At 36.0% G+C, this 72,089-nt stretch overlaps 1 pseudogene; it reads left to right on the top strand.

The window, feature by feature from the left end:
• Nucleotides 1-46,659: 46,659 nt before the first annotated feature.
• On the top strand, nt 46,660-49,104 carry LOC117721299 (large ribosomal subunit protein uL16-like; annotated as a pseudogene).
• Nucleotides 49,105-72,089: the final 22,985 nt, after the last annotated feature.

The raw sequence follows: 72,089 nt of genomic DNA, 5'->3' as shown, positions 1-72,089 counted from the left end.
CAAAGTAATATATGCTATTGCCATTGCATTTGGTTGCTTCCCAGATACCTTACTTGTTGTAGAAGATGATGAGTACTATCTAAAATCACCTGTGATTTCTTTGTTTGTTTGTTTAGTTTAGTTTAGTTTAGTTTTTTTTTCAGTTTTTTTGAGATAGGGTTTCTTTGTGTAGCCCTGGCTGTCCTGGAATTCACTTTGTAGACCAGGTTTGCCTCATACTCAGAAATCGACCTGCCTCTGCCTTCCAAGTGCTGGGATTAAAGGCGTGCACCATCACTGCCCAGCCACCTGTGATTTCTTTCATCCTCCTCTTACCATAGTTTTATATGGAGATGGTACCCTGTCATAGCAGCATCACATTTTTAACCAGCACATCCAGGAAGTCCAGGACACAGTGAAAAGACCAAACCTATGAATAATAGGTACAGGAAAGAGTGAAGATCCCATTAAATTCTATTTTATTTCACGATAGAGTCGAATCAACCCCTTTGAAAAATACATTTTACTTATTTTCAAATTACACATTCAATTTTCTTTTATTTAAGAACATAAAACTGTGTGTTTGGTGAGACCACTACAGCCTATCATTTTAATATATTTATAAATATTTTATTAAGAGCTTCTCACCAGCTTCAATTTATTAATTACATATTTTGGCATGTTATATGTATTTGCATACATTTGTTATCTCTACATGTCACTGTGGTGTGGGACTAATACATACCAGAGAGACAAGTACTTTAAGCAATACACAAGAACTAAGGGACATTCAGGGAGAAAGGAAGATGTGTTAGACGATCATTAGAATACACAAGTAGAGAAGACCAGGGTGTAATACACTCCTGCAGCAATGATATAGAAAACAACCTTGAGTCACCGGTGTTTGTAACATTTTCTATGATGACACATGATGAACTCTACTTGAATTTCAAAAGGTAGTTCTATATGTTTGTACTCAGCTCTGGTAAAAATGTTTACTTTCTCACTTGTAGTCCATACTCATTCATTTATTTTTTGGCCTACTGCATGAATATATAGTTGTGCTTTAAAAATGTGTTCATTCTAAATTCTCCTGGTGCTCTTACATCTATGGCCATTGCTAGAAAGAGAGCAAGGAGCACAGAACACAATGGATTATCTTTTGTACACATACAAAGCCCTTTCTGTAAGCACTTTTCATTTCACAGGAGGCTTAAAAGCTTTTGTATTTTCTCCCATGTTGTTCAATGCTCAAGTTCTTAACTTAGAAATAGAAATAAAACAAGCTATTTTTATTCACTACAAAATGTTATTTTTTGTTGTTTCAAATGTTCTTGTCATACATTAAAATGTGTACTTAATGGGTGCATACTTAGTAAACTAAAAAGTAAGTTAAATATGAAAATATACATAGTGAAAAACAAAGAAAATTTATAATAGCTAAAATTTAGCTGTAGGCTGAAATAAGAAAAAACTTTGCAAATTACTTTAGCCAACAGAATCTCATTAGAACTTCAGAAAAACTGTGTCTAGTAGAGAGCTCAATGTTATTATACTGTTTTGCACAGGAGGAAATAGAGATTTAAAGAGTTTACTTTTTTCATATTAACATAAAGCTAAATTTAGTCAGATGTTCTGACCTGAGGTCCATTTCTATTCCTAACTCACATGGCTATCAATTACTATAGATACGTTTTACCTCACACCCTTCTCTGTTCTTTGTGATTTTCTTGTGCTTCTGAAAATTAATAACATTATGAGAAGACATCTGAAGATATACCTAAATGTTTTATCATTATCATATATTAAATATAGGAAGTTTCTTCTCTGGGCTTTTCGAAATATATGTTTAAAAGACACTTTCCCTTAGTATAATTTAGCTTCGATCTCTTTGAAAACAGTTGCTCACAGGCACACTGTGAAAGGCATAATTTCTTGTACTGTCATGTGCTAGTGTACATGTTTATTAATTTAAGCATGCCAATTGCTTTGACATTGTCCCTTTGAATTCTTGACATGTATCTACATTCCACCAACAACTTTGTGTTGATGACATGTTTTGTCATTGTGACCAACACCCAGGAGGAAAATTATACTTTGGATCATGTTTTCAAATATCTCAGAGTATGATGTTAGGTGTGGTGCTTTGGGCCTAAATTGAGGTAAAGTATAATGGAAGATGGCTGGTATGACCATGGCAACCCATGATGGCAAGGAAGCAAAGAGAGGAAGGAGCTGGGGACTTATATGTATGGACATGGTACCCAAGGTTCCAGTTCTTTCAATGAAAAATCTCCCTTTCAATTTTTATCAGTCCCCAGAAATGTCCTGAAGCCATAAATCACTTAACAGTGATCACTTAAATCATAAATCATAAATTATAAATCATAAAACATTATAAATTATAAATTATAAATTAAATCATAAATCATAAATTATAAATCATAAAACATAAATCACTTAACAATGATCTGTCAGAAATTTTGATCAAAATTTCCACTCAATGATTGATTCCACCAGTCAGGGATGAAGCATTCTCCATAGAAGCCTTTCAGGGCCATTTTATATTCAAATATTTATCTGGATGAAAGCCAACTAAACTTTTTTTTTCAGTGTAAAGTTATCAAAAGAAAGTCCCTGAACCACTTCTTTACCATTGATGAAACAAATATCTGTGTTAAGAAATAAATACAGTTTTGTATCTGTATACAAAATAACTGATATTGATAAAAAATGTAATTTATAAAAGCATGATGGTCAGTAAAGAAAATAGTATTATGTCAAATTCTGAAATATATCTCATAAGATTATCAACTACATGTTTTTATGAATAAACTAATTATAAAAGCTGAACTGGACTGAGTATTCCAATTATAGTTTATTTTTCTTAAATCAGTTTAATATAAATGTAAAATAAATAAGATGATAAATAAATTACATAATATTTACTTCTGAACATATAAGCAAACCATTTACAAATTGAGATTTTGGTTTATTTTTTTAAGTTTTTTTTAAATTTTATTTAACATTTGGAAGACTGGATCTGGACTTTAATTAATCTTTTTTTTTACAATCCAGATTTTATCCCCTCTCCCGGTCCACCCTCTGACTGTTCCACATCCCAGACCACCTCTCCCACCCAGTCTCCATGAGGATGTCTCCACCCACCCCCAGTCCCCACCCCACCAGACCTCCCCACTCTCTGAAGCCTCCAGTCTCTTGATGGTTAGGTGTATATTCTCTGACTGAACCCAGACACAGAAGTCCTCTATTATATATGTGTTTGGAGTCTCATATCATCTAGTGTATGCTGCCTGGTTGGTGGCCCAGCAGTCTGAAAGATCTCAGGGGTCCAAGTTAGTTGATATTCCTGTTCTTCCTACAGAGTTGCCCTCCTTCTCACCTTCTTCCAGCTTTTCCCTAATTCAACCAGATAGGTCAGAAGCATCTTTCTATTGGTTGAATATAAATATCTGCATCTGACTCTTTCAGCTTCTTGTTGGGTTTTTCAAAGGGCAGTCATGATAGACCCCTTTATGAGAACACACCATAGCCTCAGGAATAGTGTCAAGTCCTGGGGCCTCCCGTTGAGATGGATCCCACTTTGGGCCTGAAGCTGGACCTTCTTTTCCTCAGGATTCTCTCCATTTCCAACCCTGCAATTTTTTCAGACAGGAACAATTATGGGTCAGAGTTTTGACTATGGGATAGCAACCCCATCCCTCACTCAATGTCCCGTCTTCCTGCTGGATTAGGCTCTACAAATGCCCTCTCTCCACTCTTGGGCATATAATCTAAGGTGCCTTTGAGTCCTGGGAGTTTCTTACCTCCCTAAACTATGGTACATTCTGGAAGGTCTCCCCCATCACCTCCTACCTCCCAAGGTTGCCTGTTTCCATTCTTTCTGCTGGCTCTCAGGGCTTCAGTCTTGTTTCTCACACCAAATACCTAACCATGTTCCCCTCTTCCATTTCCTGCCCCCTTTCCCACTCAGGTCCCTCCCTTTGTCCCCCTTCCTGTGATTGATTTTTTCTCTTTCCCAAGTGGGATTGGGGCATTCTCACTTGGGCCCTTTGACTTGTTAACCTTCTTGAGTTCTGTGGATTGTATCCTGGGCATTCTGTACTTATTTTGGATAAGATCTACTTATTAGTGAGTACATGCCATGCATGTCCTTTTGTCTCTGAGTTACCTCACTCAGGATGATACTTTCTATTTCCATCAATTCGCCTGCAAAACACAGGATGTCCTAATTTTTAATAGCTGAGTATTTCATTGTTTAAATGGGTTGTTTCCAGCTTCTGACTATCACAAACAAGGCCTCTACAAACACAGTGTAAAATGTACCACTGTGGCACAATGGGATATATGCCCAAAAGTGATACACCTGGAACTTCAGGTAGTTTTATTTCCAATTTTCTAAGGAACCTCCAGATTGATTTTCAAAGTGGTTGTACCAGTTTGCAATCCCACCAGCAATGGAGGAGTATTCCTCTTTCTCCACATCTTTGTCAGCATGAGCTGTTACCTGAGGTTTTGATCTTAGGCATTCTGATTAGTGCAAGGTGTAATCTCAGGATCATTTTGATTTGCATTTCCCTGATCACTAAGGACTTTGAACATCTTAAAGTGCTTCTCAGCTATTCAAGATTTTTCTGTTATGAATTCTGTTTAGTTCTATACCGTGTTTTTTGATTGGGTTGTTTTTGTTTTTTTGGTGGTTAACTCTTAAAAAGGATAGCAAAGGCCTAGAGATATGGCTTAGCGTTTAGGAGCACTTGTTCTTGTAAAGGGCCTGAGTTTGTTTTCCAGTAGTTTACTTTCCATGGTTTCTCAAGGACACTGGTAACTCCACTTCTGGGGTATCAGATACCTTATTCTGACCTTCATGTGTAGCATGCTTGAGCATAGATATACAGTAAGACCAAAAGTACTCATACATAAAATAAAATAAATGATAATTTTTAAAAGAAAAGGTTATTTCACACACTGTCTTTTATAAAATTCAATTCAAGCCTAATTAAAGTATAAAGGAAGGTGTGTTGGGGGGTAACTAGCAGCTGAGCTCACTGACCACACAGATGTCAGTAAAGTCTTCAAGGCTATGCAGAGGAAGAGAGAGAGAAGCAAAAAGAAAAAGAGAGAAAACACAGGCACAGAGAGAGGGGAGAGAGAGCAAGAGCGAGAGCAAGAGGAAGAGAGAGGAGAGAGACAGAGAGAAAGAGAGAGGAAGAGAGAGAGACAGACAGAGAAAGAGATAGAAAGAGAGGAAACCAAAAAAAAAAGTCTTGATTATACAATGAAGAGCCACTGGTGACATGAAGCCTAGCCCTAGGCTGGAAAGTTTAGCATTGAGAGCAGGGTATCCCAGCCATACCCTTTAACAGGCAGGGACTGAGGGATGCTGGGAGAACCTAGAGACCAGGTCTGTTTTGATATATGTGTCTCAGCCAGTTGTTTTGGGTCTGAAACCCCACAATTGCATTACAGTATTTGAAGTAACTAAATAGAATCAAGAACTATCTACTCATTAGCCTTTCAGGTATAACTAACGTTATTTCATACTTGAAATTTTCAGTGTTTTCCCAGATTAATTCATATTGTTAAAAATGAATATTTTTGAGAATGAAATAACTTTCCACACCTACTTGCTGATTGTTCTACATTCTAGTAAAATATTTAATTCTCTTTTCTAGCTCAAGTGCCATTCATTCCAGTCTAATTAACTTCAGCTAATTAACTTTGTTTCTTTCCTAATTCCTTTTATTTTTTCTAAGTGTACACATGGTAGCAGTATCTTGAAAACTTGATAAATTTTTGATAAACATGTTTTGTAAAGCAAAGGTAGTTTCTCTGGTAATGGATGCTCAGTATAAAACAATTCATATTGTGTTTAATGAACTAAGTGTAATTATGCCTACCTCATGAATGTGTTTATACTGCTGATGACAATAGGATTAGTTCATGTTTGATGAACTTAAAAGGCACTGAATAATCTACCTCAGTTTCTCATATATTCCACAGAAAGTGAACACGTGGGCAATATCTTTCAGTATATTTTATGATCATTTCTCCTTCAAATTCAGTTAAGCCATATGTTATTTTACCTTTGACAGATTAGACATGCTCATCCCTGTTCTGAGAATGTACAATAAATGGAGATGGGTTTTCTTTGGGGGAACCTTGTCTCCTGTTGTCCTGGAACTCTGTAGATCAACTCTTTAGATCATGCTAATCTTGAACTCAGAGATCTGCCTGCATCTGCCTTTTGAGTGCTGGGTTTAAAGGCAGATACCATCACACCAAGAGCTGGGAAATATTTTCTTTAAGTATTATTCTTTTGGGGCCCTAGAGATTGCAATGAAGGCCTCATATAAACTAGGCAATTACTGATTACACAAAACAAACTTATAATGCATGTTTCCTTTAATGTCTCATTGCCACATATTATATGCACGAGCAAACTAAATTCTTTAGTATATTGACTCCACATATGAATGTTAAGGTTCAGATTTCCCTGTGAACTTATCATGCCTTCTATTTTTTGAGTCTCTAGTGAGATCAATCAGTCACAGTAACTAAAACCTTTCTTGTCCACCCATTGTCCTAAATATAAGAGACTTTTCAAAGGATATCCATGAAGTCTTATGAGACTTCCTCTAACTATCCCTACCTCTAATTAGCTCTACCTTTCAGTATAAGAGAAAACCATAGAGAATAAGGTATTTCTCGATTTCACAAATACCCTTCTACATCACAATTTTTGTACAGCTATTTTTGGGCACAAATAGTCATGAGTTTGAAAACCTGAGCATGAAATTTGCTTATCTAGAGTCCTTATGGATTTATTCTGTCCAAGATAAAAGTTGCCATGCCCAGGGACATGGATAAAGGTTGCCACAAATAATATATTCTACCACAGAAGTAGGTGCATGAACTCTTTTTCAGTTATAGACAAAAATAATCTCATTACTCATCAGATGTTATAGATGAAACCATAAGGTAGACAAGTTCTACATAAGTGAAGAAGTCTCTGCAGAAGTTCTCAAATGTAATATGATGCCATTTAGATTTTAAGTTAATAAAAGCTAGGTCAGTTTAGTGAATAGAGTCTAACAGCTTTACTTGGTAGTCACAAGTTTTTAGGTGGTCACATTGAAAAGATTCATGTGGCTCTGGTTCTGTGATGTTCCAAATCTCAAAACCTGGAAAGTCCTGATAAGTCAATTATAGAGTAAGCCTTTCTAGAGTATTTTCTATGGGTATGACTTTTTTCCCTAAAAACATAGGTTCACATCTCCTGTCTAAAACAATATTAAATGAATGTTACTAGGTAGAGGTCTTGATAAGACCAATTAAACAATTAAAAGGTGGGGGAAGTTTTGAGTATTAAGTTGCGTCTGAGAAAATGTAGACACTGCCACAGAATAAACAGATGACGAATACTCCTGAAGAATCATACAAACACACACACACACACACACACACACACACACACACACACACACACAGGACGGGGAGAGAAAGAAAGAAACTCTGCAAAGCCAAGGCTTGGTATCAATTGCAGGACTGTTAATGATTGTTAATGATGTTTGGGAGTGGAATAGGGTGTGATATAGTTTCTCTAAATTAGGACTGATCAATTTAAATAAAGTGAGGAAAGCTGATAGGCCTACAATTCTGAGTAAATGTATCTTGGACCAGCCTTGACTTAGCTGATTAGTCTCAATGGGTCAGCCCACAGAAGCCCCTACTGGCTTTTTTCTCAAACTGCATGGCTTGTTTCAGGTCAGTACAGTGAAGACGATACCAGTAGTTTGTCTTTATTATGTCTTTGGTCCCCTTTCCCTATTTGTCTTCCCATCTAGCATTTGTCAGAATTCTTATCCCTCATATGTCCTTATGTGTTTCTCCTGTTGATCTGCTTATTGTCAATTTCAGAGGGCAAAGGGAAGACTTCCCTTATCCCATTCCAACAAGTATGTGTTGCCAATAACTTGTCCAAGAATTGTACAGATAATTCATCTTCCTTTTTGCTCCAATTTTTTTAAATCCAATATCTAAAATTCAGTATTTATTTTCTATTAATTGTTTTGAGCATCACCATAGGACTATGGATTATTTTTCTGAACTCTAGTTTACAATGCTCATTGTTGGCATTTTGAGTTGTGTTGTATTTCCACTGGAAGACTGAATTGATAGACATCATTAGGTAAACATGGAATCTACAAAAATACAAGAATTTTCCATTTAATTCAAATATGCTTTATAATATATTAAGCATATGGCTGTTTCCTATGGTTCTTGGTAGCTGTTAGACTTTCTTCATGGATGATCACACGTGTGTGTGTGTGTGTGTGTGTGTCTGTGTGTGTCTGTGTGTGTTTAGATTGGAATTTCTCAATCCTCTCCTCTGCTCCTCTTTTGTTTTTAGCATTTCAGTTCTTTCTTGCTTCTGTTCTCCATCTGTCTCCATGAGTCTGCTCTATGACCTGCAGGGCTCTCAGCTTGTTGCTTCAATTAACTTTTCAGTGGACTCCCCTGGCTGCTTCCATACCTTCCTGATGGTGGCTCTCCCCACTTCCTGTTGTTTTACCAGTCCACTGGGCTCTTGACTGCCTGTTTATCAGTAGTCAGCTGGTGGTACAATTGTCTGTACCACTATGGGTGTCCTGCTGCTTTTACCAATAACTCCCCACTGATCTTTTGTTACTTTTGTATTTCATTTTCTACCCTATTCTGTCTTCACTAGCTGGCATTAATTCTGTATGACTCAATACAAAGAAACCTTTATTTTCCTTTAAAGAAATGCTTAGTCTAGAAGTTATTTAGTTATGTTTCTATTAGAATTGATCAAGGGTGAAATATGTTCCACACTATGTCTACTGGGGAAAATGTACTAATATCTGACAAGATGATTATATAAATATACACTGTCTAGTGTCTGTGACATTAGTGCATTAATTCTGAGTTATCCCCCCAGTGACTTGTTAAACAACTATGTCTTTCAGACTTTGTTCTGATACCTAAAGCTGTTTCCTTTAAGAAAATTTATATCCCTTATTATTTACATTTCACAATCTTCATTGTTCCTGGTGTCGCCTGGCATAGTTAATCTTGTTATGTTTCCATTACTTTGAGGTCCTATTCTCAAGAGTCATTTTTAGAGTATAGATATGAGGTAAATTCTTCTCATTGTGATTTTGATAGTTTTATGTTAGATATTCTAGAAAAATTGAGAAGCATTCCTCTAGGACTCAAGACTCTCTAGAGGGCAATATTATACTTCTCACAAATCCTATGTGCAGATTTCCTTGTACAAACACAAAGCACTCAAAGACTAAAACATTTTGAAGGAAAAAAAATAAACATTTTCTAAGGTACCTAAGGATGTAACTTTTTAAAAAAGTTAACTTTGAAAACTCATGAATCTGATGCTCAGAAGTTGCAAATGTATGTATTATATAAAACTCACCAATTTATAGCAATCTACACTAATCTATATCACATAAAATAAATGCAGCCAGTGTAAACTACTGGGATACAACAGGAGAGGTATAGAGGACAGAAAATTTGCATGTAGTGAAATCAATCATGCATTGGCTGTAAAATTTGTCTTTGTTCTATCTATACTTTGACCTGTGCAGCAATATAATCTCAAGGCTTTATTAATTAACTGGTTTGGAACAAATCAATGATTTTTCAAATGCTTTTCTTCACTTCCTTCTAAAGGCATGGTTGTTTGTCTTCGATCACAGTTTTTAGATTTTGTGTTCGATCTTGGTATATTTATTTTCCGCATCTATTTCAAGCTAAATCTCACTGAAAAAAAAGGGAGTAGGATAATGGTGTTTATACCACAATGACTTTATTCATCTTCTTTAACAGGATGTTTCTAAGACTTTTACAATTCTTAAGGTTCTGTAGTATATACCTCGAAGTGTTAGAAAAGTTCGGTTAGCTCTGATTGTATGAGTTATAAGTTATTCACAAAATATTATTGGCTGCACTCCATGCTGTTGCTTCAGATGTGGTACCATTCCTAGTACTAAGGATCAGTCTTTTAAATGCCATTGATCCTTCTCTTGCCCACTTCTGTAAAGAGAGGCGCAAGTTCTGCTCTATGAGAATCCTCACTCCTGTTTTCCCATCACCCTCCCCTTTACTACACTACCAAAAGGAGTCTGGGTGACTCCAGAATCAATGCTGGTCATTTCTGAAGCTGTCCTTCCTAGTATTTGGTTCTTCTCACATCCCTCTTCACCTTCATGAGACAAATAACTTTCAGCTTCACTGGTTTTTTCATATATTCTTAACTTCTCAGTGATAAATTATCTTTACTTTAAATAAACTTATCTTTATGTTTTGTAAATTTTTTTAAAATTTTTATTGGTTATTTTATTTATCTACATTTCAAATGTTGCTCCCACCATCCTGGTTTCTTCTGCAAAACCCCTCATCCTGCCTCCACAAGGGTGCTCCTTTACTCACCCACCCACTACTGCCCAAACACCCTAGCATTCTTCTATGCTGGGGCATCAAGCCTTCACAGGACCAAGAGCCTCCCCTGCCAGATAAGGCCATCCTCTGCTAGATATGCCCCTGGAGCCCTGGTTCCCTCCATGTCTACTCTGGTTGGTAGTTTAGTCCTTGGGAGCTCTGGGGGATATGGTTGATTGATACTGTTCTTCCTATGGGGTTGCAAACCCCTGCAGTTCCTTCAGTCCTTTCTCTAACTCCTCCATTGGGGACCCCATGCTCAGTCCAATTGTTGGCTATGTGCAACTACATCTGTATTGGTAAGTCTCTGGCCAAGCCTCTCAGGAGACATCCATATCAGGCTCTTGTCAGAAAGCAACACTTCTTGGCATCAGCAATAGTGTCTGAGTTTGTTGGCTGAATATAGGATGGATCCCCAGGTGAGGCAGTCTCTGGATAGCCATTTTTTCAGTCTCTGTTCCACTCTGTCTCTGCCTTTCTTTTAGATGGGTGGGCAGAACTTGGGAGAAAGAGAGATGAAAGGGAGGAAAATAAAGGAGAGCAGGATCAGGTGTGGGAGGAGATGGTTTGGGGGAAGATGTACAGAGGGTCAGCAAATTGAACAGAGCAATGGGGAATGGTGAACCGGGGGTAGCCAACAGAGAGTCCCAGATGAGAGGAAGCAAGAGGCTCCCAGGACCCAACAGGGATGACATTAGCTGAAATACTCACCAAGGAGGAGAGACAACCTGTCCAGACCATATCCAGAGGATAGGCACAGTCCCAGTTGAAGAATAGGGCCATCCACCCTTATCAAAAATTTAACCCAGAAGTATCTTTCTTATACTACCAAGGCAACCCTGCTGTGGTCCCATCTGAGTTTCTTTCATCATTTATATTTTATCCCTTTCTCCCAAACACTGAATTCATGCATCTAATTGTATGTGGATGTCTTATAGACACATCAAAACTGCCATATATAAACCAATTTTCTTTTTTCCCTTATATAAACCTGAACCATGTTAATTCTTCACCTTACATAAGCTCTGGGTACTCTAACTGGCTCGTAACTCCTCCCCTTCTCTAGTGTCTCATAACAAGATATTAATTATGATGTGATCAGCCTTGTTCTCTGTGAGTAACCAGCTTCAAGCAGCCTTGGTAGACTGGGTACTCCCCCCATGTCACCAAACCTCTAGGACAACTGTTTTCTCTCACTTCCAACTATACTTAAGAGTCCTGCCAACTCCCTCTATATCCAATAAAAATCTTCTTTTGTAATTGTCTAATTCCCTACAAAATTCATCTGTATAATTTCAATACCCTCTAGTAATTTTCTAGGTTACATTTCTGTTCCTAAAGCCTGTGATTAGTACACGAGCCAGAGTGAATCTGTTAACATTTAATATATATCATATATCATATAATCTCTCCATGGTTTCTAACTCCATTCATAGTAAAACACATTTAATGGACTCCTCTTGGGGTGATCATTTATCATCCAAACGCTAACTCTGTTAGTACTGGAAGGGGAGATGATTAATAAACACATGCAGGCATTCTCTGTAAACACAGAGCTTAGACAACTAGATTTGTTCTCCTTCCAGTACACACATAGTCTACTCCAGCCTCTCCAGTGTACTTGATTCATCCTCAATGTGTCTTCCACATGCCTCTCTCCTACACATGCTGTGTCCCTTACATTATTTAGAAACTCTCAAGCCAGCAGTTTCATGTTGTTTCAAATCTGTTCTCTTCCCTCACTAGTTTCACAGCTACTCTGATTTAACATTGTCTTTCTACTCAAATATACTTCCTTCACTCTTGCCATGGCCTTCATTCTTCCTTATGTTTTCATACCATTCCTTAACTATCTAACATATGTTAATGGAATCGCTTATTCCCTGACCATGAAAAGGAAAGTGAGACACATTCAGTGAGACACATTCAGGACCCATGTCTGTTTTGCTTCCTACTGTTATGAGAATCAGCTCATAAAGAGAAAGAGCGCACAAGTAATACTGTCAAATTAGTGAATAAAGAATGCCAGGTTCATTCTACATCACTGCAGATTTCCTGGTTTGCCCGGCATTGATTAGTCTATAAAATGTCAGTTCAAACTGCACAGCTTCACATCATTGTCATTCATGCAAAGAAAACCAATAGTGTTTTATGAGGTCTAGAAGTTTCCTGTTTCCTCCCATTGACTGTTGCATTTTATATGCACACAAATGCATGTATATACATATGATATATATTTTCATTGAAATGCATTATTGCCAGGCTTTCAGAGCATCATGCCTATATTCTGCAGCAACTTAAATTTTAATAGAATGTTACAACATACAATCTAGTATATTCTCTAGCCTGTTCTGGTTCTGTGATAATCTTTAGTATTTCTGTGCCCAAAAGTGTTCATCGATTAACAAATTGAGCAAACTCTTGTTGCACACTCACTTTCTAGTTAGGGAAATCTATTGTAATTCTAGAAGATTATTTCCTAAGTGTAGAATTACAGGATAAGAACTGAATAGTTTCCACAGGCTGAAGAGAACTCCAAGATGAATTTCAAATTTAGATGATACTCATTTTGTTTCATTTCTGGACTCACAGCCTCAAAGCAATACTTTCATCAGACTATTAAGGAAATGTATTTTCATGATCATCTTATTTTCCAGTACATACTTTCTCTTGGATATAATCAGGAAATCATATTTGAGATTTCCAGTGTTTCATTATCATTCTTGGCTACCTGGGAGCTGGAGCACCTCTTCCACCTTAAGTTCTTTCTCCCTCTACCTTAGGTAATGAATTGTCCATTCATAACCTATTGTCTAATATGGTCCAATTTAAGTCCAATTTTATCCAATTATGATTGGTCCTTTGTGAATCAATTTGTTGGCTTAAATCTATTAATATTTATCATTATCAAAAGAATATTCTTACTGAATATATTTTTAATCTCATGTTTCATTAACATTAATAACTAAGCTATTAGGAAACTATCAGGACTTTAAATTAGATTTGGATATATATATATATATATATATATATATATATATATATATATATTACTGAAATTTCTAGTTGGCTAAGCTTTGTTTTTCTGAAAGTAATATAAACCATTCTCTAGGACTTACATAATAGGTCATTGTTGGATTCAAGGGATTTTTTTTTTAAGACACAAATTACTTACCATATACTGTGTACTGCAATGTGGCAATTCAATTTAAGCCATCCAGGTAAATTAAGCAAAATAGTAATAATTATGTAGGTTCAGAATATTTATTAATATAGCAATATGTAAAAGTTAGAGCAATTAATTTACATCTTTATAATTGTTAGGAATATTGTTTATATATAAACATCCATCTAAGTTTCATCAAATTTATAAAACATGTGAGTTCATAATTCCATGAAAAGTGACTGTGACCTATTTGAATGTCTTTTTTATAGCTTCTAAAATACAAAATTACTTTGCAATGAGGGTATATTTATTTTATATTTAATTTTCAGTGTTTTACATATAATTCTGATGTTATCTTTCATTACAAAATGCTTAATGTTCGTTTTCTGGATATTATTGATTATAGGTGTGATGCAGTTTTTGTATATCACAGGCAAGAAATATTTATGTTATAAAAACTGAGTTCAAACAACCCTCAGTGTGAGAGTTGGTTCCTTTGATTTTATTTTTGAAAAAAAAAATAAAACGTTATTTATTTGATTTGGATTGTCAGTGGTTGTACAAGCAGAAATAAGAGCTACATGTAACTAATGATTACTTTTGAATAGACGTATTGAGAGCAGTCTCATTTACACATATGGAAGGCCATGACACTTTCCCTACGGTGAATTTCATCTCAAATACTAACAAAAAGATGATACAAAGAAAAGGGTCTGGAGACATGTGCTGTGTGTAGGCAATTGTGTGGAGCTTATACAGTGGCAGACAGTCCAGGAAATAATTTATACAAGCTGTGATATGTTGTTAGCTGACTCCTCTTGCTCACTTTCACGTAGAAACACTGAACTATACAGTATACACGGACATAACACCAAGAATCAGATTACATACTATTTTTGAAAGCTTTGTGATACTAAGCCAGTAAACAAATGTCTGTTCTTATTACCACAATGTCTAATATTTCCTTTTAGAAGTGGTGGGATCCCAAGGGGCAGGTAGTTTGAATAATATGAACCCCAAGAAGTGCACTCTAAGCCATAAAGCTCTTATCTGTCAATATCATATGCTGTAAACGTGTTAAAAAAAAACAGCATAATGGTGTGCTATTGTCTCTGCTGAGACATCAGTCTTCTTTATGCTTGCATTAGGGACTTGTTAAGGTTCAGAATGTTTGGACCGCTAAACGTCTACAGGAGACAAGATTGTCAACTCAGCTGTAAGCAGAGGCTACTCTTCCTACAAAAATCTCTGAAATTAGCTTTATGACGGTAAACAGCAGTTTACCAATTCTTATATGTAATTGATCATCGTTTAAGGATTTGGAAATAAGTAAAATTTAAAAGTGATACCTTCAAAGTTGATTAAAACTGAGCTTACTCAAACATGAGTGCACTTCCATTTGTATCAACACAGAATCCATACAGGGTGATGGTCACAAAAGCAAAGGCATTGATTGTCCTCATCCCTACGGACTTGTAGGATGCACACTGCACTTTGAGTATTACAGCAAACCTGAATATTTGAAAGATATATTGGGGCAATTAAAACAAACTATCTATTCCAATGACAGCTGATAAGATTCTCTTTTTGCTCCTCTTATACCTGTTCCATATGTAGAACTTAAAATTGTGGGATTGTGATGAGATTTTTCTATGGTCTAAATGTATATGGAGAGCCCAGGTTCATATGTTGATTTTTTTTTCTTTCTTTTCTTGAAAATTCTTTTTCTCAGATACTATATCCTGATTAAGGTGTCCTCTCCTCATATTCTTCCCAGTTTCTCTCCACCTCTCCCCACATCTGGATCTACTCCCTTTCTGTCTCTTAAAAAACAGTCTAATACAGGATAATTAGAAAATAAAAGAAAATATAGTAAGATAAAACAAAAACTAACAACTTCAGAATTGGAAGAAAAAAATACAGACATAAAAGAGCTCAAGAGAAGGCTCATGAAACAGAAACATACATGTTCACACACTCAGGCATTTCATTTAAAAAAATTGAATCTGTATATCTCTATCTATCTATCTATCTATCTATCTATCTATCTATCTATCTATCTCCAAAGGACATGTAGTACAAAAAAGAGAGAATATATATAAATAAAGTAAAAATTTAAAAATCATAAAAAAGAAGATCCTTTTCAAAACATTATCAAACAAGTAACCTCCAAAGATTCACCATCTACTGTTGGGCAGGTAGCCAACACTTAAGAGTAGTTTGTGAGACTTCTTTGGAGGAAGCGAAACTTTCATTTGCAAGTGGTTATCAACTGAAAATTGTTTCTGGGTTAGGGATGGAGGCATGTGTTCATATCTCCTTTCAGCTCTAAGATTCCCAACTGGGGCAGACCAGTACAGGCCCTGGACTGCCTCAGTCTCTGAGTTCAGATGCGAACTTGATGGAAACATACCTTTTAGAGCTGAGTGTTTCAATGTCTTTTGCTCTCTGTATAATGGCTGACTGTGGGTCTCTGCATCTTTTTTTTTTAATGCTGCAGGAAGAAGTTTCTCTGATGAAAGCTGAGCAAGGCATTAATCTAGGACAAAAGTACATTATTTTAGGAGTCATTTTATTGCTATATTTATTTCTATTGTGTTTGGTTTAGAACATTAGTATTTGGTTTTTCCCCAAATCCTTGGACTATCTAGTTTCTCTCAACCTCTGATATCATATGATTAGGGGATGGTACTTGTGTTGGAGATTGAGTCTTGAGGGTGGCATCTTCAAGATTGAAATGACAAGCAGTAACAAAGTAGATCATTATGAGCAAGCTTGCCTTTTCTACCATTTCAACTTACATGATTCTCACTGCCATTTATTTGCTGGTTGATGAATGGTCCCTCTCCTAAAGGAAACATTTGCATCTGTTCCTTTATCCTGTACTTCCAAACCTCTGAGTCTACAAGAAATATGTTTTGTCATTTATTATTTACCCATTTTAATTTGTTCTGTTATAGAGCCTGAACAGAGAAGAGCAGTTTTGTTGAGTAAACTTTCTTATTATGTTTGCCTTGGTATTACAGTCTTAGCCATTTAAGTATGTGAAATGGCATAGCTACATAAAATCAATGATTAGATATGGCTGTACTTATACATGAGTCTTAATGTTTCTTCAGGTTAGCCCCAGAAAACAATATAAAACAAACGCCAACAACAAGAATAAAAGAGTTCACTGTGATACATTCCAATAATCAAAGCCAAAATATTGGCCCTTTGATTTTAAGACAAACAGGAATAAAAGTATCTCAAACAATGTAGTATTACTCAGAAACATTATTACATTTGTGGACTCATAAGTTCTTAATTTTTCACATTAAGCTGTGGGAAAAATTGCCGTTCTGGCTCAGAATAAAGTGGAAACTTAAAACTTTTAAGAAAAGTGTTTCAAAAGCAGGATCTGATATTTTTTTTGTCTCAGTAAAAAAAAAGAACTAGGAAAACAGAGATTCAAATATGACTGTCATATCATTTAATAGTACCTTATGTTTAATTTCGCAGTATTTGTCTTTTAGGAGTAATTTAAATTCCATATGCAAATCACTATCTCAAACCACATGACTGTCTTTTCAGACTGGTACAACTTAAAATGAAATTCTTTGATGTCTTCAAAGGACATAAAATATGCTCGTGTTGTGAAAATCTTCACGTGCTAAAGAGATGTAGAAACTCAGTCAAATGAAAATCACGCCTTTTTCTTTCTACTCAGTTGATTCAAATATCCCTAAACTAGATTACTTTATTCCTGAAATATCAACAGTGCTGTAGCCCCCCTCTCTGGGTCTCTCTGTCTCTGTCTCTCCTCTCTCCCTTCCTCACCCTCTCCCTGCCTCCCTTTTCCTATTTTCCCCTCTGCCCTCCTCTCCCCTCTCTCTCTCTCCCGTCCTACCCACCTCTCTCTCTCTCTAACTCCCTCCCTCTTTCTTAAAATTTCCCTCTCTCCCTCTCTCTCTCCCTTTCCCTCCCAATCTCACTCCTGCTCCCTCTCATAAAAATGGTTGCCGATTTTCTCAGTCATAATTGTTAATGTCTTAACAATTTTCACGATAAACATGGGAAGCATGTTAATCAGTACTTGAAGAAAGTCCAGCTCCTCTACCTGTCAAGTCTACAAGAACTGTGATGAAAGCCGACCCAGCTCCAGGGCTTCCTCCCACATTCCCTCACTGACTCTGCACAAGCTCCATTCCCTATCATCTCCACACACAACAGAGTCTGAATTCAGAGGAGAAACAGAAGCAAAATAATAATAATCCTAGATAAAAACACTTTCTAAGATGCCAAGCACAAAAATGCATGGAGGAGTTAGAGTGCTCACTGAAACGCTTCTCATATTTGAGGTCATGAGACTCATAATCACATACGGGGCCATTTGTAGATGAGGAAAGAGAAACAGGTTTACCCAAGTTTACAAGAGTAAGTCAGAGCTATTTTTAGGTGCCAGGAAGCCGACTTACAGCTCAGAGCTCATTGTCCTTAAGAGACCTCTGTAACGGGGCTTCAGATGAGTTTATATTATAATTCTGAAAAGAAGAAAGTGAAAAATAATTAAAAGTAAGTTGTGCTTCAACCTTTGACCCAAGGCAATGTCTCATATTTACAGGGATGTCAGTCTCAGCTCAGATGCATTTGATCATATGAAAGTTAATTTAATTAGTGGTGTTTTATTTTACATATCTCTATGGTGCCTAAGAAAAAAATATTTTAAATTCTTCAAGAAAAAAAAGTCAGTATAAAATATTGAACAATATTGTATGTATATGAATACAATTTAGAGTAGAGTATCATGACTCTGTAGTAGTGGGCTGAGAAGAATATCCAAAGACTAATTTATGGTTTTGTTTTAACAGAAACATATTCTGATATTTTTGCTAGCTATGGCTATAAATCTTTAAATTTAGGCATTTTAGTAATTCAGAATGACAAAGAGGCTAGGGTAAATTTATTAAATTATTAGTTATGATTTAGGTATAGTAATAATCAATGCAGTGCCTGGAGAGATGGCTCAGCAGTTAAGAGAACTGGCTGTTCCCCCAGATGTCCTGAGTTCAATTCCCAACAACAATGTAGTGGTTCACAACTATATATAGAGGGATCCAATGCCCCTTCTGGTGTGTTTGAACAATGCTGTATGTGTGTGTGTGTGTGTGTGTGTGTGTGTGTGTGTGTGTGTGTGTGTATGTGTATATGTATGTAATTTTTTAAGAAAAAGAAAATAATCAATGCAATATAGAAGTGAAAACTTAGGGTTAAGGGATAAATAATTTGCTCAAGTTTGTAAACATGTACCATGTGTAACATTAGACCTGGTTGTTCTATTCAAAGTCTGATAGAATTACTTGGTATGCTGGAGAGGGGTACTTTGATTTTTATAGTCAAACTACATGCTCAAAGTGAAATTTAAAATACTTATATTTAAAATATTATAAATGTCTTAGCACTTTTTATAATAAATATTGAAAATATTTTGTTATTGCAAGATGATCTACCTGTCTCTGTCTCTGTCTCTGTCTCTCTCTCTCTCTCTGTCTCTCTCTCTCTCTCTCTCTCTCTCTCTCTCTCTCTCTCTCTCTCTGTGTGTGTGTGTGTGTGTGTGTGTGTGTGTGTACTAATGAAGTATATAATTTTTAGTGTTTCTCTTTACCTTCAGGTAAATTACCACCTATTTGTCTACCATACTGTCATTTTCGTTTTCTTCAGACTTCTCTACATTAAGATAAAACATCTTTTCTCTAATACCCTTCAGCAGCAATTGCAGATCACAAGAAAATTTGTGAAAATTTCAATATTCTTCAGCAGCAATTGCAGATCACAAGAAAATTGGTGAAAATTCCAATATTAAAAAGTTTGAGTAAACAGAAGAAAGAGCAGTATATTTTTAAATATGAAGGGTGATTTGAGAAATAATAGCAGTATTTATAAAAAGGCAAATGTTATGATGACAAGACTATGGAATTGTTTTCAGGTAGATAAGGAGACAGTTCACAATCTTTACAGTCCCCTCTAGGACACAATTTTTGCCTCTGCTGTGGCTCATTCTTACTAAGTTACTGAAGGATATTTATTACTATGAATACAAGCAGTATTTTTTTTTTTTTTTTTTACTTCAAGCCATAATGCAAACCCAAATTTGGCACGATGTATTCAAGCATCACTTTAAACTTTGAAAATTATGACTTTAATTAAAGATTCAGCATACAGCCAGCAAGATAATAAATCTGGAATTGATTCTTCAGTATGGGTTGCATTCTGGTGACCTCAGCGGTCATATCACCTTGTGTCAGAGCTGTTGCATGGTTTCCAGGTTTCCACAGTTCCTCCCTCCTAACCCTTCACCTTGGGTGGTTTTCTACTCTTCCCTTCTCTCCCTGACTAGTTTTTTTTTTTTTTTTTTTTGGCTCAGAATTTTAAACACAAAAGCTATGTACCTATCCAAGCTATCCAAAATATTTGCTTTCTGAAATTTTAGGAAAATCAATGCAATTAGTTGTATAAAATGAAAATTATTGAATGAAGTTTGAATGAGGTTATACTTTTACTTATTGCTAGGTTAAACTGGAACATTTTTTGTTTGATATTTTTATGTAAGCTAAAATGAAAATTAAAAACAAGTGTGGTGAGGCTTTTACGTTTGTAATGTAATGTTCTGCTAACTTGCAATAAAGATTCTGAATTTATACTTTGCATATTGCCTTCCCTTTTGTGGCATTAGTTGATGATAGTTGAATAAAATTTGAATAAAATGTTTTTCTCCTATTTCCCAATTTTCTATCTCTTCCTTTGTTCCCTTTCTACTAATACATTATGAGTAAATACACTTAGGTCTACTTAAGGAAACTTTGTATAAATTATGTAGAAGAAACAAAACTTCTATGTTTCTTTGATAACATGTAATATTTGAGGTAATCTATTAATAATAGAGTAAAAATAAAACCTGAGAACTCAAAGGATAGTCCTAAGGACTTTATATTGAAAAGTGAGGCTGTCAATTCTTAGAATACTGCAACTTTGTGCAGCTGAGATCCCAACACAGTGGGGGCTCTTCTATTTACAATCCATGCTTCAGTACCTCGGTGAGACAGCATGACTGGAGGACATAGAGGGCCATGTTTATTTTTCTTGAAAAGTTAAGTTCCCAAGTGTCAATCTTAACTCTCAAAAACTTACACTTCTTCTCAACACTATTTTAAAACTCACCATGAAGATATTATAACTAGCACCCAATACACACACACACACACACACACACACACACTCACACACACACACACACGACACAGACACAGACACAGACACAGATACAGATACAGATACAGATACAGATACAGATACAGATATAGATATAGATATAGATATGTGTGTGTGCATAAGCGTATGTAAAAATAAAGATACATAGAATCTGTCATAAACTTATATGGTACTATGTAAGATGTATCCCAGGCTGTATTGATAACACAGATGATAACAGGAAATATTAAAAAGTCACCATTCTTCAAAAGATAATTATATTTGCAATTATTTGTTATTAATATCTAAAAGGAAATGATTAAGTACTTCTAAATTTTGAAATGAGACCACAAAGGATAGATCACTAAAAAGTTAAGAATTTGCTCTTCTTAAATATGCCAAACTGGGGTACTGATCATGTCAAACTACAATTGCTTAAGGAGCTGCCACTTCAGAAAACTATTTGGCCAAAATTCTCCTATATACAGCAAGCCTTGAATATACTTTGGAGAAAGATGTCTTTGCATATTAAGACTAGGAAACAACATAGATCATCAGACACTGTTAACTGAGACCAGGATAAACTTAAATAAACAAGACTCTGGAGACCCCAGTCTTCTACTAGATGATTCTGTTTTTCCTACTGATCTTATATAATTTAGAACTATCATTTCTAGAGTATACTGCCATAATAAATATATCCATTTACATTCTAAGTCACTTTACTTTTTATATAAAAAAGCAAAAACATCATGCTATGGTAATATTTCTAAAATTCCAATTTTAAAGGTCCCCCAACCATATAAAATTACTGTAACTATACCTTTTCTCTTATTAACTATCTCTTTCATTAGTTTAGTCTCTAACTTCTACCAAATAGCTGACATAGGAACTAGGAGAGAGTAGAGGCTCTCTGCATCACTTTGTAGAAAATTCTCAGAGAGGCATATGAGTAAATACTAACATCAACAAAACTTACAGCACATTAATTGAAGGCTGTTTCCCAACCACAGTTGTTTTCTGCTGTTGAAATATTGCAGCTTAATCCACCGATTTGTTTCTGTGACTTATGCAAAGTGTAAACTCGTGATGCATTTACTTCTTCCTCCAGCCACTCTGTCCTCAGCAGCTCATCATTTCTATCATTTGCTGCATTATGAGGGAGATAATGCTTATAAGTTGATTATAATTCAATTTTAACTTGAAGATGCCATGGTGAAATTTTCCTGCAGCAAGTTCAGAATGTATTTGGAAGGCTTAAACTTTGCTTATTTATTTATTTATTTATTTATTTATTTATTTTTGCTTATTTGAAAAAAAAAAAAAAGACATTTTGTTTGTCTTCACAACCCCTCTGGGATGTTAAGGTCATGGAGCCCAGTCCACCAGGCTGCCATCATGACAGCCATTTTTATTTTCTTTGATTCTGCATAGTTTAAAAGCTCATTATGGAAAGTAACTATACTACAATACTGAAGATGTCTCTGGAAATATTTAACTTGTATCTATAAGTTTTAGATATGAGTCTCCCTCTCTCCAATAGAGTTTATTTTTTTAAGTCAACCCCAAAGACAAACCTAGTTAGTGTTATTACAGGTCTCTTAATGTAACCATTACTTTATATTACATTGACATACACATGAATACAAAAACTATTGTTGCATTATGCACAGGAAATTAAGAGTCATTTGAATTGGATTTTGCATATGGGAGAAATTATATAATTTAAATAGCATTGCAAATTATATAATTTGTTTATTGTTCAGCTTTGTATCTTAATGAGTCATTGGCAAGCAGGATATGAGACTAATTAACAGATCTCATTTATTATTTGATGTTTCTTTTCTTGACACACTCCGAAACTTTATCCTAATGATGAATAAGCAGGAAATATATTTTCTATAAGCACAAAAAGACAAAAATATGTATTTAACAATTTCTTTAAATTCCAGTAAAAAATTGTCACATTAAGATTGAGAGAAAGCTTGGCAATATTACCAAATGTATCTGTCCAGTTGTAATTCCCTTAAGAAAGGTTCACTAAAAATGCTGCCCCTCTGTAAAGCTACCTTTGTTCGTAGTGTGTTTTTTGAAAGTAAAATACCTTGAATAAAGGCTCCAAATAGCAAAGAGATAAATTTCTTCCCAAGAGCATTGAACTTACTAGTTTTTTTTTTTTTTTTTTTTTTTTTTTTTTTAATGAAAACATAAAGTTGAAATTTACCTCACTCAAGCAGAGATGAACCACAAGTCATCACACCGGTGTTTCATGAATCCCTGGAGTATAATCACTCCTCCATTAAGCAGGAGACTGATTGTTAATGTTCTTTTTGTCTTTTGCCCAATTCCTGGATTCCTCAAGCAGGATGATGTCTGTCATTCTAGGCTTAACACTACTCTATGTCATCCACACCAGTAAGGATTTGTATACAGTTGAAGTACTGGTAAAAGACGACTTAATAACTGGGGACAGTTGTTTTCACTGATTTCTCATCAAGGAGTTTAGCATTGCTTCATTTTCTTATGACAATGGATGCTATTTCTTTCCATTAGTCATCATTTGCTTCTATTTTTCCATTCTCACCTTTACTGCCTTACAAGTACAACATGGATGCTGCATCTCCTGACATGTGTACCATTCCTGATTGGAGAAAGGAATACTGGAGGAAGTGGGAAGTAGCAGAGGACAAGCTAAAGGAGGACAATGTTCTAGAAATGCTGCATTGCACTTCTACCTACATCCCATCGAGCAAAGATGCTCGTATGGATTAAATTATACTAAAGGTTGAGTACCTCCCCCTTCCTTCGTTCCTTCCTTCCTTCCTTCCTTCCTTCCTTCCTTCCTTCCTTCCTTTCTTCCTTCCCTCCTCTTCCTCCTCTTCCTCTTTCTCCTCTTTCTTTCTTTCTTTCTTTCTTTCTTTCTTTCTTTCTTTCTTTCTTTTTCTATTTTTTTTCCTTTTCCTCTAGAGAGTCAAGCAGGAGATATGATTGTTAGAATTGGCTTTTTAGTTTTCTAAACAAACTCAGGTTTGTTACCTTTATTCTTTAATATTTCTTCTGTTGTTTGCCTGAAACCAACAACTGGATTTTATGTTTTGTCCAATACAACATTTGACTATTCTAGGTAGTGCTTACAAACAAGTGTGAGTAAGAATGGCTGATCCCTAGGGATTACAGCAACCTCAATATTATGAAAACATTTCTAAAGAAGAATGTACCCCAAATAAGACTGTTTTCATAAGGTAAATCTTCATAATTTATTTACTCACAGCAGAGATAACAGTGATGACACTTAGTAACAGTCATAGGAAACCATGGTACCTCATTCCTCTTACAGAAAATCTAAGATTGATAGTTCATTCCATAAACTCTGCTTTAGGTCAGTTCTCTCCAGTTATCACAATTTGTTTTCCTAATTGTGAAATTAGGAAATGAGGAATTCCACATCCATTTGCTTCTAAGATAAGATATTACAAGACCAGAAGAATGACCATGCTCTTTGGCATGGCCTATCCTTAAGTGTTTCATGGCATACTTCATTTAAATTTGTTAACAGAGTTCTAGTTTGAAAACTTGACATTTTTATTTTTTGACTTTGTAGCTTGGCTGCTTTTCAAAATTCTCTCCCTTTTTTTTTTTTAAAGAATTTCTCTTTCCTACTTTGGACATTATGGTCCAAGTTTAATGTACCACTATAGATCTAATTGGAGGACTCAGTAAACAACGATTTATTTTTATGTCCCCTTTATCAGGATATCTTGAAATCTTTACCAAATGCATGTTACTTACCAAAAACTCTCACGTTTTCTCCCTTAACCACACCCTTCATATGATTCAAATTTCAACACCTTAAAATCAGATTCCCAGTGTCCCAACCCAACATCTTCTCTCCTTCTCTTGTTTTTATGTCCCCTGAATGTAATCATTCTCATTATTTTTGTATTTCAAAGTCTACTTAATGAATTTTAATCCTTGTACACTGAACCCCATGAACTCAGAAGCTTAGAAATGTTAATTCTGGAATTGGATGGAAAGCAATCTATTGATTATTCATCTAGGACACCTTTCTCCCTATTTCTTTCCGTCCATGGAGGTTTGGCTAGGTTTTGAAAAATATCCTTTGTTCTTTATAGTTAAATATCCATACAAGAGCTCAAGTGTAAGTGTGGATACTGCACTGGTCCCACAAACCCTACTTCTGTTCTGATCTTTTCATCAGGATCAAGTTTCATGATTAGAAATGTTGGAATGCTGTAGTCATGTGTATCTGGTCCTGTAGAAATAGCTGTTTTCATGTCTTGTCTCCACCAGCATATGTTCATTCTGGTCCCATTTCTTCCTAAAATGCCAACTTAAAACATATCTTCAGCTTGCTTTCCCATTATATTTCTTTTAAGATTGTTTCTGCTGTCACTTAAAGTTTTCAAGAAATGAACCCATATCATTCTTCAGCCTCATCTTTCTCATGGCTAATTTTATCTCTTCATCTAGTTCTATGCCTCATTTGTCTTTACATTACCCTGTCAATATTTCCTTGTTCTTGGCCTGACTTTCAGTGAAAATCACAAAATTTTCAGCTCCTCTTCACTGCAACCTATTATTTTAAAAACAGACCATATGTTTATTTTCTTGATAAAGCAAATTTCTTATTATGTCTGTTCTCTTATAACCCTTTATCTCAAATAACTTTTATTTAAAAGAGCAAACAGTGACTTTGTAACAACTAAATTCATAATGATAAAAGAATTGATGAAACTTATTTATCCAACAGAATGAGAGAAGATATTCTAGAAATCCCCTTGACATGCCCTGTTTAGGACATGCCCTTCATCCTACCAGCTTTAATAGACTGTGCATGTTAGAAAGCACAGAGTAAGACTTACTTACTGATCACATGGTCTAATCTGTGCCTCTGTCTAGTTTTTATGAACCGGAAATTGGTGGAATTTAGGAATTGAAAAAAAATCATATGACTGTTCTATAAATCAGTGGTTGCAAGATTGCCTAGTGTTCAACCCCCAACTTGGTAAGTAAGACATGCATAATTGTTATCCTAACATTCAGGAGTCTGAATTTGTAGGCTCTTCATTTCATGGACAGCCTGGGATATATAGACAACCCTGAGAGAGATAGAGATAGAGATAAAGAAATAGAGAAATAGATAGATAGATAAATATACATATATACATATACACATACATATATACACACACACTACATGTATATATGGATGGATATATATATATATATATGGAGAGAGAGAGACAGACAGACAGAGAGAGAGAGAGAGAGAGAGAGAGAGAGAGATTGCCAAGGTCCAGCCTTAGGTTAGAGAGGGGTTCTGAGGAGAGGGAAGGAGTGTTTGAGATAATTGATAAACAGTATTGAAGTCAAATGTTGGGGAGCAAGATGATAGCCTTGTAGTCTTCCTTAGATGGTTCCCTAGTCAACTTTCTCTAGATAACTCTTAGCTCAATAGTCTTCTGGAGATAGCTTTCTGCTTGAGTCAGCTTTCTTGCTTTTTAAATTTTTATTCATTTTTTCTTCTTTTTTTGTTGATTATTTTATTTATTTACATTTTAAATGTTATCTCACGAGTTTCCCCTCCAGAAAACCCATATCCCATTCCTTGTCCCCCTGCTTCTATGAAGGTGCTCCCCCAAACACCCACCTACTCCCACCTCACCACCCTGCCCTGGCATTCCCTTACACTGAGGCATCGAGCCTCCACAGGACCAAGGGCATCTTCTCCCCATTGATGCCAGATAGGCCATCCTCTGCTACATATGCTCCTCTGTATTCTTTGGTTGGTGGTTTAGTCCCTTGAATCTCTGGTTGATTGATATTGTTGTTCCTTCTTTGTGGCTGCAAAGAAAAGGCTTATGTCAGCAAGCACTTCTTGGCATCAGCAATAGTGTCTGGGTTTGGTGTCTGCAGATGAAATGGATCCCGAGTTGGGGCAGTTTCTGGATGGTCTTTCCTTCAGTCTCTGCTCTACTTTTTGTTTCTGCATTTCCTTTACATAGGAGTAATTCTTGATTAATATTTTTGAGAGGAGTGGTTGGCCCCATCCTTCAGCCAGAGCCAGTGCCTAAGCTCTAGATATGGTCTCTACAGGTTCTCTCTCCAGAGATTCAAGGGACTAAACCACCAACCAAAGAATACAGAGGAGCATATGTAGCAGAGGATGGCCTATCTGGCATCAATGGGGAGAAGATGCCCTTGGTCCTGTGGAGGCTCGATGCCTCAGTGTAAGGGAATGCCAGGGCAGGGTGGTGAGGTGGGAGTAGGTGGGTGTTTGGGGGAGCACCTTCATAGAAGCAGGGGGACAAGGAATGGGATATGGGTTTTCTGGAGGGGAAACTCGTGAGATAACATTTAAAATGTAAATAAATAAATGTTGGGTATTTCAGCTAATGTCATCCCTGGTGGGTACTGGAAACCTCTTGCTTTCCTGGCATCTGGGATTTTCTAGTGGCTACCCCCAGTTCCTCATCCCCACTGCTATACACCTCTGTTCAATTTTACCCTTTGTACTTATCATCCATCTCCTCCCACACCTGATCCTGCCCTACTTTTCTCTCCTCCTCCCCTCTTTCTCCCAGGTCCTTCCCTCTCTCTCTACATCCAGTGATTATTTTGTTCCACCTTCTAAGTAGGACTGAATTATCCACACTTTGGTCTTCCTTCTTCTTGAGCTTCATATGGTCTGTGAGTTGTATTGTGGGTATTCCAAGCTTTTTTTTCCTAATATTCACTTATTAGTGAATACATATTTTGTGTATTCTTTATGAGTGGGTAACCTCACTCAGCTTTCATGCTTGAAAATATTCTAAAAGCTCTATGGATCATTTATGGGTTTTCCCATGGAAATCAGATAAGTTGCTATAAAAACTTCTAGAATTTTCTAGAAAAAAATTCTAAAAGAGCTGTGTTAGCTGTCTAAGTAATTCTTGGGATTTCCAACCAGGGTCAGAAATCCTAATAAAAAAATTCTAAAAGAGGCATGTTTGCTCTCCATGGATTTTCTGACCAAAATTAAAAACCTTACTAGAAAAAAAAAATTACCAAACAACTGCAATTGCTCTCTGCTAGCTCATCCCATGCAGAACAAAAGCCCAGTCTTCCATCCACAGATCAATCCAGTCATCCACTTCAGGTTTCCTTCTGGTTACCCCATGAATCAGCATTCAATGACCCCAAAACCCCTTAAACAATCATTGCTACAGTACCTGCGCATAAACCTAAACTACCTTAGTCCCAGGTTGACCCTTGCCCTGCAATCACCAATCCCTAAATTCTAAATCTCTTTATCTCCTTCCTTAGTATCTTTCTAAGAAGCAGGCTCATAGTGCAGCTGCCTCTGTTTTTTTCCTTTTGTCAATCTGTGAAGCTTATGCAATTTATATTGCATCTTCATATTTTGCAAAATTGAGAAATTATATATTTTTGAATCATGCTTTCAAAGTTCTTTCCCACAGTCCTGACTCCTGGACTGGTGCTGTCTCTGATTATCATGGAGATACTAACCTTGGCATTCCCAGATAACCTTGGCAGATGAAATATTTGCCTAAGAAGGAACATGAAGTCAAATATATATTACAGAAACAAGCCCTATGCCCACAGCAAATATCGACACTTGTGGAAGATCACACCATGTTGTCTCTGTTCCAGGTACATGTCACACTGTCCTTTAAATGGCCAAGCAGGACTCAGTAGAGAAATAGAAATAGATACAGAGATAAAAAAGAAGACACAGAAAGATATAGAGACAGAAAGACAGAGAAAGAGAAAAGGAAGGAAAGAGGGAAGGAGGAATGGAAGGTGAGAGAGGGAGAGGAGAAAGAGAGATGGGAGTCAAGAAAAATAAAGTTGTTTCCATCTGCATGGTACTTCTACTGTAGGATTCCAAATTGAAACAATTGGCATGCAATGTCCCCCCCCCCCAAGGGAAAACTATATGTGTATCTTTAAAGAAAATAGTTACATAAGTTTGCTATGCATTCTCATATATAAATATGAGTATATTTAAGCTAAAAACTGAGAGTGAAAAACAAATCCCAAATGTGCTGGAGATAAAAAAGACCTTCCCTAGGAGAAAGTAGAGAAGCAAAGGCCTTGAGTTACTCCTAGAACTGGTGTGGGTGGAAGGAACTGTCAGTGTATCTGTGCTTAATTAGAGAAAGAGAGAGAGATTGCAGGAAATGCATCTGGGAACTTAGAGAAGGTCAGAAGATATACAGCCTTCAGAGCCAAGGCAAAAGTTGGCTAAAAATATATACATATGGCTTTCACTTTAACATCAAATGTTCTAAAAGGTGACAGAATATACATCACTGTTCTTTATACTGTGATTCTTCTAATAGGGAGAGTACTTAAGAGAGGAAAAATCTAATTAGTAGGCCCTGGGATTTTATCTCAGAAAAAGGTAATTTTATGTCACGCTCCACAATAAAGTACATACAGCACAAGTGTTTTTGTTTTTAGTTTTTATTTTTTTTTTATTGGTCAGGTCAATATGAGCACTCAAAAACTTTCTTCTACTCAGATCCTTGGTTTTCCTTATAACACAAGAAGAAATCTCTTAGTTAATGATCTATTTCTGTGAAGAGACACCAAGACCATGATAACTCTTGTAAAAGAAAACATTTAATTGAGCTATTGTGATAGCTTACAGTTCACAGGTTAGACCATTATTGCTGTTTTCTTCAACAAATCCACACATACTCCAACAAGGCCACACCTAATTATGTCACTCTCTGGTGACCAAGCATTCAAATCTATGAACCTATGAGAACTATTCATATTCAAACCTCAGGATTCCACACCCTGGCCACCTTAGGCTAGTTGATATGTTGTAATTCAAAACTGCATTGAGTGTACCTTGAAAAGTCCCTATACTCTATCATAGTTTCAACAATGTTTCAAAAGCTTAAACTTCAGAGTCTCTTTGGAGACAAAAGTCAATCTCTTGTCTGTAATCCCTTGTAAAATAATATCAAAAGGGTGATCATATACTTTTAACATACAATGGCATAGTATATACAATAACTTTCCAAAAGGAAGGAAAGGAAGCACAGTGAGGAAAAACTACAACAAAGCAAGACCAAAAACCAGCTGGGCAAACTCCAAACTCTGAATCTTCCTGTTTGATATCAAAGAACTCTTGAGATTTCCAACTTCTTTCATCTTTGCTGAATGCAACACAATTTGTATTACCTCTTGGGCTGATTTTGTACTCTGATAGCAGATATTCTTGGCAGATATCCCAGAACTGTGGCAATTCCAACATCTTGGTGGTCTCCAAGGTGATCTAGGCTTTACCTCAAGGGAGTCACACAAAAGCTTTTTTCTCTTCATGGAGGGACACCATGGACACATGCCTGGCCTCAGCATCTTTACTTAACCACAGTTATTCCATAATGTCTCTCTTGTATCCTTTACTGCAAACTCAGAACCATGTGGCCAAACCAGCCAAGTTCTTCTGCTTGCTGTGGCAGAAATATGCACCCTGTCATTCAAGTACATTTTTTGCCACCTTTCAGTTATCTCCGCTTCCCTTTGCTACCAAAACTTGGCTGTCATGGATTTCCCTCTGTAGATCAGACCGGCCTTGAACTCAGACATCAACCTGCCCCTGCCTTTTGAGTGCTGGTGTGGAAGCTTATCTGGTGGAGTTTTGTCCTGAGGTCACCATTCCCTTTATTACATTTAAACATTTTATCTCTTTAAGATGAATGTAGCTCCATTATCCTTCCTCATGTTCTCTTTCTTGCCAGGCTGTACACTATGTATTTTTCCTTGATCAGCTTACTCCTGTTTATTATAGATCAATCAGCATAAGACTGGCCACCAATAACCATGTAAACAGTGAATACTAGGTTGTTTTGAAATCTGCTCTGCCAATTTCATTAATCCAAAACACTTCAGTTTAGCCTCAAATAGATACTGTAGACTGTGGGGCTGTGGGTTGTGAGAAGCAGCTGGGTGCTCTGGCAGAGAGGTCAAGGGGAATACAAGACCTCTCTGCCAGAGCACCGAGACACCACATGGCAGAGCAAGGCCCTCCCTCCACTGCTTCTCACAGCCCACCACCCCACAAACTCCCCCTTTTTCTTTTATAAAGGAGAAGTGTCATCAGAATAAGTGTCTCTTATGTTGGGAACAGTTTGATACTGAACCAAGACCTGATTGGTTGTATCTGTTGCTTTAGAAACTGAATGAGGCAGGGTGCCAAGAGAAGCAAGGCTCTAATGGCTAGTATGGGGCCAAGGAGAGGACTAATCTAAGCCATATGGTAAGGGGAGCTAGGGGTAAGGGTTAGGAAGGCAAGGGATCATTGATACAATTAAACACAGGTGGTACAGTTTGAGGGTAATAACATCTGATTAATCTAGATAGACATTATGTTTTCCTTACTAACATGTAACTTTTAGCTATTTGACTTTGACAAGAGAGTTTATCTGTAACTGGAAGGTCTGGATCTGTCTTCTGTAGGACTCAGCGTGTGTCTTTGGATCTCAGCGTGCATGTCTGGGTCTCAGAGTGTATCTCTGGGGTCTTCAGTCAGACAAGGTGGCTGGAAGAAGGTAGTTTAACATCCCAGACAGGATCCAGGAGATGTCATTGTCTTTGCTGAACTTGTGGGAGCACCTGTAGGATAATCACAACAGGAAAGCAGCACCCCTGCGGGGGAATGTCTGCAAAGGGTGTGTAGCAAGCATTTGGCTACTTGGGGGCAAGCATGTCATGGTCTGCCATTGAGATCTGTCCCGTGGGCATGAGTCTCTGTTGCATTGTGGGTTCACGTGACTGCTATGGCTCAGTCAGCTGGAACTGTGGCTCAGCATGGATTGACTGGTCTCAGACTCCTGGGCTCCCAGGCACCACTGAAAGCCGTGGAAGAGTTGAGACTGGAGGCTTGCAGGCTGGACCAAGAGAGAGAGAGCCGGCTGTACCCCATGGAGTGAGGAGTAAGTGTCACTGACTTGGCAGGGTTGGCTAGCTTGGTTGAATTGTCGGGTAATGATTAGCTCACACGTGGGCACAGGCATGGCTTCTTGAATCTTGTTGGGCTGTTGTGATTCTCATGACTCTAAAGAGATCAGTCTGGTTTCGCTGGGGTGTAGAACTCTTGGATTGGGGATCCTCGAGCCCAGAGGCAGCCAGGGACTGACTAGTCTCTAGCCCTTGGGCTCTCAGAAACTGCTGAGAGGACCGAGACTGGGGGTGGTGGGATGCATATGGGCACATGACTGGCTGGCCCACAGCTGAGAGAAATGGGGGGAGAGAAGAAAGAAGCCCTGGCAGGACCCTGTGGGAGAGACTTTGTTACTGTACTTGCTTAGCAGACTCAGCAGCTAGCTTGCTTTAAGAGGGTTGTTTCCCTGCTGGAACACAGAGAGGTCCTCCTCGACAGTAGCATGATAGTTGAGACCTTTTCCACACTTACCCATGGTATCAGTTTCTGTGCTTGTGTCGCTGTGCCCCACTTTGGGAACTCGCTGTGGTTAGAAGCTGCGGGACCTGGCAGGCAGGATGCAGGGATATCCTCCACAATGGTCGCTCACTGGGCCCCGATGACATGACAAAGTCCTTGGGTTTCCAAATGGCTTTATTGGCATGATGGATGATTGTTGAATCTGGATGTGCACCCCCGTGAAACTCAGGGCAGACCTGAGTTAAATAGGGAGGGAGAAAGGAAGGAGGGTCTAGAGAAGAATGCTTAGTTGGCTCCACCCTCTGGCCATCAGGCATATCATTTGTATGTAAGTCTCTCTACAGCATGAGGCCTGTTCCTTATGACTGATAGCCATAGACCTCTCTGTGGGAGGGGCTGTGAAGGGCTGAAGGTAAATGAAAAGAACCAGGGCCGGAGAGAAGAGCCTAACTCCTGCCATCCAATAAGGGTCCGGGTTTCCAGGCTTATGCTCAACCAAGCACCCAGCTGCTTCTCACAGCCCACTGCCCCACAGTGGACAAGAGCAAAAAGCAGCCACATGTTTCACCAAATATCACAAGAATAGTCCTTAGGTCATTTACTATTGGTCTTCTCTTCAGAACCTCTTGATCTGGGCAGTTACGATCTACATTGCTTTCCATACCACTATCTCTGTGCTCCTACTAGTATGGCTCATTAAGCCCTACTTAAATCACTCAACACCTTTTCTAATTTAAACTCTCAAAGTCCTCATCCTGCTCATAGAAAATCAGGTCATTCCTGTCTCAGAAATACCCTAGTCCCTGGTACCAGCTTCTGACTTACTCAATGTTCTATTGCTGTAAAGAGACACCATGACCACGGTGACTATTGTATTCAGTTGAGATTGGCTTAGTGCTCAGAGGTTTTATCCATTATTTTCATGGTGAAAATCAGCTCAACATGCAGGCATAGTACTGTAGAGTAGCTGAGAATTTTTCATCTGGATCTGCAGGCAGGGGAGCAGAGGGGAGGGGGACTGGTGGGCCTGGATACATTTGAACTCCAAATTCCTCCCCTAGTGACACACTTCCTCCAACAAGACCCACACCTACTTCAACAAGGCCACACTTCCCAATCCAATAGTGCTTCTCTCGGTTGAGGAAGCATTTCAAATCCATGAGACTATGAGGGCCAATCTTATTCAAACCACTACATGTTCAAACATTGTGCTCTTGAAAATTCAACCTACAAGATTATACTATTTGCTCCATTAGAATAAGAATACTTCAAAGGGGAGGATGAAGCCATGGATGCTATTGAGCAAACGGTCATGCCTTTTCCTCTTGTGAAAGTGGAAAAGACTATCCACACTCATTGTTTGGAGCTGGTATTCATGATAATCCCATATACGTAGATTCCAAGCCTAGAGCATGATCACCATTGCTTTCTGCAGCATTTACCTAGTTACCACATTCTTGCTGGATGATATATTTTAGATTGAAATTTGCAACTGACAAAACCAAGCATTCTAGCTGGCCTGTAAAATTTTACTATGATACAGTATTTTAAAAGGCCTCACCTATTTCCTTTTAAATATTGAGCCAAACTACTACCCTGGAACACAAATTCAAAACCACCATGGTTTACATGTCTGTAAATATTAATGCATTCCTTCTGTTTTCTACTTGTTTTTTTTTTTTTTTTTTTTTTTTTTTTTTTTTTTTTTTATTTCATACCAATAAATGGCCAGTCACAATCAGAATGATGCCCTTTTCACCATTAGGGTGTATGTGTCAGGTGTTCTGTAAAATTAGATGGTACAACTACAATCGCCAGCATTTACTTATTAAATCCTTCTTGCATATTCTATATATCTATGCTGAAAAATTACAACCCTTTTAAGACAATATAGCCATTCTAAACTGTACCCTAACCTAAATTTTAAGATGGCTTCGTTTCCTATTTTATATACTATGGTCAGGATTTTAGATTTTCTTTGCAACTTTTTTTGCTTGTTTTTTAGGAGAAAGCAATGCTTGACTGCCTTAATGTAATATTCTGCATAGTAACAGAGATAAATGTTGTCTCAGGTGATATTATCAGTCTCTGGTTGAATTTCCAAGGGTTAAATGGTACTCAATCATATAAATCACTCAAGTTTTGTGAAATTCAGATTCTCTTTTTTGAATTTATTTTCTAAAGTGAGATGAAATCAGATTCTAAAACAATATATACTTCTATAAGGTAATTATTAAGCCTTTTCATTTCTGAAACTAGAGCTTTTTAAAGGAAGCTTAATGACTTATATGCTTTAGAGAAAAGAAAGAAAATCTTGCAGAAGTTTCCTAAAACTGTAATAATGTTTTTGATGTTCTTCATTAAAGTAATAAAAATGCTTACTTTTGTCTGTCAAATATAACATAGATCAATTTATATAAATTAAAAGGTATTTAATGAAAATAATAACACTAGTAAATTAATCGTTAATAATTTTAAGGATCTTATAGCAATCAAATAACTAAAGAACAGTAATATACCTTGATTTGATATTATTGAATCTATATGAATAAACATTTCAAATACATTATATTGAACCTTCATGATATTCATTGTAATAATATATTATACATAAAGCATTAAATACATAGTTTTGTTCAGTACTTAGTGTGTGTGTGTGTTGAGCAGGATTAGACAAATAAAAAAAGAAGTTCATTTTAATATCTTTAGTTTATTATATAATGTTTGTTTTTCATTATAGAACTTTTGCAAATGTGAACATAAGTAAGTGTGAAATCTATATATATTCTTAAAGGTCAGCATCACTAAAAGTCAGATGTATTACCCACATCAGCATGGGTTGGATGTTGGCTACTATGTAGCTAATATAAAAGCAGCACATATATAGTCTAATAATGTGAGTAAACATGTATTTGCCTAATATACATTCTTGTGTTGTGTAAAGGGTCTTATGATCTAGAACTATATTAAATTCACTCCAAATGACTAATGATAAGCCTTGTACATACTTGGTTTATTTGACTCATCTAATTATTTTTTGTTCAGTAATCTCATTTTCAGCTACATGGTAAATATTTAACAACAGAGAAAATTAACATTTCAAGTTTTAAACACTGTGAAAATGGATTAGCTCCAAATTACACAGTTCTTCTATTTATTTTAACCCCATACAAATTACACAGTGTATTCATTTTTCTATTTATTTTAACCCCACACCATGTTTCTTAATTCCCTCATCTGCTTGCACTATATACTCACTTAATAAAACCAATAAATTAGATGAAGGAAACCAGTGGAAAAACTATAAGTCAGGGGAGCATCAACTTATCCAAAAATTAATATTTGAGCCAAAGGATTAGAACTCAGATAAGAAAAAGCTAAAATTATCTTTTAAATAAAAGACAGCTTTTCCTTCATTTGGAACACTTTATAGTCGAATGACTTTTCAAATTCAGATTAGAAAGTTTTTGTTAACATTTTGGATTAACTTATTTGTAAGCCATTGATTTTTCTTTTTAAATTACATTCATTATAACCTTACAATGTATTACAAAAATTAAATATATTTTATGTGTGATGTGCCTTTCAATCATTGTTTTCTCTGTTTTTCTTTAAAATATTTTCAGTTTGCTTAAGTCCATTGATAATTTACTTTATCCAATACCAAGTATTTTGTATTATGTAATCTGTAATATTTTATGGTTGTTTTGTCTTATCCCAAAAGATTTTTGATACATATGCCTCACAGTCAGCAAGCAATATAGTGAAACCATCATGAGAAAAGTCAAGAAGCAGCCATTTATTCCGGACAGTGTTGCCTTCCTCCAACCTTTATATAGTTCCCATATTCACATCCTCTATCTACTGTACTTATTGACTTAGTGTCTTAGTTACCACTCTGTTCCTGGGATAAAACACCATGGCCAAGGCAACTTATTTTTTAAGCATTTAATTGTGGCTTGTTTGTAGCATTAGAGGTAGTCTATACCCCTCATGGTTGGGAGCATGATGGCAAGCAGGCAGGAATGGCATTGGAGCCATAGCTGAGTGCTTACATAACCATCCACAGCTCACCAACAGAGAGAGCAAGACTGAATCTGGCAAGCCACCCACCCCAGTATTGTACATCCTTTAAAAAAATCACACACACATACCCCTAGTACTGTACATCCTTTAACAAAGTCAGACTTTCTAGTCATTTTTAAGCAACTGGAAAAAATTTAAATATTTGCACCTGGGGGGGCATTCTCATTCAAAATACCAGTGTAAGTAATGATTTTAAATGATTAAAGTTTTCTTATCATTTCTTATCATTATCAATACCTTCTTTTGTTTTATTACCCAGTCATCAATTATACAGATAAAGATGGTGGACAAGTAGACTGTTAGACATATGGAGTCTACTCTTGATTCAGCCAGATCTACTTCTACAACCGAACTTTATCATCAGGAGTTAGTCTTTCCCTACAAACATTTCTTGCTTTGACACATCTCTAATTTAGTACATATTCATTAAACACACACCTCCATATATTATTCTATTCATGTCTCCTCTTCCAACTTGCTGTAGCTCAACAGCCTGACAAAGATGATCATAATATACCATGCTTTTGCATTTCTGGGCAATAGCTATATGAAAATGTAACTTAACAGTTAATAATTGGCCTTGCTTTTTGAGGACATTATAAGAAATGAGGGATTAACCAAAGGTGTTCTGGAAATGTTTATACGTGCTCATCAGTAATTGAACAAACCATCTTTATTTTTCTATTATCAGAATTTTTCATATAATAAAATATAAGAAAAACTAATTACAACCCAGCAAATAAAAGCTCATGTCCATTTCAGCCTTTCCCTTAATTCTCTTTTTTCTTTACTGATGAGAGTGAAGTTGTTGCTTGTTCTCTGGTAAATTGTGTTCTAATAAGTAAGAGTTGATAATTTATGAATACATGCACAACAAGAACAAACCATAAAATGACTTACACTACTGTATCATAACTGATAATTTGTAGAAACCATGATATATTTAGCTTTATCTACAGCAGAAGCTCCCCTAATGCCTTTTCTCTGTTAGGTTATAATCTGTACCCTAAATTAATTAAAAATTAACACTTGACTATATACAAATGATTATAGATTGATAACCTCCTGTATTAAAGAATGACAATGCTGTTTTCTGGTAGTTTCTTTTTTTTCTCCCTACTACCTGACTATGGAAGTAATAGTATTTTATTTTTTAAGAACTTCATGCTGCTTTGCAAATTACTGTGCTTTCTTCACCGGAAATACTAAATTGTTAATTTTCTATCACAGAGGGCTGGAAGGAAATCACTGTGGAGTATGTCATCAGCAACATCAGTGTTAACTCAGCCTGCTTCTCTTTTTACGGAACTATCAGAATAACCTTTCTCAAAGGCACAGAATATTGAGTATGACATGCTTTAGAATTCAATTGATACTTCTGCCAAAAATAAAACATGCAGAAATGTATCTCAGCAATTTTCTGATAAGCACACATATAAAATATATTTTATTCTATTGTTAGTTTGAAATTAGCAGGATTATGCCATTCATATCTGTTGGGGAGTTATAATCTAGACAGAGACATGAAATTACCATGTTAACAGGATTAACTGGTCCTCTGGGCTATTAAAAATAGAATGCTGCACTTAAAAAGAGAAGCACAGTTCATTAATATAATGCCCCACAACCTTTTTATAAAGATAGACTATTTTTCTCCAGCCAGAACTGTAGCATATGATTTCTTTTGCATTATTCAATATAAATTATAAAGGGTATAATTATAGTACCTTTATATTTCATGAGATGGCTGGATAAGACAAATGCAAAATAATACTTTGTTAGGACATGATGGTTTATTTCATTTCATTTGCATGCTATAAATATCATTTCCTGAGAAGTGGTTTGAGAGTTGGCTGGTTTACTTCCTAGATTTTACATCTTTTACAGTAGCCAGGCCCATACATACACATTAACCTGTCGTAAGAATCAACTTAAAATATCTTCCCTCGTTTTAGCTGGCATAACATGCATCAAAATAGAGGCCTTTAGACCATTGACTTAATATTGAAATTTTGCTAGAGTGCTTTCCAAGGCAGTAATTGCAACCTCTCCCCGAAGCATATGGTATTCTATTGATTCTGGATTCTTTGCTCACTGCTTGTCAGCCTCTTGATTCTATTGACAAGGACAGTGGAATGTGTAGCAGTTAGGAAACATTATCTTAGTAATGGTTTCCCTCTGGTTTCACACTTAGTGTTTTCTAATTGGATATTGTGAGTGGCTGCTGAAATCAGGAGGTAGAGGTGAGAAAGTAATTGGGATGGGGGTCTTTTGGGAAGAGTTTCCTGTAACAGGATGGTGGGTACTATTTGTTCTCTTGTGATTGGTCATATCAAGTCATATCAAGCTAAAGATTTTAAACTCTATCTTGTAATAGCTTAAGTGTTAAAGAATAAAATTATACTGGATTTTTTGTTTTGTTGGGGGTGGGGGTTGTTCGTTTTGTTTTGTTTTTATTCCCTTCTGGGGAGTAACAGTTGAGGGAAAATGTGAATTATCAAAACATCTTGGATGCATCTACAGTCATTATCTTTTCTCATTTCCCTTTCACTTCTGTCTTTTATAAATGCAAAGCAAATAATACTATGTCTTCCTTGAATTATGTGCCTATTTTATAGGCTGGGATTCCTGTAAAACGTAAGCATGGTTGTTATTTTAATTTGGTTTTCTATTTCTGTGCATTGCAAACAAAAAGACTTTTTATCTCATATCATCTATGAATCACATGGAGTTTCTAGGCCTCTAACTGTTCCATGAATATGCTATTGGAAGTAAAACATAATTTGTAACAACTGTTTATATATTTTAACTAATTCCATGTATGTTTTCTATGTGTGGCATATATTTACAAATTGGTTGACTCATAAGTGGGAAAAAGTAAAATGAATAAAATAATCTTTCTACATTAAATTTATTTAAAATTCATTGAAATTGTGGGAGCTTTATGTAAGTATCATGAGTATAGTATCATAAATTTCTAGTGAAAGGAAAATTTCTACTCTCTTAACACTGTCATAATTACAAAGTTACATATATGTGGGTTGGTGAAGGACCTCATCTAATTACCTTTAGCTCATAGCATTTCACAGTAATTCACGTAGAATGGTAGGATTTTTCATTATTTTCTTAGTGAAATGGTAACAGGCACAGCAGACTGGGAAGCAATGGCAGCTGAAGGATGGAGCTGAGCAGTCACATCTGCATAAGAAATAGAGTAAGGGCATAAAGTAGAACTGGGTTATGAAACTTCAGGTTGGGTGCCTAGTAATCCCCTTCTTCCAGTGAGGCTCCACCACCTATGGGTTTCACCTCCTTCCCAAGAGGCAATACCAGTTGGACCAAACATTTAAGCTGCTGAATCACAGGGAGGCATTTTGTATTCTAACCACAGCACTAGTGTTGAGCCAATCAGATCAGCTAAACCCAAAGATACCAGAAGTGCTACCTGGGAAAACAGGGATTAAGAAATGATGATTTTATAAAATATATTTCAAAGGAAGTGTCATCGTGAATACTGTATACAATTCCAAATATGTGGATTATATACTTTCATCATTGAACCTTGATGCACTGGTGTTTAATATAATACACTTCTGACCTGAAGATTCAACTGGGATTCCAGGCTTAATTCTTTTAAAAATGAGAAGACTCAATTTATGTTGTCCCTAACACACTTTTGGCTCTATTTGTCATCCAGATGGATAACAGTAAGTTACTGTATTCAACAGGTTAACTAATTTATTTGTCTAGGAGTACATTTTGCAGATGATTTATCCTGGCAAACCCACTGGGAAGCAGTCTGCTCATAATTTTATTTTTCACAAAGTCATAGTGAGTTCTCTAATGCTTAGAGCAGACAACTGACAACTCAAGCTCAAATGTTTATTAGAAAGCCACGTCATTTGCCTCCATTTCCTTCTTTTTATTCCGGTTCCCTCTTTTCCCTTGCCCCTTTGAATGTCCCTCCATCACAGTATTAATTTCTTTCCTGCCTTTTGATTTTCAGTATTAGGGCCTGAAATGTAACACTAAGTTTGGATGCAAACAAACTATTCTGCTTCTAAGGAAGATATACTTACATGACGGACCTGGCTTTACCTTATGTGTACAAACAAGTTTTCCATCCTCTTTAATCTTACAGAGACATGATATCTTAATCTAGAGAGAGGGGGGAGGGAAAGAGAGAGAAGAAATATTTTCTATGTCATCGGACTCATAAAATTGAACTAAAGATACCCAAATTGACTTCTACTATTTTCTGGTCTATAAATGGCAAATGGCTCATTATGTAACATTTATTTATTTGTTCATTTGCAAGAATATGGTGCTACATTTTTCAGATAAAAAGAGTCTTTCAGTGTACCACATAAAGCTTTTAACCTGCCAGGAAGTACAGTTTTGGTTCACGTCTTTTAAATTTTATGGATTACCATTGAAATTACATTCATTATCTAATCATGGTTTATGAGTTCTTTTTAGTTTACTTATTCATTATTTCAGTTTGCTGTTCCCTGTTGTTATATTTCAAGTATATTCAGAGAATATAAAAATAACATCCTTTGGACTCAGTTTTCATAAACATTTACAACAAATATAAGCTCAGATACATTTCAGTTTTAAACACTCAAGACTCCAGTTTCAAACCTGATTATTTTGAGTATGATTGCTATTACATTTCACACACTGTAGTGTACATTCTATTGGAGAATAGTCTGGAAAATCAAAATGAGTGAATGATCCCTAGGATTCCAAATTCATTTAATGCATCAGTACTTCTGTGAGTTTGCCATAAGGGTAGGAGGGAAATGCCATGCAAATAAGAAAGTGGGAAATGCCAGCATTACGTAGTGACACAAATGATACTGTCATTATGAGATAAGGAAATCCAAAAAAAGAAATGCTACCAGGCTTTGGGTGCTGAGACCTTATCGCAGAAAGTATCAGTGATACAGTTTGAGTCAAGCTAATGGTTCAATATGCTATGTTGGCAATAAGAAGAAATAAAAAGAATAGAGAAGAATGTTAAGTAATAAAATCTGTAGGAGTAAAGATATAAAATCTCAATTTGTCAGTGAAACTCCAGGATACGTATCATGTTGAAGCACAATATTTTTACATTACATTCTTTTCAAAACTATTCCATCAAGAAAATCTATTCCCATAAGATTTCTTTGAAAAATAAATTGGGCTAACTTTCTGATAATAGTATAAGTTGAAAGATAGTCTGGGACAAATGGATACATCACCACAAGATTTCCTTAGCTTTTATAGAGAATATTTGCATCCTCTCTTGTTGGTCAAATTTTTAATTCTTTCATGGGGCAGTTAACATTTCTAGAAACCACTGATAAAAATAATAGCATTGAGAGATAAAAATAAGGTTAGAGTGATAATTCATAGGAAGATTATGGAGTGCTTTGGACTCTAGATTTAAGACCCTAGGCATAAATCTTGAGGGATGGATATCTCAGAACCTGATGACATGGACTCTGATGTTAGAAAATTAGGTATCACAAAGGTGAACTACTCCTGGAGATTGATACCAAGAATATTGTATTGCAAACCTGTATTAGGGAAGTAAATTGGGTATTTATAAAGTAGACAATTTTTCCAAAACTATTGTGAAAATTAAATGATTCCAAACTGTTGCAGTTGGAGCCTAGCATAAACAAAAATCCCTAAAAGCATGAGCATAAAATATGATTATTCCATTTTGTGCAAAAAATTGCCATTATCAAATACATGTATTAGCAAGATTAATCATTCATCAAAGAAAATCTCTCTTGTTAAATCTTTGGATGTAGTTTCAGAAAGTACAAAGGGCATGGGATTTGATATTCTAAAATACTACTTCAACATTATAACAAATATTAATAGATTTTATAGTCCAATAATTCAAAACTGTTGAAATGCACTATCTATTGACATGCAATGTCTTGGAAACCAAAACCCTGTACCTTGTAAATAATTTGTCTAAATTCACTTTGTTCTCTCTCTCTCTCTCTCTCTCTCTCTCTCTCTCTCTCTCTCTCTCTCTCTCTCTCTCTCTCCCTCTCTTTTTCTCTTCTTTCCCCTCTCCCCTTCCTCCTTCTTCCATTTCTTCCCTCCAAGATCCCATGCCACTGCCAATCTCTCTGCTCTGTGCATACAATTGTGTGTGTAAACTCACTGGCTTCACAATAAAGCTTCTCTTTTGGTCTTGCATTTACATTTCTGTGGCTTTGGTAGTACTTTTTTTTAACATAACTGCAAATTGGAAGTGACTTTTATTGAGAGAAAATTTCCAATACCAAGATATTTTCGAAGAGTTAGGTTTTTTTAATACTCCACACATGAAAGCTACTTCTGTTTCCTCCAGTATGTGATGTGTGGCTTTTTTTTTTTTTTTTTTTTTTTTTTTTTGGAAAACTTTAAAAGACACCATTTTTTATGAAAGAGAAGATTACGGGTTAGAGGAAAACAATTGGAGAAAAGCCATAAGAATTAATCATTTCTGCTTTATCAAAAACTAAATTTTTAAAGTTCATCAAATGTAATCTTCATCCAATATTAGTAAAGATGTTATGCAAGAGCTACATATACAACATGAGATAACTGGTAAAATAAAACATATCTCCAGTTTTGTTACTGGAGTCATTGGAAATTGTAAACTGTATAACAAAGCCAGATTGCATCAACAGTGCTGGGCTTTGCATATTCTGATTTGGTTGAAAATGTAGTTGAATTAGAATTATATTTTGAGAAAGTCTACTGAAAAGGTTCTAAATCTCTTCTTCAGAAAAAAAGAGCTATGGAACTGGAAGCATATACTAAAAAATAATGACTTTATTTATTTTGTTATGTATACTTATTTTCATCTCAAATACTGCCAGATTATTTAAAGCCGACTTACATTACTAGGTGGACTTTAATTTTTTACATTTTTTAACATCCTAAGTGAACCATAATGAATCATTTCTGTAATTCACCCAAGTTTTCCCTCAATCTAAATCATGTATTTTAAAACTCTCAAGATAAATAAAGAGCCCACTTTGTCAAATGGTTGGCATTGCTTAAGTTGGCGTGAAATAGAATAAAACAGGACAAATTAATTTATTTTCACTCAACAACATAGACTTTTTTGTTTGACTGTTTTATTTTACATTTTTTAAAGATTTTTTAAAATTTTTATTTATATGAGTACAGTTTAGCTGTCTTCAGACACAAAAAGAATACATCTGATCCCATTACAGATGACTGTGAGCCACCATGTGGTTTCTAGGAATTGAACTCAGGACCTCGGGGAAGAGCAGTCAGTGCTCTTAACCATTGAGCCATCTCTCCACTCTCTTATTTAACAATTTTTAATATATATTTTAGTATTTTTATTTTTTTTACATTGCAGTCATTTCACCCTTCCTGGTCTTTCCTCCCACAGTTCCTTATCCCAGTCCTCCTCCCACCTGTCTACAAGAGGATTCCCCCACACATACCCCAGGCCTCCCTATCAGTGAGGCCTCACATTTCTCAAGGATTAGGTACGTCTTCTCCCACTGAGGCCAGACCAGGCAGTCCTCTGCTATGAATGTGTTGGGAGCCTCTTATCAGCTCTTGTATGCTACCTGATTAGTGTATGAGAGATCTCGGGGTCCTGGTTAGTTGAGACTTTCTATAGGGCTGCTCTTCTCTTCAGCTTCTTCCAACTTTTCCCAAATTCAAACCCGGGGGTCCCCAACTTCAGTCCAATGTTTGGATGTAAATATCTGCATCTGTCTCAATCGATTGTTAAGCCTCTTAGAACCACATAGATTTTTAATAATATTCATCATTTAAAAATTTATAGGTTAATAAAAAAAGGCTTTTAGAGAACAGATAAAATGACATGTTAGTTTGAAAGATCCTTGGAAAACAAAAGGATGAAAGAGAAAAAATAAACAAATTATGTGAAATATAACTTTGCAAATGATTTACTTCAAATATCATATTACCTTCTATTCTCTCAGCTTTATGTCTGTGTCATCATAATACATCTTTCTTATAAAAATTTGTTTGAATTATGATTTCTAAATCTCTCATCCTAATTATTGTCATGTACTTTGTCATCAGAGATTTGCATACTAAACAACGTTAACTTAGTATGATCTGTCTTGATTTATTTTAAATTTTATTGAAATATATTTTAATTTACATTTATTTATTGTGTGTTGAGAGTGAATGCAAACACTAAGACACACATGTGTTGGTCACAAGACAACTTGTAACAGTCATTTCTCTCAATCCACCATGTAGGCTCCAGGGATCAAATTCAAGCTTAATGTGAATACCTTTTCACCTCAGGCTATCTCACCATTAAATTGTCTCTTTAACCACACAAACATACTTCCAGAACAAATACATGTAGTTGTAGCAATTTTCTTCCCTGGCAACGATTACCTCTGTGTACAAGTGAAAGCTAAAACAACAACATGCCCTCTGTATATCATTCATCTGGTATCTACCAATGAATGAGAAGAATTAGATGGCTCATCATACAGGTTTCCTTCTCATTCTGATAGTAAAGATGGGAGTAGAGAAAGAGTATTAATAAGATGTCCAACATGTGTGGATACTTTTGCTTTGTTGTTGAGATAATTCTAGAGACAAGTCTTTAATTCTCAGTCAATTCATTGTCTTTGAAGATTAGAAGAGTGGATGCCCAACTCTCCAGTAGATGTACAATGAGGCTGATTATCCTAGATATAATATATGTTATAGTTATTTTTTCTTCAAAAATCAAGTTGAATTATTTTGATCTCTCCATATTCTTAATAAAAATAGCCCCAGCCATTCATTCCAGCATATTAGAATTAATAGATTTTTCCAATTTACAGATCTCAAGTAGTCTTTTTATAGACAGAGGAATTTGTTACACTTGCATTCTTTATATTTATAAAAATTGTTTCACTAACACCCATAAAAATAAATGAATAATTTTCAAGTATTCAGAATATATTCAATAATCATTTCATCTCATTATATTTTATCTGCAAATGCTTGCCAGAAATAAAATTATATGTATGTACACATACATAAATATATGTTGTACACATATAGATATTAGTTTCAAAAACAACAGAAAACAAAACATTGAATTTTATTCAGATTGCATTGAAAACTAGACACTTTTGCCCATTTCCTTTATTACATTAGAATATTTTATTCTTTCAAATCTTTCCATTACAGCAGAACTTTTCCATATAAGATCATATATCTACAAGAAAATGTTAGAGCTTACTATCATGCCGTAACCTATCAGTGTGTTATAATTAACAGAGTCCTATTTTTATTCTACATTTTGTAGCTAAAATCAAGTAGCACTAGAAACGTTAGTTTTTGTTAATGAGACATAATCTAGGGTCATCTGGGAAGAGGGAACTTCAACTGAGAAAATAGTTCATCAGATTGGCTTCCAAGTCAGTGTGTGTGTGTGTGTGTGTGTGTGTGTGTGTGTGTGTGTGTGTGTGAAGGAGTTTTCTTGGTTCATGTTTGATGTGAGAGCACCTCTCCTGGGCAGGTAGTTTTGCATATTATGAAAACTGAGTAAGCCATGATGAGCTATATGCCAATAAGCAGCATGGTCTCTTCATGAAGGTCCTACCTCCAGATTCCTGCCTTGATTCACTGTTCTGATGTTCCTCAGTGGAGGACTGTGATTTGCAAGCCATATAAACTGTTTCCTCCTTAAGTTGCTTTGGTCATGTTCTTCATAACCAGCTAGGAAAATGTATAGCACAGAGATGTAGCTCTTCCTCCTTTTATACTAAAAAACAAGGACCAACATACAAATGCATGAAAAAAAGGACCTTTTTTTTCTTTCTTTCCATGATAAGATATATTAGGACAAGGGAAGCCAACCTGTAACTTACCCATTCATTCTTTCACTCCTTTTTGTAAGGACACATGATCCCATGTAATTCATGACCCATGGTTACCCAGCATGGAAAATTCTTCCTATTTATCCTACATTGAAAGGTCATACACTGAGCACTGCATTTGATCAGTACTGGAGTTTTAGAAAAGATTTCTTCAAACCATAGCACTGCATGTGATCAATACTAGAGTTTCAGAGGAGATTTCTTCAAACCATAGTACTCAGTGCTTGTACCAGCAAAAAACATGTCCTCTTTGCATACAAAAGTACATTCTTTTTCAAATGTCTAGATCTCTGAAAAATCTTAGCTTAATGTAACATAATATTTGATGTGTATACCCAAATAATGTCTATGTGAATGAGATCCCAGGCATGTTTCATCCTGATGTTACTTCTCTCCAGCTGGGACCTTCTAAAAATCAAGTAAGTTATGTATCTTCAAAATACACTGGTAGATTTAGGTTAACTATTCTAATTTCAATGTGAACACAGAAAAAGAAGGAAGATATGTCAGTTCTATAGTTACTGCAAGACCCAACAAGACAAACAGTTTAATTTGAGCTTTGAGAATTATTTCCTTTGTGTGTTTTCTGTTTCTCCAAATGGGTGGATTCCAACTTTGAGGTCCACAAATTTCAGGTTGCATAATTTCCATATCTCTTGTGAACACAGGACATGTTTCTGTCTCCATTCATTGAGTACTCTGCAGCCTTTCTACACTAATAGTACAGAAAGATGGGACATGTCATCACTGAGACAAATACCTAAGGGGAACAATTAAAAAGGATGAAAGATTGATTTTCTCTAAGGTTTCAATGGATTTGGTCCAAGGTCAGCTGAATCCATTGTTTTAGACTTGAAGAAATGCAGACTACCATGGCAACAACAGTGTGTTACAACGGCTACTCAATTCATGGTAGCCAGGAAGCAAGAATGAGAGATGGGGCAGAAACAAAATATTTTTTAAATTTGCTACTGCTAGAAATTGCTTATTCCCTTTCTCATGTAGGCACATCTTAAAGCTTCCAGAACACAGAAAAAATATTACTACTGGAGAGGTAATTAAATCTTCAACATTTATATCTATGAGAACATTTAATATTTAAGACATAACACTCTCTGTGATAACATAAAATACAGATAGTCTGATCCCAATAATAGTCTGTCTTACCAGTTGCAATCACGCTTATAGGTGTAAGTCCAAAATTACCTATGAGGCTCTCATGCAGTTTTGGTGCAAGATCCTATGAGTCACAATGCTATAGAATAGGCATTCCAACACAAAGAAAAATAATGATAACATGATTACAAAGCAATGGACCAAGGCAAGACACAATCCCTGCATCTTCAATATTAAATATCAATATACAGAGTCTACAGTACACAGTATAATGCTGTGTGATTCCAAGGATTTGGGGAAACCCAAACCAACTGAGGCTTTTTAATCTATACCCCACATTCTCTCTATCTTGAGCTAGCTCTGCTGATTCTCTGGTCTTCTCTGGTAGACAGTTGATATTCTTAACATCTTTAACATCTTTGGCCTCATTCTCATAACTTGAAGCATTCCCTTCCCATGGCTTCTTCATGGCAATTCTGATACTACTACGTCAAGTATGTATGTCTACATGTATATATGTACAGCAAATGTGGGTCTGATGCTTTCAGAGGTCTGAAGAGGGTATCACATCCCCAGGGACTGGAGTTGTAGGCATTTGTTTGCTGCCAGGTAGACACTGTGAAATGAACCTAGGTCCTCTCCTAGAACAAATGAGGACTCTTAATCACTGAGCAAACTCTCCAACCCCATACCATCCTTTTTGACCATGATCACGGAAACTTTTGAATACGTGTGTGTGTGTGTGTGTGTGTGTGTGTGTGTGTGTGTGTGTGTATGATTGAAGATGAAGAAAATTTTTCCTAGATACTCTTTTTAGTAACATGCTTCTGAGAGTTCATTTCCAAACCAAGTCTTTCAAATTCTTGAGTGAGTTGTGAATAGGACTTGACCTGTTCTTAATGTGCTTAAGTCACCTTCCCTATTGTGCTTCTTGCTGCTAATCCCCACTGTGCATGTGCCAAAAAGAGCTGGCAATAACTATTTAATAGTCTGAACGTTGAATGAGTTAAGATTCCTTATAAAAAATTCTATCTCATTTTTTTCCTTTTGCACGCCACTGACAATCCTATTGTCATAGGTCACTGACCCACCGGTGTTACTGGTAAAATAAGAGCAAGCCATAACCAAAGTCTCATTTCTGCTGGTGTCCCTGAAGCTCAGATCTGCATCTTTGACTTAAGACTGAAGAAAACAAAAGTTGATGAATTCCCACTTTGTGGCCACATGCTATCAGATGAATATGGACAACTTTCTTCTGAAGCACTGGAGGCTGCCCATATTGATGCCAACAAATGCATGAGAAAGAGTTGTGGCAAGGATGGCTTTCATATCCATCTGAGGCTCCACCCTATCCATGGTATCCATATCAACAAGAAGTCATCTGCTGGAGCTAAGAGGCTCCAGACAGGTAGGCGTGGTACCTACAGGAAGTCCCAGGGCACAAAGGGCAAGACATAATGTCCATCCATATGAAGCTGCAGAGTAAGGAACATGTGATTAAGGCTATGTGAAGAGCCAAGTTCAACTTCAAAGGCCTCCACAAGATCCATAGCTCAAAGAAGTGGGGCTTTACCAAGTTTAAAGCAGATGGATTTGAAGACATGGTTGCTGAGAAACAGCTCATTCCTGATGGCTGTGGTGTCAAATATATCTCCAATCATGATCCCCTGGACAAGTAGAGAGCCCTGCATCTCTAAGGTCTTCAACAGTGTTCCATTCCCCACTAAATCATAATCAGTATGAAATCTCACATCCAGTCTAGAAAAAAAAATCTCTTTTAGGTCTTCTCTCCACAATATATTATTAAATAGACAAGGGTTTGATGGTTTTGGTGTTGTTTGTTTTGCTTTTGTTTTACTTTTTGTATTTTGAGACATGGCATCACTTTGTACATCTAGCTATCCTGGAACTCATTATGTAGATCATACTGACCTAGAGCTCATAGAATCCACCTGCCTCTGCCTCTCAAGTGCCAGGATGAAAAGCATGTGTCACTCTTCCCCCCACCCTTTTTCTATCACAGCAAAACACAAATGGTTCTAGTTAAATTTTAATAGTGTTATTATTTTTATCTGAAACCTTTTGTCTTTACTGTGAGCATTCATATTTATATCCTGGCCATCTGAGCACCCTACAAAATGCATATAAATATGCATTTCCAACAATTTTTTCTTTGATATCCTCTCCAAACATTACTAGATCCATGAACTACAGTCAGTTTCTGTTTCTATTGATACATATTCTTTGTGAATTTCATATTTATATTCACTGTTTTTGATAATATCCATCTTTTTAATGCCTCAATGCCCCTCTCAACATTATTTACACCCACACACATGTATGTATGCATATATATATGCAGACATACACATATTTATGTATGTATATATGTACATATGTATGTGTATATATATGTTTGTATGTGTGTGTGTTATATCTTTCAATGGAGCATGATCAACCCAACAGAGGTTATATGTATGAAAAACCTCATTCTGCAAACTCTCAATTAATATCTCCTTTACTAGAGATGGAGCCTTGTTACCCCCCAAGCTCATTGTGCTAACAGCTGAGTTCATTGGCCTTCTTGTATTTCACAGCAACCTTTCCTGACCTCTAAATTTTACAATCTTTCAGACATTATCACAACACTCCAATTATTAGTATCAATTTTCTGTGTCAGTCAGACTTTTTCTTTCTGACAAACACCTGAGAGAAATAATGTTTAAAGATGGACCATTTTGCCTATAATTTCAGAGATTTTAATTCTAGTAAAGCTAGATATATTTGCATTGATCTTGAAGAAATCCTAAAGCTAATAATAGTTAAAGCATGTGGCTGAAACTTCATGGGAGCTGAAAAGTAGAGAGGGAAAGAAAAGCAAGACTGGGTACAAATAACCTTCATAGACATGATGCCTGTGATTTAGTTCTTCCAGGTAGTAACCAAAAGAGCAATGTTGGGATGGTCTTTAAGCATTCAGCATGTGAATTCATATATTACACTGTATAAGCAAACCATAATGGGCAAGTACTGTCAACCATTTGGTATAGTGAAAGATGAGTCTAACAAAAGGCCTCCATTAACCTATAAATAGAATTTTCTCTAGACATTTTCCTACGGTGTTGAGATTCTATGATGCTTGCCTTGACATATGAAAGTAACCATACTTCCATTTTATAAGCTATATGTTTGCAGTATTAACAGCATGGACATCTAAAATCTCTCCATCTGTGGTTCCATTGACAGTGACAGAGGTGACCTCATCTCACTTGAGTAATGCACTAGAATGCAGAGAGAGAAGCTTGTGATCGCTCTGCACACTGATCCCAGAGTTTTCACTGATGACCTGGGCCCTTCACTGTAAGATATTCCTTATCATTCTAGATGTGAGATGGTTATGGAAGCCTCGCTATATCTCCAAAATGCTTAGAGAACATTCTCTCATTGTTTTATTTAGTATCTTTCTTTTCTTATTAAACTCTCAATCAATCGCTTTGCCACTCCATTGGTTATCTATCCTAAATATACTTTTTAAATTCTCATATGACCTGGCTACCAATGTTGTAAGTCTTTACTTTTCCTCGATAGACAAAGAAATCTTAAACTCTTTATTTGCCTCATCTTCTGTTTTACTACAGTTAAGAGAAGAGAAAGAGAAGCCCTACACTGTGCCTTCGATATTCTTCTGCTTAGTTTTCTTCAACCAAATATTATAATACATAGCTTCAGTTTCTTCTCTCTATGAAGCCCTAAGTAATGTACGTAACTAAACTGAGTTTTAGGAATTATGGAATAGAAGTCCGTTCTATGACTTCTACAATAGTGTTTCCCATTTTTTATTTGGAACCTCATCAGAAATATTTTTAACTGTTCATATTTCCACTAACAAGCTGGGTTTTTAGCACTGATGTAATCTAATAAAATAGGGCATTATTTATGGCTTGTTCTCTTATGAACACTCTCACACTCAGTGATGTACCCAATGACAAAGGACTTTTTTATCCTCTCTCCATTTCTGTACAGTCACATGTATCTCCTTGGGATGTGTTATAACAACACTCCATTTGTTAGTGCAAATTTCCTTCTTGTCAGTGATGCTAAAACTATAGACTACTAAGTAATGTGTCAAGAATTCAGATTTATTGAACATTCAGGTTTCAAAACTCAAGGAACTAATGTCTGTTAGGAAGTCGTTGCTATTCCCTCCTTAAACTGCAGAAGAAAGAGGCAAAATAAGGTGAGGACACCTAATCCCATTGATGATCAATTGGATTCATGATACAATCACTTTCAAAAGCCTTGATATTACTATGCTCATCATGTCTGAATTATGGGACAAGAGGGAGGCACATTCACAGCATAGCAGGTCATTATGATATTCTCCAGGATCAAAGAAAATTTCTTCAATTTTTCTCAGCTGAACAGTCAAGAGAGCCTTTCTCAGCTAATCGGCCTGACAAGCTCTCTTTATGAAAAAATCAGTCATCTTTGGCATCCTGAGACCTGTGCTGTGCACACTATAAATATGCAAAACAAGGATGAGTAGAGTGAGATTTTAAAGTCATTATCAAGTTCCCTATCATTTTCCAGTCTCCCACTGCATCAGCTCACATCAATGGAAACCACCAGGTTATTTTAAGATTCTAGATACTCACTCTGAGTAGAGTAACCTTGCAAGTTTACCACAGAAATTTTGAGTGTTTCTTTTCTACCAGTGTTCCTTGTACTAAGGCTGGAGAGCATTACATGGTCTTTAGTTTACTCTTAAAGGCTTCTAGTTTACAGCCCAGTGTTTGCACATACCACACAACAGCAAGAATTTGTAGAATCAGTTCCTTGTGACACATTTCTTCCTCAACCTTTGTAAGCCACCCGTTTTCTCTTTGTTTCAGATTCATCTCTCTAACATGGTTATCATGGAAACAAATAGATTGCTAAAAGTACTAGATTTTTAGGCAATTCTTGTCACAAAGAAAGCTCTTAATAAAGATTAGATATTTGTTGTTACTATGGCAACACACTGGGTCATGCTGCATTAACATATCCCTCCTCCACTCTGGGAAGTTTTGCTCTTAACAAAATTTGTTCTCTTCAGCCTATTGATCATAGCTATCTGTCCAAGCATGACAAAGGTATCTAAAGCCACTAAAAAAACCTCTATGATGGCTCTGATCTTTTCAATACAGCTCCCACGCAATGTGGAAAGTAAAAAGTATGTCAAATGGAGACCAAAGCACTGTCTATATTGACTTGTAAGAAAGAACCTGTCCCAGTGGATGACTGGAATAGTTCCCCTATAAAAGAACTGTGCAAAAGAAATATGGAGCTTAGAGAACAACATCGCCAATTCTTTCCAACTGCATTAGCTTGACAATTCTTCTTTCTTCCCTGTCATAGAATTGTGAGACAGATGAGCGACAACATCCTCGTGTTCACAAATATACCTGTTAATGAAAAGAACTTTTATCAAGAGGCAGAGAGAATCTATTGCTTTCATCTTGACCATGGGTCTATTATTGGTCAACCCATCATAAGATTCATCTTTTTTATTTTTTTCTTGTGGTTCTGAGGATTTAAAGAGCATCTCACATTGTAGATAAAGTATAGAGCTTACTATATTCCTAGGTTTTTGATAGGATAACATTGTATTATCAGAGACAGGGTCTCAATATTAACAAGAATAGTAATAATATTTTAAGACCTAGATTTAAGAAAATGATAGATCACACAAAAAATCTACATGGAAATCTAAGCATTAGGCAACTGCCAGTTAGGAGAAAGATTTTTCTGGTACTTTATAAATACTCTTCAGTGCACACCAATGTTAACTTATTGTGACTGGCATATAATTACTTCATATAATTCTAATATTTCATTAAACTCTTCAGGACTTCTCTATGTTTGTCTTTGCCAGTTAAATTTTGGAGCAACTTTACATGTCTGTTCTTCCTTTGAAAGTGAATGTGGTTCATAATCAAAGAAATGAACTACATATTGGTAGTTACCTGTAATTCAAACACATGCTTCTAGGTGCTAGATTTGAAATCAAGAAGAAACTGCTCAGTGTTATTTCAATAGAAATCAGTACCTCCCACATCTATAGTAACTCAATAACCTGGAATAGTGGGTTGGTACTGTACTTGAATACCTTTAAATTTTTTCTTCATGAATAAAGCAATGTTTGCAAAGAATATGAATCTATATTTGATCACCGAGCTCCAATTGATAATATGGACATTGATTTAGGTGCCCTCCTCATTACTCTAGAATGAAGAATCGATGTCTCCAGTTATCATTGTGTGATAAGAAAAATAGAGGCAACAAAAATTTCTGTGAATGAAGATAAGCTATCTGGTAATATTTCAAAGTGATGATTAGGCTATACATATACACATGGCATAACGGCATGAAGGTTATAGACAGAAATGCAGTTTAAGTTTGTCATTAGTCCCAAGCCTAACCATATTATATTAAGTAATATTAAAAATAGAAGATATCCTCTGGCATGTTGGAAGACTAAGTACAAATATTAATAGTATCATTCAAATATTCTGTTTTTATCTCTCGATTATATGTGTATTGATCACCAGTTCATTTCTTTTCATTTCCAAGAGATGTAAACTCTAGAATTTATAACACATGCCTTATATTTTGGGTCTCTAACATGTATCTGTTCCTTGATATATGACTGTCCATAGTTAGAATATTATCATGGAAATTTAATGGAAGTAGAGAGATAAGTATTGCAAAACTCTAGATGATAATGAATTCTATAATATAAGAGATATCAATGGTTTTGAGGTTGTAGTCAAAGAGTTTTATAGGCATTTTTCACTTACTACAGCTTCTGTTTGATTCTTAGTCTAGGGAATTCTAATTGATGTTCAGTAATTAATGAGCTATACACCAATTAAGAAACTGTTCCCGTGTAGTCATAGTAATTTTCCCAGACTTTTCTTTCCTGGTATGTTCTTTATATAGCCCATTGGCTTGCATCATTTTGAAATCTATTCTCAAGGATTCTCACTCAATGAAGTTACTTCAATACTCTTTCTACTCTTTTGTTTTGACAAAGTCTCTCTTTAGCCTGGCTAGCCTAGAACTTGTTATGCAGATAAGGCTGGCCTTTAATTCACAGAGATCCACCTGCTTTTGAGTCAAAGTGACAGGTTAAAGTGTTCATCTCATCAGGGCTGGTCCTGCCAAATAATCTTTTACAATGGTAACCTTGTTTCAAAATTCCCTCTCACTTTTGAGTATTATCCGTCTCCATTGTGTTTATTACTATTTTAGGATTTCAACAATTTAATGGCTTTAGTATAGTTTGTTCTTCCTCTCTTGAAGTTAGAATAAGGGCAGGTTTTTCCTTTCCAACTGATGAAAACTCAGTCCTTTAACACTATCTTAAACAACTAGACATTTAAAGAATAATTTAAAACCATGAATAGTTACATGTAATTTAGTCTAACTACAATGAATCCTGTCAACAACAGTTGATTAAAAAAAAGCATTAGAACTGTTTAGCTCACTTTTGCAAATATATTAATTCAATGATTAATAAAGTAGTAGAAATTCAAATAAAGTTCCATCCCATTAAGTATTCATTCTTTTTGTTGTTTAAATTTCTATCTAAAATATGTGTCTGTCATCTATCTATCTATCTATCTATCTATAATCTACCTTTATATCTATCTATAACTATATGTATCATCTGTCAATTATCTATTATCTACATCTATAATGTATTTTCCTATCTATCTGTCATCTATGTTTCAATCATCTATTATCCAGCTATCTATTCTGCTATGTATGCATGTAACAAGCTGTTTACTTGTATGCTTATCTGGAGGATGGGTAAAGACATAAAAGCAAATTTTTAAAAGAACAAAGCAAGTCCCCCAGGCATAGCAGGCTTATGGATGTTGTACCAACATCTTAATAGTTTGAATGTTGAAGAACCTAGACTGCCTCTCAGGTATGGTGTTTAGACTGTTCTGTATTCTGACTTTCAATGAAGACTGGTAACAAGTTAATGATTTGTGTTTCAAACACTGTGGGATGTTGGTTCCCACAACATCTGCACAAGCTCACTGCCTTAGGGAAGAAATAAACGGAAACTATATTGGTACATCCATAATGTAAGTGATTTTAGAGACTCTCACCTCTTTTGATAGTATCCTTTGGGGAGGAAACTGTGCAATAGCATACATAAAAACACACACAAACAAGCACACAGACAGAGAAAGAATTGTTGATCATGTCAGGAGAAAGCGAATCTGCCATTTACCCCTGAGCATTACTTTAAGTGACATTCTTTCATGCTTTTAATGTAAAGTGTTTGACAATAGAGAATCTGAAATAGTTTTTATTTCAACTAGTTAAAATATCTTTCTTATATAGTTGCCCATAGCTAGAATAAAATGATATGACACTGGGATTTATTCTTAAACATTTATTTTGCTGAAATAAAACTCCCCTAGAGGTATTGATACATAGTAGATATATACACACTTACAACACAGTGAAGAAGCTTGAAACATATTGCTATCCTATGGTAAGAAAAACCTCTGATAGACATTCACCAGAGCTAAGTAACATTTTAGTATATGTTCAGATATCATTGCTTAATTTGAAACAAGGCAGTCTGGAACTCATGAAAACTCAAGTTGGCTTTGAATTCTTGGCACCTCTTGACTCAAACGCTTGTGTGTAACTCAAAAATGTGTACATGACTTTAACTTTGAAAATTTTGATATTTTCTGGAATTTATTTCTTAAAATACAAATCCAGCCTTATCTTTACTAAAGAGATATCTTATTTGCTTGGGGCTTAGAAATGGGTGGTTAATTTAAAAAGTCTTAGAGAATAATTATTGGTTAATAATATTAAGCTTTTAGTGTAGAATACATTAATCCCTGTTTTAGCAATCCATAATCAGAAATTAATAGAATTAATGAATAAACCTCACAAATTTAGAGATTGTGGCATATAAATAATGCCTTCAAAGCAACACTTAATGCTTGGTCAATTTTAGACTTGGTATTCTGTTACCACTTGATGAACTGACTTAGAAGCATAGAATTAATGATTTCTACTTTTTAATTAACATGATAAACACTGTGAACTTTTAATACATTTCACTTGTGATTTACAATTTGGGGACTGAATCTTTTCCACTTATTAGTGGCTTGACTTCTTTCTACTAAATTCTCTGCATCGCTTGTGTGTGTGTTCTAATATAAGTACACAATTCTCGACTCCTTAGACTTTTACTATGCTGTTATATGAAGAGTGACAGCTGGGTGCATATGGTAAGACTCTTCTGTATACTAAAATCATATGTATATAATTTTAGGGAAATGTGACAAATTTAAACATTTTATTATCAGAATAGCCACATTCTGTCTGTGAACATTTTGTTATAGCACATGGATTGACACTTTCCCAAACAATCGAAGAGATTCTGTGTTACTCTGACGTTTGGTGTACATTATGATCTGAACAATGCAAAATCCAAATTTGTAAAGAACTTAAAAATTTCTGAAATGTATATAAATAGTCATAGATATTGCAGAGTTGCCTGACTATATACAGGTTGTTCATCAGCAATAAACAGAATTGATCTCATGACTAAAATATCCAAGCAATTCATTAGATCAAAAATGAGCTACAGATTCTTTTTAAAATTTATTTATTTATCCTACATCCTGATTGCTGTCCCCCCACCACTAGTCTTATTTTCCCACAGCGCTCCCAACTCTTCTTCCTTTCTCCTCCGAGAGAGTGGAGGTCTACCCCCTCCCCCCAACATATCTCTCCACCCTGGCGCATCAAGTCTCTGCATGGCTAGCTGTTTCTTCCTCTGAGGCCAGACAAAAAGACCAAGTCAGGGGAACAAATTCCACAGACAGGCAACAGCCCTGATCCAATTGTTCAGGACCAACATGAAGACAATGCTGTATATCTGCTACAGATGTGCAGGGGCTTAGGCCCAGCCCATGTATATTCTTTGATTGGTGGCTCAGTCTCTGAGCGCTTCCAGGGGTCCAGGTTAGTTGACTTTATTGGTCTTCCTGTGGAGTTCCTATTTCCTTGGGATCCTTAATCGTTATCTTCCATAAGTGTCCTCAAGCTCTGTCCAGTGTTTAGCTGTGGGACTGTGTACCTGTCCTACTCAGCTGCTGAGTGGAGTTTCTCAGCGGACAGCTATCCTGGGCTTCTGTCTGCAAGCATCACAGAGTATCATTAATAGTGCCAGGGATTGGTGTTTGCCCAAGGAATGGGTTTCTAGTTAAGCTGGTTATTACTTGGCCACTCCCCCAGTCTCTGAACCAGCCCTGTTCCTGTATTTCTTGTAGGCAGGATACATTTTGGGTTGAAAGTTTTAAGGGTAGGTTGGTGTCCCTACTGCTCCACTGGGGTTCCTGGCTGGCTAGAGGAGGTAGCCCCTTCAGGTTCTCTATCTCCACTACTATGAACATCACCTTAGGTCACTCCTAATGATTCTTAGCCTCCCCTATCCCAGGTTTCTGATATGTCCCCAACATGCCACCGACCTCCCCTACTCATCTATTTGCAAATTTTCATTCAATCACTTTTATGATTACATTTTATTTTTGATATTTTATTTATTTACATTGCTGATATTGCTCCCCTTCTGGTTCCCCTTCTCACAATTCTTCATTTCATTCTCCCTCCCCTTTGCCTCTAAAATGGTGTTCTACCCACCCCAAGGACATCTTCCTTCCCTGGGGCATCAAGTCTCTACACATTAGTCACATCCTTTCCTATTGAGGCAGACCATGCAGTATCCTGCTGTATGTGTGCCAAGGGCCTTGGATCAGCACTGTTTATGATCTTTGGTGGCTGACATAGACTCTGGGAGCTCTCAGTTGAGACTGTTGGACTTCCCATAGGGTTGCCATCCCCTTTAGCTCCTTCAGTTCCTCCCTTACTAACTCTTCCATAGGGGTCCCTGACCTCAGGTCAACGATCGGCTATAAGTATCTGCACCTCTCTCAGTCAGCTGCTGGTAGGGCCTCTCAGAGGACAGCAATACTAGGTTTTTTTTCTGTAAGCACATCATGGAAATAGTCTCAGGCTTTGGTGTCCCCTTGTCCCTCATGAGATGGATCAAAAATTGGACCTGTCAATAGAAGGAAGAGGCCTTTCCTTCAGCCTCTGCTTCATTTTTGTCCCTGAATTTCTTTTAGACAGGAACAATCCTGTGTTAGAAAAACTGACAATGGGTTGGTAACACTGTCCCTCCACTGGGGGGGGGGGGGGGCGCTGTCTATCTATCTCTTCAGGTTTCCTCTCCCCACTGTTGGGCATTACAATTAAGATCAGCCCCACTGAGTCCTACAAGTCTCTCACATCCCAGGTCACTGGGATATATCCCCTACACCCACACCCACCCCCAGAAGCTTCATATTTCCATTCATTCTCCTGGCCACTGGGCTTCTCTCATGTTCACCCCCCCACACACACCTGATCCTGCCTCCTTACCCTCCCCCTCCATTCTCTCACACAGAATCCCTTCCACTCTCCTGATTATTTTATCCCCCCTTCTAAGTAGGGCTGAAGTATCCTCACTTGGGCCTTCTGACCTGTTAAACTTCTTACAGTCTGTGGTTTGTATCTTGGATATTCTGTGCTTTTTGGCTAATATCCACTTATCAGTGACTATGTACCATACATGTCCTGTTGGATCTAGGTTTCTTCACTCAGGATGATATTTTCTAGTTCTATCTATTTCCCTGCCAAACTCATGATGTCCTTGTTTTTAATAGCTGAATCATATTCTGTTGTGTAAATGAACCATATTTTCTGTAACCATTCTTTGGTTGAGGGACATCTGGGTCATTTCCAGCTCTGGCTATTATGAATAAGGCTGCTATGAACATATTAGTGTATGTTTCCTTGTGGTAAATATGGCACCTTTTGGGTATATACCCAGGAGTGGTATAGATGGAGCTATAATCAGTTTTCTAAAGAATTGCCATATTGATTGCCAGAGTGGTTGTCCAGTTTGCAATCTCACCAGCAATAGAGGAGTATTACCTTTTCTACATACCCTTGCCAGCACATGCTGTCACTTAAGTTTTTGATCATCTTCATTCTGATTAGTAGACGGTAGAATCTCAGGGTCATTTTGATATTTGCAGTACCCTGATGACTAAGGACTTTGAACATTTCTTTAAATGCTTAAATGCTTCTCTTTCATTCAAAATTTCCCTGTTGAAAATTCTGTTTAGTTCTGTACCCCAGTTTTTAATTGGATTATTTGTTTTTTTGGAGGTTAACTTCATGAGTTCTTTATATATTTTGGATATTAGCCCTCTATCAGAAGTAGGGTTAGTGAAGATCTGTTCCCAATCTGTAGGTTGCTGTTTTGTCCTATTGATGGTGTCCTTTGCTTTACATAAGCTTTTCATTTTCATGAGATCCCATTTATCAGTTCTTGATCTTTGAGCCTGACCCATTGGTGCTCTGTTCAGGAAATTTTTTCCTTTGTCAATGAGTTCAAGACTCTTTCCTAGTTTCTCTTCTATTATATTCAGTGTACCTGGTTTTATGTTGAGGTCCTTGATCTGTTTGGACTTGAGAGCTTTGTGCAAGGTGATAAATATAAATCTATTTTCATTCATCATTGTACATACTGCCAGTTACTTCAGCACCATTTACTGAAGATGCTTTGTTTTTCCACTTTGTGGTTTTGGCTTCATTATCAAAGATCAAGTGTCCATAACATTGTGAGGTCTTTTTTGGGGGATGGGGTCTTAGATTCTATTACATTTATCCACTTCACTGTCTATGTACCAATACCATGCAGTCTTAAGTTTTTTATCCCTATTGCTCTACAGCACAAGCTTGAGGTCAGGGATGATGATTTCCTCAGAAGATCTTTTATTGATGTAAATTATTTTGGCTCTCCTGGGTTTGTTTTGTTTTTCGACATGAAATTGAGAATTGCTCTATACATGTCCATAAAGAATTGTGTTGAAATTTTAGTAGTGGTTCCCTGGAATCTGTAGATTGTGATAAGATTCCCATTTTCCCTACTACCTATCCATGAGCATTGAATATCTGCCCGGCTTCTTATATCTTCCTCATTTTTTTCTTCAAGGACTTGACATTCTTGTTATACAAACTTTAATTGCTTAGTAAGAGTTACACCAAGATATTTTATATTGTTTGTAGCTATTATGAAGGGTTTTGTTTCCGTAGTTTCTCTCTCAGCCTGTATATTATTTGTATAAAGGAAGGCTAGTAACTTGTTTGAGTTAAGTTTATATCTGACCACTTTGCTGAAGTTGTTTATCAGATGTAGAAGTTCTCTGGTGGAATTAGAAAGTTGCCTGTGTATACTATCATATCAACCACAATAGTGATAGTTTGACTTTGTCCTTTCTAATTTCTATCCCCTTGACCATCTTTGTTGTCTAATTGCTCTAGCTAAAACTTCAAGTGCTATATTGAATGGATAGAGAGAGAGTGAGCGGCCTTGTCTTGTACCTGATTGATTCTAGTTTCTCTTCATTTAATTTGATGTTGGCTGTTGGCTTGATGTATATAGCTTTTATTATGTTTAAGTATGTGCTATGAATTCTGAATTCTCCAAGACTTTTAACATGAAGGGCAGTCGAAATTCATCAAAGGCTTTTCAGCATCTAATCAGATGATCTTGTAGCTTTTTTCTTTGAGTTTGTTTCTCTAGTAAGTTATATTGGTGAATTTCTGTATATTGAACCATCCCTACATCTCTACTTGATTATGGTGAACGATGGTGAATGATGGTCTTGATGTGTTCTTGGATTCAGTTTGTGAGAATTTTATTGAGTATTTTTGCATTGATACTCATAAATAACATTGGTCTAAAGTTCTCTTTCTTTATTGGGTCTTTGTGTGGCTTAAGTTTTAATGTAACTGTGGCTTTATAGAATGAATTAGGTAGTCTTTCTTCTGTTTCTATTTTATGGAATAGTTTGAGGAGTATTGGTATTAGTTCTACTTTGAAGGTCTGATAGAATTCTGCATTAAAACCATCTGGCCTTGTGCTGGTTTTGGTTGTGAGGATTTTAGTGACTGCTTCCATTTTCTTAGGGTTTATGGAACCATTTAGATATTTTACCTACTACAGATTTAACTTTGATGCAAGGTATTTGTCTAGAAAATCATCCATTTCATTTAGATTTTCCACTTTTGTTGAGTATAGTGCAGTAAGATATGATTTTTTAAATTTTCTCAGTTTCCGTTGTTATGTCTCCCTTTGGTTTTCTGAGTTTGTTAATTTGGATATTGTCTTTGTTCCCTTTAGTTAGTTTGGCTAAGGGTTTATCAATCTTGTTGATTTTCTCAAAGAACCAGTTCTTGGTTTTCTTGATTCTTTGTATTGTTCACTTTGTTTGTAGTTGGTTGATTTCAACTGTGAATTTACTGTTTCCTGTGTCACCTCAGCCTGGGTATGTTTGTTTCTTCTTCTTCTTCTTTTTTTTTTTTTCTAGAGTTGTGCTGTTATGTGGCTCATATAGAATCTCTCCAATTTCTTTAGGAAGGCACTTAATGCCTAATGTTATTGAAGGCCAACCTTAGTCTGTGGTGATCTGACTGAACGCATAGGATTATTTCAATCTTCTATCTGTTGAGGCTTGTTTTATCCAATTATTTGATCCATTTGGAGAAGATTCCATAAAGTGCTGAGAAGGTATATTCTTTTGCTTTGCGGTGAAATGTTCTGTAAATATCTGATAAATCCATTTCATTAATAATGTCATTAGTTTTACTATGTCTCTCTTTAGTTTTTCTTTCAGTGACCTGTCTATTGGTGAGAGTGCAGTGTTGAAGACTCCCACTATTACAGTGTGAGGTTCAATGTATGATTTGAGCTTTAGTAAAGTTTCTTTTACAAATGTGGGTGCCCTTGTTTTAGGGGACATAGATATTCTGAATTGAGACTTTATCTTAGTGGATTTTTGGTTTGATGAGTATAAAGTATCCTTCCCCATCACTCTTGATAACTTTTGGTTGAAAGTCTGTATTATTGGATATTAGAATAGCTTCTCCAGCTTCTTTCTTGGGACCATTTTCTTAAAGTTTCTTTTTTAGCCCTTTACTCTATCTCAGAATAGGGACTGTCTTTGTCACTGAGATGTGTTTCTTGTGTGAAGAAAAATGCTGAATCCTGTTTAAATATCCAGTCTATTAGCCTGTATCTTTTTATTGGGGATTTTAGTCCATTGGTGTTTAGAGATATTAAAGACCAATGATTGTTTTTCCTGTAATTTTTGTTGTTGGGGAAGGTACTATGTGTGTTTATGTATGCAATTCTCTTCTTTTGGATTTGGTATGAGATGATCAGTTTCTTGTGTTTTGTTTGTTTGGTTGGTTGGTTTTGTTTTCCCCATGGGGGCTTACTTACTGTTCATGTATTGGAGTTTTCCTTCTAATATCCTCTGTATGTCTGGATTAGTACAAAGATATTATTTAAATTCGATGCTGCCATGGAATATCTTGGTTTTTCATTCTGTGGTGCTTGAGAGGGAATGCTGACCCTCTTCTACTACTATTACTCTTAGATATGGTCTTTTTGTTGTATCTTAAATTTCCTGGATATTTTGGTTTAGGAGCTTTTTTTACATTTCGTATTTTCTCTGACTGATGTGTCAATATCTTCTCTGGTATCTTATATGCCTGAGATTCTCTTTTCTATCTCCTGTATACTATTTTTGATGCCAGAATCTGTATTTCCTGATCTCTTTCCTAAGTTGTTCATCTGCTGTGTTGCATTCATTTTTGATTTCTTTATTGTTTTCATTTCCAATTTAAGGTTAGATTAGGTCTCCTGGGAAGCAGCTAGTTCTATTCCTAGTTAGAGGAGCCTTCTGTGTCTCTGGTTAGAGCAGGCTTTCTGTGTCCCTGGTTAGAGTAGTTCTCCTGTGTCCCTGTTTTTCTTTTAATTGGATATTATATTTACTTTTCAGATTTTATCCCCTTACCCCATTGCCCCCACCACCCAGAAACCCCCTATTGCATCCCCCTTCTCCTGCTTCTATGAGGATTTGCCCCCACATACCCCCCACTCCCACCTCCCCACACACGGATCCCCCCCCACACTTGGTGTCCAACCTTCATGGGACCAAGGATCTCCTCTCCCACCTATGCCCGACAAGGCTATCCTCCCCCTTAGATATACAGATGGAGTCATGGGCCCTTCCCTATGTGTTCCTAGGCTGGTGGTTTAGACCCTGGGGAGCACTGGTTGGTTGGTACTGTTGCTCTCCTGTCCCTGGCTAGAGCAGGCCTCCTGTGTCCCTTTTTAGGGTAGACCTCCTGTTTCCTGGTTAGGGTGAACCTACTGTAAAACAAGCAGGTTTTGTGGTCCAGGAGCAGAATATGCCCTATTTGCAGATGGAGGTGCAGATGGGGCTTCAGCAGAAGGGATAGATCCAATGTCTGCTGGGCTCTGTGGGAGTCCTAGGTGGCATGGGTATTGGAGCAGGTATCTCATCTGTGTCCCTAGTTACAGCAATAGACAGGCTGTGGGATGTGTGAAGGGAACAGGCATGCTGATCTCCCTTGGTAGAAGTACAGACCTGAATCTCCATTCATTCTTATGTTCATGTGTTCATTTTCCCTGTCTCCCGCCACACCTGATCCTATGTCCACCTACATTACCCTCCCTATTCCCTCTCCCACCCAGTTCCCTCCCTCTATCTGCCTTCTATGACTGTCATTCCCCATTTCTAAGTAAGATTCAAGCATCCTCCCCTGGGTGTTTCTTGTTTAGTTTCTTTGAGTCTTTGGAATGTAGAGTGGGTATTTTATGGTTAATATCCACTTATAAGTGAGAACATATCATGCATGCCCTTGGGTCTGGGTTACCTCACTCAGCATGATATTCTCAAGTTCTATCCATTTGCCTGCAAAATTCAAGGTGTTTTTTTTTTTTTTTTTTTTTTTTTTTTTTTTTTTAATGAGCAACATATTCTTCTATATACAGGTTTTTCTAAGAGAAGTCTAACAAATTACTGGTAATCTAATGTAAAACAAAACAGACTTTTAAAGTAGAAAGCTGAGAATAAACAATGAGCTGACTATAGTCTATTAAAATCAGAAGGCTGGTGAACTAATTAATGTGTTAAAGAATAATTAAAAGTGGGAGCAGATATGCTGGCTTGGTGACTAAGACCAATGGCTGAGTATGAACAGAGAAGGACAGATAAAATGAGGAATTTCTCTTGAAACAGAGCTTTTATTGTCCACTGATTTACCTTCAACTAAAGGATTTATTTACAACTAAATAACAGCAAAAAGTTAAAACGCACATATATTTGAAGGTTTGTGTCTGAGATGAGTATATTCAAAGGCAGTTTGGTAGGGAAAGATTGGTATGGTATGTAAGTGTTTATGTGGGGGAGTGTGTGTGTGTGTGTGTGTGTGTGTGTGTGTTATGCATCTGTCTGTTACAGTGATGTGGTTTCAGATGAAACAATTAGGGTTATCTTTGCAGAATAGACTAAGAACGTAGCATGCTTGGATGGTATGTGTATACAATAAAAAAAAATGTAAGTCCATGCCTCTTAAGAATGGAGAGATATAAGAAGAAACATTCATCTTATATGCAGACAAATAAATGTGGGGCACCTTAATAAATTCTGTTCACAATCAGATTAGGAGTTTTTAGATAAACAATATGGGAGGTCTCAGGATCTGCCAGCCTTTCTGTGTCATATCTTATCTAAGTGATCATGGTGATGTTAGTAGCATCAAATATTTCCCAGTTTGCAGATGTATTCCTTACAATAATTACTATCTTTCCCATTTAAAACATGCCTTTTGATGTCTCTGTTATATTATACATATGTACCTAAACATAACTCAATTTGTGTTACTCACCCTCTCTCCTTGCTTCTGTAGTCCCAAATAACTTTTTTCAGACCTTGCTCAGACTCAACTTTACTGTTGAAGATATGCCGTTCTATGGTCAAAGTACATTTTTTTTTCTGCCTACCTGCTAGTTTATGTATAACAAGTACCATGCTACTTCCAATTTATGCTCCCTGGTATCATTGTCTGTGATTCACATGAATTATGTTTCCCTAACTAGAAGGTACGATTTTGATGGAAAGAGTCTTGTTTTGGAAATCTAATACAACTTCCACTGTGTATGTCACATCATAGCACAACGCACACGCTATGCACACAAACTCAAATTCCCATGTCTTCCATTTTTTCAGTTTGGAACAAAAGGTGAAACATTAAAAGAAATGGTTCATTATCTGATTTTTCCCATGCATTCCCTGGAGCTCTCAATATGCTGTATTCTTTTAAATAAGGAAAATACCAGTATTCAACTGTTCTCCTGGCTTTCTGATCTTTAGTTATTTCAGCTAAATTCTCTGGAACTATGTTTTTTTGGCTGTAAACTTTAAGATGTTTAAATCACCTTCTGGGATTCTATCTCAGTCTGCATAATTAGATTTAAAGAGGATCTGTGCCATTATTGGTATCAAGAATTTTCTTCAATCATCTACATATGCCAATTTATTATATGCCTCCTCAAACCCATATACTATTTTAGGCTCCTAATATTTTATAGATGAAATAGTATGGTTGCCTAATTAAGGAGTCCAGGTTCCAGGCCTTAAGGTATAGGTACAGGAAGATGTACCTATACTAAGTCCATATAATATGTGGCAGCACAGTGTTCCTAACATGTGGTATACATGTCACCAGCACTATATCTCCTTGAAACTTGCTTAAAATATGTGTTCTTAATTCTGTTCTCAACTAGATAAATTGACATGCTTGTTGATATCTCCAAGATATCTTTGTGTTGCCAAGTCCTCCATTATGTTTTAGTATAATTCTGTTATGCACAAAAATTTGAGAAGCACTGGGGTAATAAATGAAAACATAGGCTAATTAATCTAGGCAATCTTCTTTCTGGTCATTAAAGTGAAGTCATTTCTCTGTGTGACTTACAAGTCTTTAGTATGAGATGGAAACACCTTAAATGTAGTTTTTTCTCATATGAAATTTTGGAATTTTCAAAGCCATAGAATACATAGTGTACTTTGGCAATAATATAAAACAATAGCTTTGGCTTTATTTAATTTACAACTATATGGTTGGGGTTACAGTAATGGGAAGCCCTTACCAAATAATTGGTTCTAGGTCTCCCAGGGTTGAAATTTACTCCTGTATACTCACGTACCTGCCCCCGAACTCTGTCCTTCTCTCTTTACCTCAGCTCTGTTTCATAAGCCTTATAAACAGTCATAACTGAAAAAAGACATCTTGAGGCAAATTATGTAAAACTTTTGAATACACTAACACCTATACGAGTGTCTAAGCATCAAATTTTAGTAATAGCACTTAACTTCTGTGCTATCTGTGAGGTAAATGTAGAGTTTTAACAGCAGCTCAAAAGAGCTGTATAATGTTTTGTCTTTGCAGTATATGTTTAATCAGATGCATGCTCTTCAGTTTGGAGCAAATGCTTTTCACTAGGTGTGTGTGTGTGTGTGTGTGTGTGTGTGTGTGTGTGTGTTTTATCAAATGTTAAATGACTTCCACAGGATTTCAAGACATCAATGTAAATGGGTCTGTACTAGGCAGAAAAACAATATACAACTCAACTTAGTGTTATAATTAATGCATTTTCTAAATTTGATGACAAACTAGTATAAAAATAGCATCTATTATTTAAAATACCTTGCACCTGAAGGAAATATGTATTTTATACCTCATAATTAAATATTGAAAGAAACTGCTGAGTTAAAACATTTATTCAAACATATTTAATATGGATTAACTTATTTATAATTTTGTATTATCCATCCTTATAGATTAGAAAATAGAGTATCTACATTTTTGCATTCCACTATAGAAAATTGAATTATAAATATATCTCTTAATAATTTATTTGCATATTTTAATTCTCTAGTTGAATTTCAAATTTGATACAATAGTTCCAATAGACAAATTATATGCAAATACATAACTAACTTTATATTGGTTTGCTTAACTATCACACACACACATATATATATATGTGTATACACATATATATATGCATGACATAAACAAGTTCACCCTCATATTGTAAAACAACACCAAATATGTGGTTTTACCATGAATTGAAAATTATTTCAGTGGAGAGGGACTGATGGTTCATTTTGATGAAGGTCCTGCACTCATATGAAAAAAATTGCAAAATCATAATACAGAAGCTAAAGTCATTAAATGTTATTATTTTTAGAATTCTGATATTCTTTTTACTTGCACTTTCTAGTGTTACATTGAAACTTTCTCAAACTTTGATCTTTGTGTTTTTTCATAGTCATTTCCGCATGAACACTGTATTTCACAGTTTTCAGCTGTCTAAACAAAATATTTATCCTGCATCTAATTTCACTGAAAAAAAAATAGAGAGAATTATGTGTATTGTTTATACAAGGAAAACAACAACCAAAAAGATAAATATTGAGGGCCAAAAACTTTATGTAGTCAGTTTAATTTCCTGGAATTAGTTGATAAGTGAGCTAAGAGGTAGTGACAGCTTTGCCCCAGTCACTCTTCTGCTTTGAAGATCAGAAAATGTTGTCACAAATTATTACATCACTAGCCATATATTTGCTACCCACCTAAACACTTTTTTTTATTGTCTGTGACTTTTTTTTTTCATGAGTTAAATGAAGTACCTTGGCATTGTGCCCTCCAGATGTAGTGCAAAGACTTGAGATCTTTATCCCACATACCCCACACTTCAAAAGGATCAAAAAGTCAAGATAATTATTCAATTAAAAGTTTGTTGGTATTATTTTACTAACCTTTTAAAAATAATATCTTCAAATGACATTTATGCCTATTAATAGGTATAAATATTAATACCTGTTAATGCTAGTATTAGTATGAAGAATCTTCTAAAAACTAAATAACAGACAAAATGTCCATTACCTATCTGTAGTGGACACATCATATAGATCTTTGTTTAGAAAAATATTGGAAACATTCACAAAGAGAGTTTTGAGTTCACAAAGGTTACAATAGAAGGTTTACTTCTTTTAGCTCCTGTGTTGTTGAAAATAGAAAATTCGTAAGAACATGGATGAACATTTGTTCATAGATATGTTTTATCCCATTCTGCATTTCATTGATAACAGAGAATAGTTAGTATTACTTAATATTTGTTACAAACTCTATTTTAATAACATTTTTAATTTTTATTTTTAAATTTTATTTAAACGTTTTTTACAGTCTAGATTTTATGCCCCTCCCAGTCTACCCTCTGACTGTTCCACATCCCATTCCTCCTCCCCCTCTCCCTTATGAGGATTTCCCCACCCCACTAGACTTCCACACTTCCTGGGACCTCCAGTCTCTTGAGGGTTAGGTTCATCTTCTCTAACTAATAATTTAATAAATATTTTCGGGTGTTTGGTCATCAGATGGCTTAAATGCAGAGGGAAATAAAAAGAATAAGCTACCAGTGGACAGTCATTTATAGAGAGGTTATTTTGCTGGTGTTCTTTGTAAAGCAGAAAAAACAGGCTGATAATCATGAAGGAAGACAGTAAAACTCAGGGCCAAAGTCACAGAAATACATAAATAGGCAGATGTCTCAGACAGGGATAAGATCCGAATGGAAAGTATATTTTTATTTGTTAAATAAAGTTGGAGAATGGTTCAGGCATGTGGCTTCTTAGGAAATGATATCACTTTAATCCATTGAGATAAAATTAGCCTAATTTTTGTTTGTCATTTAAAAAAAAACAGCAAAATACAAGATTTATTGATAGATTTATTGATTCTTTATACCTTCGTTTTTTCAAGTTGTGATATATTTTAGTAGATAAAGATACGAATATCAGTCAGGTATAAATTTGGATGATTTTGATGAGTTGGTAGACAGATTGTGATATTTCACACCTGACACAGGGTGCTCAGAGTCTACAATGCAGACATCTTTCTGAATGTAAGTATTTTATACTTCAGTGTTATTCTCAGACTTAATCTTCCAAGAAAGAATGTTAGGTTAAAAACAATATATACTACTTGAATTTCTTTTTATATTTATTTTCACATAATTTAAAATTTTAGTTTAACACCAACTTCAAATATAAATCAAATCTATTTTTGATACTATTATTAATAACTGAAATCTTAGTAACAGATAAGATTTTATTTAATATTTTCATCTACCATGTCACACAGTACATTGCAAGTGATCACCACCAAAATTATTCCTTTTATTTCTGTAAAAATACCAACAAGGCTAGCGAGTACATATTGAAAATCTCTTCTGCTTTCCTGGATCATGGCTGGGCTACTTTACAGCTTCCACTTTTATATTGCATTCACTCTATTGAGAGGTTGGAAGAAAAGGTTAAAAGGTGACATTAATGAAGGACACTACTGATCTTGAAATCAAATTTAAAAATTTAACCAAAAAGTTCTCCTCACCAAAACAGTGTTTTGTCTTGGTTATACAAAAGGAAAAGCAATGATAGCAATTCATTAAAATTCTGGGAAACATAAGAAGAGTTTGCATCATACACCTATGCCTTGAAATATAATTAGCAATAAGATAGCAGTATGCAGGCATTGGTGATTATACCTGAGTGATGGTTGTGTTTTAGTTCAAGGAGAAGCTCATATCTTATAAATGTTGCTATTTGAGAAGCAGAAAAAGCCTCATTTCTGAGGTTCTGCCATGTTTCTTGTATAGTAACAGTCAACAGAGGTTAAGACAATTCAAAGGCATGTTGTGAAAGAAAGAGAGAAAATCTTTCTAACTATCAGGAACTTAAAAAGAGTTGGTTTATTCCAGAATCGAAGAAACAAGGCCATTAAAACATAGTGTTTTACATAAGCTATGCAGCTTCCCACTGTGATTAATTCTTAGTACCCCAGTGTGCAGACATTTGTTTTGCAGATAGCACATGACTTAGGAAGGGGTGTGTGGAATGAATGGTGTCTCTACAATAACAGGTCACTCATTTTAAAGTCACTAAAAATCTGTGTATTTTGTAGTGAGATAGATTTAGAATTTCTGTCAAGTCAAATGTCTTTAGCATTTTGTCCTCCAATATAACGGAATTCATTTCTGTAACATTTTTTAAGGTACATACCGTAGCTATGGCAACTTGAGGGTAATCACTCTGTTTTCTCAAGCACATATATTTTGTAATGAGGCAGAAGCATATTTCTTGTGATATGTTGCTTTATGCCTCTGAAGTAAGAAACCAGTTTTCAGGCTCAATTTTACTTTCTTTAGAGAAGACTATAACTCTAATATTTTAACAAAGAAAATTTGCCTAACTACCACAGTGCTGCGAAAGAATCTTCTATATTTGAATGTCTTCTTTCTATTTTTTTTAAAAAATACTAACTGAGCATATACTTGAGTACGTGACTGAATTACTGTGAAAAATAAGCTGAATTCATAGCGGAGGTCTAACAATCTTGGATACAAGAAGCTTAGTTTCTTGTCTGGAGCTGGCTTTGTTCAAGTGGACAATACTTACCTAACTGCTTTTCAGAATAACACCAAGAGGCACTTTGTTTATTAAAATGGTTATAAGCAAGTGAATACTTAATAAATTGTGGAATTTACACACTCAAAGCAGAAAAATCTCATAGACATGATACAGAGAAGTTTCTGGATCAAATAAAACCAATCTTGTGCAGGCTTTTGTCAAAATGTACCTGCTTAACTCCCAGAAATTAGAGAACTATTGTGTAGTGATTTAGAGAGATGGAGTGGAATAGAAGACACTGTGTTTTGTTTTTGTTTCTTTGTTCATTTTTAAATTTAAAGCAATGCTTGGCTATTTATATGAGGGTGAGTGCAATCAAGATCCTATGGTAATAAAACATACATGATTCATAAGGTGTTTGCTTAATTTTTTGAGTAAGAAGGAATTTTAAGTGCGTTTAAATGGGCATTTAATAAACATCCTTTAAATTTTTACTTATTTTATGTAACACTCCAGAGTTTCCACATTTATAATTTAAATGCATGTAAACACACATATTTTTTACTTGCTATTGGTGGAATGGCTATTTTAAAACCAGCGTGTCAATAGTGTCAATATAAATTCACCAGGAAAGAATTTAAGATAATGAGAGCTTTTAGCTAAGAAGTTAAAAACAGAGGGGAGGGGAGAAAAGTAAAGAGAAAGAGGAAGGAGGGGAAGGGAGAAAGAGAAAGAGAGAAGGTGGAGAGGGAAGGAGGAAGTGGGGAGAAGCGAAGGGTGGAGAGGGGAAGGAAGAGAAGAGAAAGGGAGAGAAACACACTAGGAAGATGTAGTAGGATCTTGTAGAAAGATGTACTTTCCCTAGGAAAAATAAATCTTACTCACAGAGTAAAGTCAAGAGCAATACATTACAGGAAGATCCTGCCCAGCTTTCAACACAAGTTATGTAAATAAAAGCTTCATACATATTCAACCTAGATTAGTCAGTTGTGTGGAAATTACAAGCTCTTCCTTGACTGGTTGGTGTTTTGCTTGTGGCTAAAGGTGAGAGCTCATTTCTTAGCTCTTAGCAGCAATATAGGCTGTTTTCTGCCTCCCTTTATTGTGGCACTTGATACAGAAATGTGACCTGACAAGTCCCCTACTGTCTAGCTGGAGGTCTTCCTAGCAATACAGTGAACATGCCTGACATCTCC

The sequence above is a fragment of the Arvicanthis niloticus genome, chromosome 16 (genome assembly GCF_011762505.2).
Source record: "Arvicanthis niloticus isolate mArvNil1 chromosome 16, mArvNil1.pat.X, whole genome shotgun sequence".
Taxonomy (NCBI): Eukaryota; Metazoa; Chordata; class Mammalia; order Rodentia; family Muridae; genus Arvicanthis; species Arvicanthis niloticus.
Note: the sequence above shows the minus strand (reverse complement) of the source record. Positions and strands in the feature narration are given on the sequence as shown.